The sequence below is a fragment of the Mus musculus genome, chromosome 5 (assembly GCF_000001635.26).
Source record: "Mus musculus strain C57BL/6J chromosome 5, GRCm38.p6 C57BL/6J".
Classification (NCBI taxonomy): domain Eukaryota; kingdom Metazoa; phylum Chordata; class Mammalia; order Rodentia; family Muridae; genus Mus; species Mus musculus.
In genome coordinates this window covers 78,653,397-78,725,485 of record NC_000071.6, presented here as the reverse complement: position 1 = coordinate 78,725,485, position 72,089 = coordinate 78,653,397, and positions in this window count along the sequence as shown.

The following is a 72,089-nucleotide window of genomic DNA, read 5'->3' as shown; positions in this document are numbered from 1 at the left end:
ATAGAAAAAGAACATCTCTAGTAAAAACTCATTTTCTGATTATGAAAGACATTGAATTAAAAGTCACCTTAACAGAATTTTCTTTGTAAGAAAGTAATTGTTTTGTAAAATGTGTGTGTATAACATATTATTTCTGCATATTTGTGCTGATTGAGCCTCAAATAATCACAGACATAAAATATAGGGCACTGCATGCTTTTTAAATAATTTTAATAGGTAAAACAGAGGGTAATAATGACCAAATTAATAAACTGTTTAGACCAAAACTACACCTGTTTGTCTCATGATATATTTGACCAAGGATGTAGGGGAGTGGGGTAGGTGACCAAAATAAATTATTTAGACCAAATCTATATCCATTTCTCTCTCGTTATATTTGACCAAGATTTGTGTGAGTGTGTGTGTGTGTGTGTGTGTGTGTGTGTGTGTGTGTGTGTGTGTAGGTAGTAGGTAGTTAGGTAGGTAGTTAGGTAGTTAGGTAGGTAGGTAGATAGGTAGAATGGTAGAATAGCGGCTTTATACTTAGAAAAATTAGGAAATACTTTTGAACTTAGGATACGGTATTCTTTGCAGACAGCCTTGTCTATGAGACTCTATTATGATGTGCTTGGCTTTGAAAAGATTTATCTGCTTGGGATACAGATTAAGGGGAGAAGCCATATTTTTTTCTTTCAAAATTATTATCAAAGCTTAAAGATTCATCTCACATTTCTATTTAAATATATCTATACATGTATTTGGTGAAACTGTTTTCATAGCGGTTCACGTTGTTCTAGTCAAATGACCCAGATCGGAACTTTCATTTTCAGCTGATAGTTTAAAGATTAGATTTCCAGGCTATTTAGCACTCAATAATTTCCAACTATGGTTTTAAGATGTTTAGACTTGTGAAGTCTTAAATTACAATCTAGGTATAAATGAGCAAACATTTCATTAAAAAATGAAGAGTTTCATGACAACACCCTTCCTTGGAAAACTGGGCCTCCTGAGCCTTCCTAATAGCTGGTGACAGCCATTAGTGGTTTTCTCTGAAATTGAAAACATTTTCCATCTGTTCATACACACTCATTACAAAGTAGTTAAGAGCCTGTGGGATCACAAAGGCACACTTTGGCAAATTACAAAATATCAAAATGAGTTATTGAAGAGGTAGCAATAACTATATAATAAGCTGCTCAAACCTGCAGTTGTCAGGTTTTCTGTAAAGACAAGACATCTGCATGTTGAAATCGAGTTTATATTTTATTATTTGGGATTCTTCTCTTTGAATATATCTGTTGCTGACCTTATGATTCCAATTCACTCTTTTAAGGGAATTTGTGTAATTTGGTCAATTTTCAAAAATAAAGACTGCTTTTTAAATAAATCCTCTTAAGACGTGCTAACTAAAGAGACAATGTTGATCGCACTAGGAGATTTTGTTGTGCATGAGGAAGTGCATCTTGGTCAGTTCTGAAAGTAATGACAGGAGACAGGATGCTTTCCTTCTAAGACCTTATGGAAGGAAGGAAGTAGACCCAGAAGACATTACTTTGTCAAAATCTATGTGTATAGGGGGGAACACAGATTTTTAACAGATCATCCTTAAAAGTGTATTTAATTGTACTCAGGCTTTTGTTTTGTTTTGTTCTGTTTTTGTTTGTTTTTGTTTGATTTTTTTTCCTTCACATAAGTGTACCACCTAAAGCATAGCTAACGTGCCTTCTAGGATTTATAATATAGAAGAATGGAGTATGATGGCTCATGTTTAAACTGGGATACAGAAGAAAGTATAGCAAGGATAATCTGTGCAAGATAAGTTCTTAGATGGCGAGAATATGTGTACTGAAATTAAAGAAGTTGCAATAATGTAGCATGACTATAGGAAAAGATTTCGTTCTTATGTCATGACTTATGAACCCCGAAATATAAAACTGTGAGGAGTAGTTCCTCTTGTTAGAAAACATTTTTGTTTTCTAATTTGGTGTTCATAAAACTACATTATATGCATGCAAACAATATTTATACTTATCTACTGATATTGTCTCATACAATTAACAAAGTTGATAGATGAAATAAATATTATGGCTTCTATATTTTCTTTGGCAGTTTTATCAGTGTAGCTTGTATTTCATAAAATCTCTCCATAGCTGCATATGAAGAGAGTATTTTAAATTTATTCCTATATATCAAGAACTTAGGAGACAGAGAATAAAAAGAAGAAGAAAGTAATGAGAGAGACACAGAGACGCAGAGAGACAGACATAGACAGAGACAGACCGAGACAGAATTATTGAGAACTTATAGCATATTACTATATTTCTGTGTATGCCACTCAATATTAAAAAAATACTTTTCAAATCTTTGCCTTAATAATTTTGCAAATAAACCCAGAGATACAATCAAATGAAATAGGAATACTTCAGTGAGGAGTTTTGTGGTGTGGGTGATGATTCAAACTAAAGGTTTGCTAACTGAAATATTTGAGAATTCAGGACAAGGTTCATTACTTTGATATCTGAATTCTTGTTTGATAGCCAATCATGTTTTCCAAAATAATATATTTGTCTTCTTTTGCATGTGTGCATGCGTGCGTGTATGTATGTCTGTGTGTGTGTGTGTTCGTGTGTGTGTGTGTGTGTGTGTGTGAACATATGTGTGACAGCGCCTACAGAATTAATATAAGCATATTGGATTCCCTGGAACTGGAATTAAATCTCTGTGTGAGCCACCTGATAGGAGGACTGGAAACACATTTGGGTCTTCCAGAAGAACACTGAACTCTGAATCATTTCCCAGCCTAGATTTACCCAAATTGAATTTAATATTTTTCAGTTTTTAAATAGATCACATTACCTGTTGGTGGTGTAATGCTTCATCGATCTCAACATTTTATCTCATGAAAGCCTAAGTTACTTGAATGGTGACAGCCACTTGGAATCTCAAAACCCTAGAAGCTGGGGCTGGATGATGAATGCGTGACACAGACCACCCTAATTAACAGCTTGCCACCCCCCAGATACAGGGAAAGAACTTGTCTAGTCAAGCAGAAAACAAAACACAGCAAGTTAAAAGACAAAAATAAAATTAAGTCATTGTATTGACATCTACAGAAGATCTTAATATTAGCTACTTAATTTCTGATATTTACAAAAGACATTGGCTAAGGAAAGTGCTAGCCTTGCCAGCATCATTCAAGATCGTTTGCTTTTTTCCACATTAAGCACTCAATTATGCCTTTACTTCTCCACTCTGTCTCATCTTCAGTACAGACTCAAGGATATTTCTACCACCTTATTTTTCTTATCAACCCCGACTGATTAATAATAAATTAATAAACTGCAAATGTTTACTAATTAGTGTATCAGAATTTGGATTATACAATAGATCCAACATAGATGACATTTTGGAAAATAGACAGCCTCCTCATTTATTTGAAAAACATTTTTTATTTACTGACTCTCCCCAAAGCAGTGAATTAGAGGAAATATTTTCTGTTGAAATCTGCTTTGAATATTTTCAGGAAGATCATCTTTAAAACCTGAGGATATTTATAGTGAATCTTGAAAAGCACTCAGTAAATATAAGCGAGACTACCGCTAAGCTGAAATGGAAATTTGTGCTGTTAGTGCAATACTAAGAAAAGCACACGCAAACCAATCTGTGAGAAATAACTGGTGAATTTTTGCAATCTTAGTATTAATTTTTATTTAAAATAATATGACCCATTCTCACTAAGCAATAACAAAAACTATAAATTTACATTTTGAAGTCTAGCATCTTTGCATATTTTAGTTTAATAATAGACTTGACTTCAAATCATATTTAGTTGTAAAGCCACAAAAATAAGTTTAATCATAAATAGTACCTTTGCCAGATGTTGTGTGAAATGCAGTTTTTATTGCATTGGCTAAATGGAAACAGTGCAGGAGCCAAACAAGAAAGAGTAAAGTAGCAACTTGAGAAAAAGAATTTTGAGTACTTCTATCTCCACACTGTATTCTCTCCTTGTTTGCTTTTCATCAGAATCTATTATTGAATTCTGAGCATATTTGCAGCAGACAGGTGCTGCTGTTGTCTTAGATTATTGAAACAAGACACAGTGGGAAGACTAGATTAGTAGAACCTACTGATAAACAGAAATGGGCTGACAGAATTGAACAGGTAAAAGTACATATAATAGAGTTAGGGTTTTTAGCATTCATTTTAAAGGTACAGTATGTATGTAATAATGTTAACCAGCAAAACAAGATAATTACTTTAAGCAATTATAGTGAATACCATACTCAATAGTCGATGTGTGTGAGAGATTCCTGATATCAGATTAACATTTGCATTTAGAACTGCCTAAGCATTCACTAAAGATAAATTTTCTCTAATTAAAATATATGACAAAATAGATGGCCTTTAATAAAATCCAGTTATCTGTGGTATTTTCCATTTAAATGCCAGAGCTTTGCTTTCAATATATTTCAAAGTACAGGGATAATATTGCTGACATGTAGAGAAATATATTCATAGGCACACACAAACCCCTGAGGAGAAGCAAGAGTGAAGATCCTTGCAGTGTATATATTTAAATGTAAAGTAGAAAATGCTGTGAATTTGAAGTTAACAGAGCAAGTAAAAGCTTGGTTGTTTATTGTGTACAGGCGCTCTGACAAGTTAATAAAATTCTACGAAGTGAAATTTATAGAATTAACAAATTTCAAATTTATCATTTACACATACTTTATAAATGTACAAATCTATCATCAACAATGATAATTCTAAGTAGCCTTTGTGAAATGAAAAAAATATATGCTTTTTACTCAAAACAAAATATATGTGCATATAGTATAGATAGATAGATAGATAGATAGATAGATAGATAGATAGATAGATAGATGATAGATAGATGATTGACAGATAGATTGATTGACAGGTTGACAGATAGATAGATTGATAGATGTAATAAGAGTGATAGAGACTTTAGAAAGTGGAGAGCCACAGTTACCGAGATTCACTTTATACACATACAAAGTTGTCGACGGGAAAATAATCAGTAAAAGTCATTTTTAACTGTTAGGATTTATAACTAAGGAGAAACTCAGGGATGTGGTGGCTAACTGACTGAGAAGTAAATGACAGGAGGTCTGTAATGTAGAGTATGCATGTTAAAGTTATCCCAGGTGGTACCTACTCAAGACAGGTTTGAGGTTAATACATCCCCAGTAGGGAATAGAGACTTTGATTTTATGTCTAAATGGGTTTAGCAGGATATTTCACAAATTGGAATGGAAAGGTTCCGCAAAAAGAAAGGCCAAGAACTGGGCTAATTAAAGAAATCATTCATAAAGATTAGTCAAAGCAGACTAAACCATTACTTGCTATATAACCATATTAATTTACCTCAACTATTAAGGTCACAAATTAAAGGAAATCATATGAATCTGGTGAACTCAAAAGACAGTTTGATATCTGTCTTTGCGTGCCCGCTTGGTTAAGTTTCTTCCCCTGGTTCCCTGATATCCTTACCCTAAATTTGAGGTAGGAAAAGTGATTCTTTTAACCACAGGCTCTTCTTCCATAAAATTTCCAATAAAACCTCTCCCACCACGTGGATGTAGCATTTAGTCTTAGCCCAACAAATAATAAAAAAAAAAAAAAAAAAAAAAAAAAAAAACAGAGTTGCCAAATACCTAAAGACAAAGGTGACATATAACTGTACACCAAATGTTTAAAAGTAAACCATTTCCATTTTATTTTTTTATTTTTTTTGACTGCCCTTCCTTTTATTATTGTTTTTTTTAATTAGGTATTTTCCTCGTTTATATTTTCAATGCTATCCCAAAGGTCCCCCATACCCACCCCCCAATCCCCTACCCACCCACTCCCCCTTTTTGGCCCTGGCGTTCCCCTGTACTGGGGCATATAAAGTTTGCAAGTTCAATGGGCCTCTCTTTGCAGTGATGGCCGACTAGGCCATCTTTTGATACATATGCAGCTAAAGACAAGAGCTCCCTGGTACTGGTTAGTTTATGTTGTTGTTCCACCTATAGGGTTGCAGTTCCCTTTAGCTCCTTGGGTAATTTCTCTAGCTCCTCCATTAGGGGCTGTGTGACCCATCCAATAGCTGACTGTGATCATCCACTTCTGTGTTTGCTAGGCCCCGGCATAGTCTCACAAGAGAGAGCTATATCTGGGTCCTTTCAGCGAAATCTTGCTAGTGTATGCAATGGTGTCAGCATTTGGAAGCTAATTATGGGATGGATTCCTGCATATGGCAATCACTAGATGGTCCATCCTTTCGTCACAGCTCCAAATTTTGTCTCTGTAACTCCTTCTATGGGTGTTTTGTTCCCATTTCTAAGAAAGGGTAAAGTGTCCACACTTTGGTCTTCATTCTTCTTGAATTTCATGCGTTTGGCAAGTTGTATCTTATATCTTGGGTATCCTAAGTTTCTGGGCTAATATCCACTTATCAGTGAGTACATATTGTGTGAGTTCCTTTGTGATTGTGTTACCTCACTCAGGATGATGCCCTCCAGGTCCATCCACTTGCCTAGGAATTTCATAAATTCATTTTTTTAATAGCTGAGTAGTATTCCATTGTGTAAATGTACCACATTTTCTGTATCCATTCCTCTGTTGAGGGGCATCTGGGTTCTTTCCAGCTTCTGGCTATTATAAACAAGGCTGCTATGAACATAGTGGAGCATGTGTTCTTCTTACCGGTTGGAACATCTTCTGGATATAAGCCCAGGAGAGGTATTGCGGGATCCTCCAGTAGTACTATGTCCAATTTTCTGAGGAACCGCCAGACTGATTTCCAGAGTGGTTGTACAAGCTTGCAATCCCACCAACAATGGAGGAGTGTTCCCCTTTCTCCACATCCTCGCCAGCATCTGCTGTCACCTGAGTTTTTGATCTTTGCCATTCTGACTGGAGTGAAGTGGAATCTCAGTGTTGTTTTGATTTGCATTTCCCTGATCATTAAGGATGTTGAAAATTTTTTCAGGTTTATTAAGCAAAAATCGTTTTGTTTCCTGCCTTTCTGGTCATTGTAATTTACCTCAACCTTTCTAGATACCTTAATAGAAAGAGATAGCCACTAATGGATATTAGAATACTGAATGTGTGGTAGTTTCCATCAAGCTGTCGTAGCATACACTATAAAATGTTCATTTTTCCATACGGATAATAGACATGCAGATTCTGGTGATGTGGGGCAGGTAACTGCATCAATCCTAATTTTTATGGTAAATATCATTGTCTTTCTAGTAGTCTATAGAATGTTACCCATTCTCTAACAGCCAAAATATTATGTTTGGTTCTACAGGTGAACATTTTCGACACATTTCTTATAATTTAAAATTTTTCTAAGGAATGGTAAATTTATTCATGAAGAAGAAAAATTTTGAAAGACTGGAAAGATTTTGGGGTGTTAAGATTACTTGCTACTCCTGCAAAAGTTCCAGATTCACTTACCAGCACTCATATAGAGGCTCACAAATATCTATTCTAGGTCATGTGGTACCCAGTTCTTGCCACCATCAACACTGCACACATGTGGTTCTGATATATAACTACAGGCAGAGCAATTACATATGTGGAAATAAGTAAATCTTTTTCATACCAAAAAACTGGGGAAGCATTTTCCTAAATATATATTTATTTATATAATATATGTATAGTCATATAAATGCTATAAAGTGTAATAAAATTGCATATGGCATTGTCTTGACATTATCAGATTTCAATTATGAATTTTATTTCATCTGGTGGTTTAGGAATTTAAATAATATTTAAAAGAATTAATATTTTGAAAACAAAAATAATTATAAAAAGATGGTTCATCTTCTCTTCATAAGTAAGATGGATCTTTCATCTTCACTATCACATTTGAAATGAAGAGAATGTCTTTTAGTTGAAAAATGTGGAAGACAGTAAGTACTGTCATATGCTACAGTCTTTTCTAATGTTCACAACATTTTTCACAAATTATTTATTATACCTTGTCTTATTGAACATAGATTTTTTTCATATACTATATTTTGTTTATGCTTTCCTCTCTCCCATTTTCTCCTAGATATTCCTACACACCAAAATCAATGTCCTTCCTTGATTTCTGTAATAGAACACAAACCAGCATCTAAAAAAAGAAAAAGAAGAAAATAAAAATATGAATAAACAAACCTGGATAGAAATAAACAAACAATGGAGTCAGTGAAAAGGCATAAGATAAATGTATAGACAGAGGTATACTCATTGGGAAAAAATTCCATAAAAACACAAACTCAGAAACTGTAATATACAAGCAAAAATCTTGTAAGTTAAGAAAAAAGTGCCTAGAAAGATATCAGACAAAACCAAAGCAAAACCAAACAAAAACCCTTCGAAAATACCACTAAGTTTGTTTTGCATTGGCTATCTACTTTTGGGCATGTGACTAGTTCTTAAGAGTGGTTTGTATTTTACTAATCCTACATCTGAGAGAGAGTTAATATCTGAAATATACAAAGCACTCAAGAAATTAAACTCCAAAATGCTAAATAACCCAATTTAAAAATGAGTACAGAGCTAAACAGAGAATTATCAACAAAGTAATCTCCAATGACCCAGAAGCACTTAAAGAAACATTCAACATCCTAAATCATCAGAAAATGCAAATCAAAATGATCCTGTGATTCTATCTTACACCAATCAGAATAGTAAGATCAAAAAGTCAAGCAACAGTACATGTTGGCTAGGATGTGGAGAAAAAGAAACATTCCTCCATTGCTTGTAGGATTGCAAACTGGTAAGACCACTCTGGTAATCTGGCAGTTCCTCAGAATATTGGAAATAGTTCTACCTGAAGATTTAGCTATACCCAAAAGTTAGCCCACCCTTCCACAAGGACACATGTTCCACCATGTTCACAGCAGCCTTATTTATAATAACAAGAAGCTGGAAAAACACCCAGATGTCCCCCAACCAAAGAATGAATACAGAAAATGTGGGCCATTTAAATCATGGAATACTATTCAGCTATTAAAAGAAAGGACATCATGAATTTTGCAGACAAATGGATAATACTAGAAAATATCATCAAAATTTGGAGCTGTGATGAAAGGATGGACCATCTAGTGATTGCCATATGCAGGGATCCATCCCATAATCAGCTTCCAAATGCTGACACCATTGCATACACTAGCAAGATTTTGCTGAAAGGACCCAGATATAGATCTCTCTTGTGAGACTATGCCGGGGCCTAGCAAACACAGAAGTGGATGATCACAGTCAGCTATGGGATGGGTCACACAGCCCCCAATGGAGGAGCTAGAGAAATTACCCAAGGAGCTAAAGGGAACTGCAACCCTATAGGTGGAACAACATTATGAACTAAGCAGTACCCCGGAGCTCTTGTCTCTAGCTGCATATGTATCAAAAGATGGCCTAGTCGGCCATCACTGCAAAGAGAGGCCCATTGGACTTGCAAACTTTATATGCCCCAGTACAGGGGAATGCCAGGGCCAAAAAGGGGGAGTGGGTGGGTAGGGGATTGGGGGGGTATGGGGGACCTTTGGGATAGCATTGAAATGTAAACAAGGAAAATACCTAATTACAAAAATGTATGAGCAGTTGTTTTAATAAATTCTGATTAGTAAACCACACACACACACAAAAAAAGAAAATATCATCACAAGTGAGGATACTCGGAGCCTAAAGAACATGCATAGTATGTAGTCAGTGATAAGTCGATATTAACCCAAAAGTTCAGAATACCCATGATACCACTCACAAACAGTAGGAAACCTTAACAGGAAGGAAGGTCCAAGTGTGACTACCTGAAACCATCTTAGAAGGGGAATAAAATAATCATGGTAGGCAGAGGAAGGGAGGAAACTGGGTGGGAGAGGGAAGGGGGGCATGATAAAAGGAGGAGCATGATCAGGTATGAGGAGAGGCAGGAGGGGTGACAAGTGGACTAGGAGGATGAATCAAAATGCACAGCAGTTGGGTTAGGGTGTAGGGGAACCTCTAGAAAGTTCCAGAAACTTGTCATGTGAAAGGCTACCAGGGCTCAATGGAGATGACCTTAGCTGAAAGGCCCAATAGTGGGGAGATAGAACCTGAAGGAACAACCTCCAGTAGACAAACATGGCCCCCAGTTGAGTCAGGGGGCCACATACCCATATTAAAAGTTTTAACCCAGAACTGCTCCTGTCTAAATGACATGCAATGACAAAAATGGAGCAGAGACTGTAAGAAAGGCTACTCAGTGGCTGGCCCAACTTGGGATCCATCCCATCTGCATACACCAAATCCTGACACTATTAATGAGACCATATTGTTCCTGCAGACAGGAGAGCACCATGACTATCCTCTGAGAGGTTCTATCAGCAACTGCCTGAGACAAATGCAGACACTTACAGTCAACAATTGGATTGAGGTCAGAGACCAATATGGAAGAGTTAGAGGAAGGACTGAAGGAGCTGAAGGTGATTGCAATCCTATAGGAAGAACAACAATGCCAACTAATATAGACCCCTCAGAGCTCGCAGAGACTAAGGAAACAAACAAACAAACAAAAACAAAAACAAACAAACAAAAACAAGGTGCAAACATGGAATGGTTCATGGCCTGAGGCACATGTGTAGCGGAGGACTGCCTTGTACACCCTCAAGGGGAAAGGATGAGCTAAATTCTGTAGAAAATTGATGCACCAGGGAAGACAGATGCTGGTATAGGTGAGGTAGGAGTGGATAGGTGAGTGGGGGAGCACCCTCTCAGAATTTGGGGGGAATAGGGTGAAGAACTTGGGACAGAGGGACCAGGAAAGGGAACAACTTTTGGCGCATAAGTAAATAAAATAATTTAATATAAAAATTAAATGAGAATGGTTTGTAACTTCTGAAACTCCTTTGATGAAAATTAATTTTTTTATTTGCCAATAGTTATTAATTGGAGATAGCTTAAGTAAAAACATATTGTAAGGAACAAGCAATTAAAGCTCAATTCTATGCTCAGTGGAAGAATGTTATTTATCTTGTACACTATGATACTCCAGGGGCAGCAAATTTCATTGAAAGAATGGTTTCAAGGACTGTTATTTGTGATAGTAATAATAACTGTCATCTTGACAGAATCTTGAACCACCTGGGCTTTGAACCTCTGGAGTATCTGCAGAGGATTATCTTGATTACATTAGTTGATGAGAGTAGTTATATTCTGATTGTGTGTGGGAATATTCTCTGAGCCTAAGTCAGTGAAATGAACAAAAGAAAGCGAGCCACCTGGATACTAGCAAGCATACACTGGTCATTCTTCTCTTTTGACCTTATATGTTATGTGAGCAGCTCATTCCATCTTGTTACTGTGGCTAATTTTGCCTTAACATTCCCTCTAATCTAGAGTTTGAAGGAAATAAACACTTTCTTCTTCAAACTGCTGTTTTTATAATCCTCTATTATAGCACCCATGGAAGAAACTAAGAGAAGTGTGCTACAGAATTAAAGGGGCACTGAATTTTGATTTTAGTATGTAAAAGGAGTTCTCAGTAAGAAATGTCATAGTGAAAGAATTTCATTCTCAAATATATTTTAATAATCTGAAATATGAGAATACTATGATGAGCACATTTTTTTAACTTGGTTTACTTGGGACTCTGTTGGCATTGAAGATAACTAAACTGAAGCTCACAGCATTCTCAAAAGACCAGAGATCTTTGGCTTCGGAGATCATAAGAGCCCAAATGCAAGGATGACATCTTAGATAAATTGTGTTTACAGTCATTCACTTTGACTTAACAGAGTGCATTTTTGAAATATAAAGTTTCTAGTACAAAACTATAGATCAATGTGGGGAGTTCCAACCCAGTTCCTGATGTAAGAAACAAAAGCAAACAAACTATATCAACTCTCACCTGCAGGGAAGAAAACCAGAAACAGGGTGAAGGTTGCACTGTGGACCAAAAGAACCCTATTAACTTGACCTTTGTTTGTTTGTTTGTTTGTTTGTTTGTTTCTCTGCTTGTTTTGTTTGTTTTTGCTAAGAAACTCAATGGTGAATTTAGAAGAAACATGTTTCTTTTTAACAATGGTTGAGAATAGTTTTATCAGTATTTATTACAGAAACATTTATTATTATTATTATTATTATTATTATTATTATTATTATTATTATTATTATTATTATTATTTAGGTCCACTGTCCCTACTACTTCTTGCTTACAATCAAATTAGCACAGTTTTACCTTCTCCCTTTCACAGAGAATCTAAAATCCACTTGACCAAGGACCCAAGGAATTCACCAATAGTTCTGGACATGAGATCATTGTCATCTTTCAATTATTGTGCACTGTTATATTAGGATACATCTGACATTTAATGGGGACACCTGTAGCACCTTGAGTTGCCATAGCTACTTGAAATTATCTGCTCACTGAAGAGAGCGGTTGAGTAACAAGAGTACTATGTACATTTGTTGGTTTTCCTGTGTACAAGGGTGTGTCCATAGAGCTCAGGGTACGGCCTGGGGCCCTTCCTCAGGCACTATTTAAGTTGGTTTGTTTGTTTTTTTAGACAGCATCTCCCACTAGCTCAGAACTCATTAAGTAGGCTAGCTTGACTGGCTGGTAAGCCCCCAGGATCGTATAATTCCCCAATACTGAGATTATGAGACTGTAGTGTGCCCCCATACCTGCCTTTCTTTATATGGCTTTTGGGAATTGAATGCATGTCCTCGTAATTACATAATGAAGACTTTACCAGTATCGCTGCCTGTCTAGTCTCCTTAGATTTTTAAACGCTTTGATCTTAATAAATGCTTCTAGATCATTATGTATCTGTCATGAGAAAAAAAAAAAAACAACTTGTCTTTGTTCTCTCTTTTTTCCTAATTTTTAAAGAGGCAGTTTGTAAATTTTAAAAGAAATAAATAAACAAGTCCGTATCTATACGTTTAGTTCCAAACTTTTGAAAAACAGCAACTGGAATTTTGAAATTTATTGAATTTATTTTTTAAACTCATTTTAAAATTGTGAGATTCCACTTCTTCACTTCAAACCCTGCCATATCCCCCTCTCTGCTCTCCATCGCCTCTTTTTTATTAATTGTTATTGCATGCATATACTATATGCATAAATATTCCTAAATATAACCTGGGCAGTCTGTATGATATTACTTGTATGTATTTATTTAGGAGTGATCATTTGGACTGGGGAACCAATTGGTGTTCTGTTCACTGAGGAAGACTACCTCCCCATATCCCAGTGCTCCACAGTTTCCATTAGGTTTTGAGTAGGTTTGAGGCTCACAGGCTCTTTCTGGTTCAGTTAGGCATGTCCACTGGTGTCAGCGTCATACTTGTTCACCTCCCATTTGAGCCATCTTGCTGGTGAGACTTCATGGGTATAGCTTCTGACACTATTAGGAGACAAATTCAACTAGCAAATTTTCTGATTCTCTGGCTCCTATGATCTTTTTGCTGCATACTTTCCAGTGACAATCTCTGAGCCTTTATTAGGTTTTATAGGTGTATCCATTGGGACTGGGATCCAAAAACTCTGCTTTTAATTGATTGGGGTGCTCTACAGTGGTCTCCATCTGTTGCACAATAAAAGATTTCCCTAATTCATCTTAAGAACTGCTCTTCAAGAAAGAAACCATACCTGGTATTAGAAAACTAACTACTCAATACTAGTGAAGTCCTGGTTATTGCAGTAGAATCTTCCTTGCTTTTAATAGCTGAATAGTATTCCATTGTATGAATGAACCACATTTTCTGTATCCATTCTTCAACTGGGGGACATCTGGATTGTTTCTAGTTTTGGGCTATTAGGAATAAAGCTGCTATAAACTTAGCTGACCAAGTGTCCTTTAAGTATGATGGAGGTTGGCTTGTCTGGCCTCAGTGAGAGAGGATGTACAGAGACTTGAGGGTGAGGAGATATCTGCAGTGGGAGTCCACACTCTCAGAGTGGAAGGAGGGAGGGACTCTGTGAGGCAGGCACCAGGAGAATGGGGTAGTATTTGGTATGTAAACAAATATAGAAAATAAAATTAGCTCATTGTGTGTTCCCCGTTCCCAGCTTAATACCTGGTGTTTGAAGAAGAGAGTTGTAAATATTTATCAAATAACCTGATAAGTGGATGAATAAACACTCTTTTGTTACAAAATAAAAAATCATGAACCTCTGAAAAACACTCAAATTTCTTATTGACTCCTAGTTTCAGGGCAAGTATACTTTCACAATTACCATCCGATTCTACTGATAACACAGAGATTATATCCTTTGGTGCAGTGTGGGTAGATACATCTTGCTCCAGGAGATAGAATAGCAATATAGTAATGCCTCCAAAGAAACAGTTTGTCTTCGGAAAGACAGGGATGCAACAAAGGCATAACAAAGTATAAAAGAAAACACAGAGATAGCTAAGAGAATGGCTAGTTGCCATGACCCTAACAGCGAGAAAAGAGTGTTGGATCCACACTCTGGAATGACTTGTAGGAAATTCACTAACCAGGTAAAAGGGACACTCAATGCATTACACCAACACTAAATCAGTACTTTTTAAATTAATTCAAGTGATCCACATGAATACAAATTTTTGTTATATAAACAGGAACAGAAAACAAGCCAGAGTTCTGCCACACAATGGCCTTGTGCAGAGTTTGGAATTCTGACTCTTGAACTGCAGCAGCACGCTGCACTGTTCTTTCAAAGAGAAAAAAAAGAACATGCAAAAGATGGTAATTCAGGGTACAGGGAAATGGTGAAAATAATCCACACAGGTAGAGAGAAAGATAAAGGTAGAGAGACAAAGAGAGAGACATAGAGCCAGAGAGACACAGAGAGAGACACACAGAGAGATCATGTCTCTCTTCTGAAGACACAGCAAACTGACATCATTTCAATGATTAATGATCAGTGGAAGTTACTATGAAACTAAGGACTGGGGAAGTGCAAGAAGTAATTTATTATTAAGCTCCTCATTATTTATAATTAGACTGATAGCATTGGAAAAACTATACCAAGAAAGGTTTGTTCTGTACATAATATCTTTTCTTAATGCTTAATATTGGATGTTATTTTAATACTATGTATCCGTTGTATTATTTTATAATGTAATTGTGTACAAATATTCACATTTCCTATTAATTCAGTATTATTTTTACAGTTGTGTTCTTTTTTAAAAAATTTTTTAGTCTTTTTCTGAAAGTTACTATTCTCAATATTAACCTTTCTGTCCAGTAAATTGTATTACTATATATTATAGATATTTTTCAAGTATGCATTACTCTAATCCATTTGCCACCCCAAGTTTTGTTGAGGCTCTGAACTTCTGGGCCATGTACCTATTCAAAATATAATTCTTAGTTTTACTTCCTTACCTTAGTCATTTACAAATGACATTTTAATAGGAAATATCAATATAGCGGTTCAGCAATACCCAAATATTGTCCTTTCAAATATTTTTACCTTCTATTTTTGAGATTATAGTATAATTAAAACAGGTCTCCCTTTCTTTTTTCCTTTCAAACCCTCCCAAAAACCCTCATTACTTTTTTAAAATTCATTGCCTATATATAAACAGAAAATAAACTGTGTGAAGTCAACCTATCAAGTATGTTCAGATGCTAAATACCTATCTTCACATATTTACTTATTTGATCAGTTGAATTTCCTTAGAGCCCACTTCTTTCACATCAGATTAGGTTCATTTTTCTACCTCTTGTCTTTTCCCCTTCCTATTGATCCCCAGGAACTGCATAAGCATTTCCTAGCCTCACCTTACCTTACTTACCTTCTTTACTTATGTCCTTCTGCTCTCTCTTTTTATTCTCTCTCTCTCTCTCTCTCTCTCTCTCTCTCTCTCTCTCTCTCTCTCTTACTTGAGCTTCCCATGTCTCTCTCCTGCCATCTTTTTTGTTAAATCTTATTTTCTTTCTGTAGTTTCTTTCTCATCAGTCTTGAAAGGTACTTTTAAAGTATAACTCTGATAAGGAGATTACAACTCTAAGAATTGTCAGGTATTTAATACTAGCACAGGAGAGACAGAGCTAAGAAGGTCTCTGTGAATTCAAGGTCAGCCATCTGGTCAACATAGTATATCCAAATAGAGCAAGGAGTATAGAGAGACCCTGCTTCAAAAATATAAAAGATTCCAAAAAGATTTTTACCAAATAAAACATAGGCCATACTTTAAGTTCGTTCTAAGTCTTGTGATCCTGTCCTACTTTCCTTCTGTAGAGAACATTCTCTTTCCATTAAAATCTATGGTTCTATACCCTGGGGATCCTTTCTGAATGAATTATTTCCACATCAATCTCTCCTTGAGGTTAATTTTTCGGAAATGAGATGAGAAGTTAAACAGCTCCATGCTCTAATAACACTGATATTCTCTCTGTTCTTCCACAGAGTCAAGGTCATCCCTGCCTCTAGAAATAGGAAATATATTCTTCTTTCTCCTTAAAATTTACTTCCCTCAGACGCTTGCATTTTAATCCTTTCATATTCAGATGTATCCAATTGGCAATTTCTTATCAAAGCTTTTTCCCAAAAGTCTGCTTCAATTTAGTATTCATTGTTACCTGTGTGGTTATCTAAATACCAAAATATTATAAGCTTTCAATCAGAATATTATGAAATAATAATTTCAGCAAGGAATGACAGAATTAACTTTCATGAATAACTAACTTTCCTAGACACCAACAACAATCATACAGAGAGTTAGATCATGGATACACTCCCAGTCACAACAGCCTCTAAGAAAATAAATTATCTAGAAATAAACCCAAACAAGGTAATGAGAGACTTCAAAAAATGAAAGCTTCAATTTTATGAGTAGATAGAAAAACACACCAGAACAGGGAAATATTTTTAATGGTCAAGGATTTATAAATTTAATATTGTGAAGGTAATCTTTCTAACAAAAAGACATTTACAGATCAAATTCAACCCCAATTAACACTTCCAATTCACAACTCACAAATTAAAATAATAATCCTAAAATTCATATACATCCACAAAAATAAAAATTTACCTATTATATTGCATAGAAAGCTGATGTAGAAAGAAAATTATTTTAAGGCATAAACCTCTCACTGTCATAAACACACTTAGATGGTAGTTAATGAAGTAACAATATACCACCATGTCTAGCTTTTGAACTATAATTCAGACCTAGAAAGAAACACAGCAAAGGTTTCTATAGCTGTGGTGAAACTTTAGAGTTCCTATTAAGTGAAAGTAGATGCATCCTTTATCCCTCCTCTGGCCAATCCTTGCATCATGGCTGCTGCTGAAGGAAGTGTGACCTTGCTCCAGGTACCACATGAGGTAGTCTTCTACTTGGAAAAACAACTGGCTAGCATTTCTCATTGTCTATGGAATACATACATTATTCCATAGGGGATTTCTGAGTTCATATGATAATGCCAAAGATACTTATTGCAAATAAAATAAGCAGTATGTATTTTTTAATAAATTATTTCTTGAAATAGTATTGAGTTGATATCATTATGCACTTCATATTCCTGGTTTCTATTTAAACATAGGGTTATTTACAGGAGGAAGAAAATATCCTCGTTTTTAAATTTTCCTACAACTTCTTGATATGCTAACTCATAAAACAGAACCTGTTCATATAAATTAACTATAGAAATTGATTCTTAAAAAGTTTGACCAGTTGTTCTCTTAGAAGACTACTTTTCAAATTCTGGCAATCAACTATAATATTGGAGTCTGACATTCTGCTTCTATGAGATTTTAAATCTGTTGGGCTGTTGATTGAAGAACAAGTTCAAATGAGGTGACTACTATTTATAGTACCCACCTACTATTTATAGCCACCCTGGTAATTAATTGTGAAATGAAAGGATCTAGGCATCTTTAAAATTTATTTTTATTTATTTACATTTCAGTCACTATCCCCATCGGTCCTCTCTCCCACAGTTCCTCATTCCATTACTCCTCCCCCTTGCCTCCAAGAGGGTGTTCCCCACCCAAGATCTCCTCCTTTCTTTGGAGCTCAAGTCTCTCAAGGATTAAGTGCCTCTTCTGCTACTGAGGCCAGACCAATCAGACCTTTGCTACCTATGTGTCAGTGGCCTTGAACCAGCCCATGTATGCTCCTGGTTGGTGACTCCATCTCTGGGAGTTCCCTGGGGTCTGGGTTAGTTAAGACTGTTGGTCTTCCTTTTGGGTCACTATCTCTTTGAGTTTCTTCAGTCCTTCCCCTAATTTAATCACATGGGTTCCTGATTTCTGTCCAATGGTTGAGTGTAAGTATCTGCTGATGTCTCAGTCTGCTGCTAGTAGAGCCTCTCTGAGGACAGCCATGCCAGGCTACTGTTTGCAAGCACATCATAGCATCAGTAATAGTGTCAGGACTTGATGTCCCCCCATGAGATGGATTCCAAGTTGTGCCAATCATTGGACCTCTTTTCCTTCAGTCTCTTCTCCATTTTTGTCCCTGCAGTTCTTTTAGACAGGAACAATTCTGGGTGAGTAATTTTGACTGTGAGTTAATAACCCTGTCCCTCCACTTGAGGTCCTGTCTATCTACTGGAGGTGAATCTAGGCAACTTCAAAGACAAAATAAATGTGACAAAGCCCATGAAGACAGAAGTTTGATTCCCCTTCATTACTTTGAGCACTTCTTCCTACCTCATGCTTTATGTAACATTTGGATTTATACTAGGTATGAGTGTAGTGTGCATTTGTTTACCTTTTCATAATTATATTTATTTTGCATTATAGTTACTCTTTACCTATAATAAACTCACCTCCAAATGTCCATCTGTGGAAGAGTTTTGCTCTTGTCATTGTCACTGATCTTGAATTTTGAACCAAATCAAGTTTCTTACTTGTGTGTCTGTTTGTGGTCTTTTTGTCCTATGTCTCTGTTCATTATTTGATATATATTTGTTACTTCTTTGGATCTGTGTTTATTTTACTCATTCTAAAAATGGATATATGGAATTCTGTCTCTTTAAGTTTTTGTTGCTGTTGTTGTTAACTGTGTAGTCTCTATCCTTTTCATGAAAAAATAGTTATGAGTAGTTTTGTATAACATAAAACACAAGATAATTTAGAGTATTAGTGTCTTACAAACATTAGGAAGTCTCTGCTCAACTAGGTTATAGATGGATTGAAAACTGAATGGATTGAACCTACAATGATGGCAAGAACATAGTGAACTCTGTTGAGTGGTAATATGATTGATATAAACACTGATTTAATTAATCCAAAAGTAAATAATTTGCCTAATCTATAATAACTAATAAACAAAACTATCTTCTGAAAATTCTGTTGCCTTTGTCACCTTTAATTTATTGTTAAAGTTGCTTTTCAGGACAGTCTTTATGTTGCAGTTTAGTCTTTCTTTACCCTGATAATATCCAGCTGGAGAGAATAGAATAGGTTTGACTCTGAGGAAAGTAATGAGAACCGTGACAGGGAAAAAATGAAAATGAGCTTTGGTTGTATGCTATATCTTTAAATCATCTCATTATATTTTTCCCTGTGGGCAGAAACCTCAGGTAGTATGCTCAAAAAAAATTATATAAAAAGACAAGCAAATTCAATTATACTAACACAGTAACTGAAATTAGCATGATGAAAATGCTCAAGAACAGGTATAATTACAAACAGCAGATGTTTCCTTTATATTGAATTGTCCTATTATAATCAGAGAAATAATCACAGTATCTCAGAAAGTCTTATCACTTGATATCATTAAGTTATAGACATATTTACACACTGATGTTGATGTGAATGCAGCAATGGTTTGTTTTCATCTGTATGTGGAATCTTATACCTATGAGGTTCTATCTTAAAAACAAAATTATTTCTTCCATAGTTACATGTCAACTATTAGGCTATAGTTATCTACTAACAAGCCTATCACATTGATACATGGCAAGAAGTCTTACTATGTACTACTACTACCACTATTATTACTACTATTACTACTACTACCAGTACTACTACATACTATTAAGTACTACTTAAAGATGTAGCATATGATTAAAAAGACATTCTATTTAGTAGGTTATATGATAGTAACACTATGCAATATGGCTCAAAGAATGTTCCCTCCACTATCAAAAATATAGGTGTTTCCTCTTTATGAAGTAGGTTTACAAATAGAAAGGGAATTCCATTAGTGAATAATCTATTAAAAAAGGTAAGTGCTGTTAGGCAACTTTATTGCCTAACTGGTATGCATGTAGTAGAGCAACCTTAACTGCTTTCCTGCCTTTCCTGCCAGTCTCTTTACCAATGTTCACTCCCTCACCCAAACAACTAGAAGTCACACACATCCTTTCCTTTCTTTAATTAAGGGTGATATTATAGCATAAAGTACCTGTGCCTTCTTTGAGTATCATATTATTTTTGAATTCCTGTGTATATGTACATAATGAAAATTACATTTCCACTGTTTATATTTCCTATTGTTGACTCCAAATCAATAATATAGAGAGTAAGGTCACTAATAATTATACAGACAATGTATATGTATATGTGCATGTATGTGTACACACACACACACACACACACACACACACACACACACACACACACATATATATATATATATATATATATATATATATATATAATGTGTATATATGCACATTATATATGTGTGTGCATTTCAAAGTTAATAACAAGGTAAACTGTATATAAAAAGGAAACATATATAATTCATAAGCCAAATGAATAAAGAAATCTCCCTTTACCACTAAATGAAGCAAGTATCCTCAAAAACACAGTTTTTAGCCAAACTTTCACTTGCCCTGGATTGCTATGTGTCAGAATTACAGTGGGGTACTCAATAGCATTCTATCTTGCCTAAAAATTATAGAATCTAAAATATTATGTAAAATTAAATAATACAAAAAATACAAATCAGTAATAAGAACAAAAGTCCAATATTGTTAAATATGCATTTCAACATTAATGGTGAACTAAAGCAAATGTAAGTGAACCATGTTAATATTGATAATCATAGTCTCTAGAATGCTTTACATGTATACTATCATTTCATTTAATCAATTTAAATCAAGATAACATGTTTCTTACTTTGGATTTCACTACTTTTCTTTCATGTATTTTTCTATTTTAAGTAGCATGTCCTTCAAAATTTATCTCTCTCCCTTTTTGAGACACTAAGCTCCACTAATATCCCAAGAATATAAATTGTCAACAAAATCAAATAAGGCATGTCTGCAATGATAGCAAAAGCTAAAATATGCAGCAAAACACCAATTTTACCAAGCTGACTTCTAAAGGGCTCAGCAAATCATCATTACACTAATATTTTATAGTGTGTGTTCCCTACCAACTGATTAATTGGCAATAGATAATAAGATTCCTCCTTTGCTGCTCCTGGGATAGTGGAATGAGCAGAATATGCTACTAGCAAGATAACAGTCTTAGTTTTTTGAACTACAAACAGAATTTTCCAACTTACTCTGTGCTTACTTTAATTGTGCAGCATGATCTCTTCCACTCCACTGGCTTCATAATAGAAAAAGTATTGCTTAGCTTTTTAAACCTCAAATTAAACACAAATCTTTAGATTTTTCAAAGCTCTGCAAAAATACTAATTGTTAACTTTGGATAGTAGTCAACTAATATTTTTAGAAATTTTTATTTTGGAATAGTTTTATTGTTAAAAAAACTAAAGAGAGAATTGAGTTCCAAGATCTCTCATGCAAAATTACCCCCTCCTTACGCACATCTTAGATTATGACTGCACACTGGTGACAATTAATGATACATCATAGACACATTATTATTAACTGGTTCCAACATAGTGTTTATTTTATTTTGGTATGATTTTCACTCAGAATATCATGGAATATGTCATATTTTACATTATTTTTTTATATTTTTCAAATATTTCTGACTAATGGTTTATCAGTCTGGCCTTGTTTTATAGACCTTGTTAAATTTAAGTATAACTAATCTAATATTGCATAGAATGTCTCTTAAGTGGAATTTGTCAGTTATTTCTCTGGTGATTAGACCTATAGGTATAGGACTTTCTGGGAAAAGAGCTTATAAATAAAATGTCACTCTCTGTGCTTATCAAAGAACCATACTTTCACCCGGAAATCATTGTTAAGGCTAAACGTGGGTCATTAGGTCAATGGATTAGATTACACTGTAGTACTCTTTTTTAAAAAATATTTTTATTAGGTATTTTCCTCATTTACATTTCCAATGCTATCCCAAAAGTCCCACATACCCTCCCCCCCACTCCCCTACCCACCCTCTCCCACTTTTTGGCCCTGGGGCATTTAAAGTTTGCATGTCCAATGGGCCTCTCTTTTCAGTGATGGCCAATTAGGCCATCTTTTGATACATATGCAGCTAGAGACACGAGCTCATGGGGTACTGGTTAGTTCATAATGTTGTTCCACCTATAGTGTTGAAGATCCCTTTAGCTCCTGGGGTACTTTCTCTAGCTCCTCCATTGGGGGCCCTGTGATCCATCCAATAGCTGACTGTGAGCATCCACTTATGTGTTTGCTAGGCCCTGGCATAGTCTCACAAGAGACAGCTATATCAGGGTCCTTTCAGCAAAATCTTGCTAGTGTATGCAATGGTGTCAGCATTTGGAGACTGATTATGGGATGGATTCCCGGGTATGGCAGTCTCTAGATGGTCCATCCTTTTGTCTCAGCTCCAAACTTTGTCTCTGTAACTCTTTCCATGGGTGATTGTTCCCAATTCTAAGAAGGGGCAAAGTGTCCACACTTTGGTTTTCATTCTTCTTTATTGCGTCCCACTCGACCAGCAAGAAAGACTCAACAAACCAGAATCTTCCGTGGCAAAAGCTTTATTGCTTACTTCTTCAGGAAGACCCCAAACCGGGAAAATGGTGCCTCTTTTATAGCCCGCAGCATGATGTTTCAGCACCTGATATAGCGTGACAGCTCCTGATTCGTTGCTCGCCCATCACCCCACTATTACACCCCGGGAATGGGAGTGACTAGGAGTGAGTTCACTCTTGCCCCTGCGTACAAGGCGTGTTTACTAGTTAGGCACAGAGGAGGCCAGCACCATATTATAATGGTGATTGCTCGTGGCACGGCTCTCCACACTTCTTCAGTTACATGTGTTTTGCAAATTTTAACTTATATCTTGGGTATTCTAAGTTTCTGGGCTAATATCCACTTATCAGTGAGTACATATCATTGTGCTGTAAGATCAAGAATTGACAAATGGGACCTCATGAAACTGCAAAGCTTCTGTAAGGCAAAAGACACCGTCAATAAGACAAAAAAGGCCACCAACAGAGTGGGAAAGGATCTTTACCTATCCTAAATCAGATAGGGGACTAATATCCAGTATATATAAAGAACTCAAGAAGGTGGACTCCAGAAAATCAAATAACCCCATTAACAAATGGGGCTCAGAGCTAAACAAAGAATTCTCACCTGAGGAATACCAAATGGCTAACACCTGAAAAAATGCTCAGCATCCTTAATCATCAGAGAAATGCAAATCAAAGCAACCCTGAGATTCCATCTCACACTAGTCAGAATGGCTAAGATCAAAAATTCAGGTGACATAAGATGCTGGCGAGGATGTGGAGAAAGAGGAACACTCCTCCATTGTTGGTGGGATTGCAAGCTTGTACAACCACTCTGGAAATCAGTCTCATGGTTCCTCAGAAAATTGGACATAGTACTACCGGAAGAACCCGCAATACCTCTCCTGGGCATATATCCAGAAGATGTTCCAACTAGTAAGAAAGGCACATGCTCCACTATGTTCATAGCAGCCTTATTTATAATAGTCAGAAGCTGGAAAGAACTCAGATGCCCCTTAACAGAGGAATGGATGTAAAAAATGTGATACATTTACACAATGGAGTACTACTCAGCTATTAAAAAGAATGAATTTATGAAATCCCTAGGCAAATGGTTGGACCTGGAAGGCATTATCCTGAGTGAGATAACCCAATCACAAAAGAACTCAAATGATATGTACTCACTGATAAGTGGTAGTACTCTTGAAAACTGGTACAACTATAGGCTTCACCTAAGTATTAAAAATATATTTCTGTCAAGTTAAGAGTAGATTATTTTCATAAGTTATTAAAAATTATACTCCTTGAGAGACTTATTTATTCTTGAATTAATTCTTTGATGGTCTTAACATAAAAGGAACTGGCACACTTTTACTTAAAATGCTTCAATATTTTTCCATTTTGTTCCAGACAATTCTTCATAGATCAGTCTTTCTTGATTCTAGTACAAAAATAGGTTGGTATTTTTTTTTCAGTTTTACCCTATTGAAGTTAGATATACTTTGATTTATCACTGATCTTAAAAGTCATGCTTAGGCAGTTGTTAGACCATAACTAGTTTCAGTTAGTGTACAGAAAGGGGATTTTCAGCTAAAGACTCGGTGTTTTTCTTTCTATATACAACATAAACAAATTGAACAAAGGGTCATGCACTCACCCTTTTGATTCTACATGAGGTCTACTCTATCCTTGGGCTTATCAAGTGTGAGCAAAAGGAATTTACTCATGAGTGATTATAGCAAGTTCAGATACTAAAATATCTTAGAGAAAAGATAACAGACAAACTATGAGATTATCCATTTCACAAATCATATATTCTCATCATTATAGCCAGCAATTAGGGCTTTGGTGCATGGTATTGTGGATCTATTTTTTTGTAAGGAGAAAGGTAACTTAAGAAAAAAAATTAGACGAGACAGCCTGTAATTTTAACAGGATAAGTACTTGTTGAGTTCATGGATCCAAAAATTGGTTCTCACAGTTCTGATTAGTCCCATTCTATATTGATTTACATAGTGAGATTTCAGTCTGTTTTCTAGAGATTCACATGTCAATAGTTACCTCAATGTTGGTTTGAGGAATTGAAGATGATTTACCCTAAAGGGAAAATGTATCTTCATTAATGGATTATCCATGGTTTCAGTAATTAATTACTCTATACTATATCACTAAATATGTTATTATATTTACATGTGTATCTTTTTGTGTAACATAAATGCTTGTATGTTTTCATATGTGTGTGCAGGTGCATGCAGAGTAGTGTATGTGCACCAGAGTATGATATCAGATTTCTTATTTTGTGGGGCAATGGGCTATTTATAGACAGCTTGGTCTCCAGTTGAGCTTAGGTCTTGAACCCCAGTGGGACCCAGTAGGTGGTAATTTCCACCTACATGGGACTGAAGGCATTTGAACAAGTCTCCTGAACCCCTGGCTCCTGTTGAAGTTACCACTTCCACAGCCCCCACAGGAGAGGCATGTGGCTAGATAAGGTCCCAAGTTTCTGGCATTCTGACTAGACTCCTCCCCATAGTTACCTGGCAACAGCCTAATATCCCAGCCTACTATAAGAGGGGCTGCTTGGCCCCACCTTGCTCTCTAAGCTTTTACCTTTCTTTCTCTCTAGCTCTCTTTCTCTCTTTCCCTCCCCCTCTCTCCACGTGGCCATGGCCAGCCTCTTCCTCTCTCTTTCTACCTTCTCTCTTTCCCCCTGGCTTTCTACAATAAAGCTCTAAAAGCATAGACTGTCTCTGATCATGAAGGCCTGCCATGCTTGAAAGATGGAATAGGCTTTCTCCTAACAAGCCAAGTCTAACCTCCCACCACAAAGCCTTCCTATGCTGTAGCCATGGACTGGACTAAGGACTCTTGCCTGTGCCCCTCTCTCCCCCTGACCTCTCCTGCCTTCCTCCCATAACCAAGTTCTCTATTCTGTTCTCAGCTCCTCTGCAGTATCCAGTGTGGGATGCCTTTAGCTGAGAACCTGGTACCGGGGTCTGCCTCTTGTCCACGACCTGCAGTGTAGGGTCAGTGGCTTAACACAGCCAGATGCCCACCCGGGACCATGTGGAAAGCATGCTCAATCCTACTGTATCTGCCCACCAAGAGCACCGGAACTCTGGCTGGACATGGGCACTCTCCCACTCCCCTCTTTCCCACACACCCAAAGCCCTGCATTATCTTATGAAGATAAGATAGTGCATTTCATTTATATTGTATCTATTTATACCGAAAAGAATAAAGTTATTACATGTCTTATTTATTAATGAAAGTTCTTTCAATGAACCTGAAGCTAACCATTTCTGGACAAACAAGCTGGACAGTCAGCCTAAAAGATTTTCAATTTTTTACCCCTCAAGTATTGAGATGACACATGAATTCTACCAAACCTGGGTGTTACAAAAGGGCTTTGGATACAAAGTTGGGTTTTAATACTTGGTCTATAAACTCTTTATTATCGGAGCTACCTCCCAAATTGCAAAATTAATCAACTGGCTTTTAAAGATCATAATAAATTTTAGTTATTTGCTCAACAGTGTACTGTTAAAATGATACACACCTCTATTTTTCCCTGTGTTTGCTTGCATTTCCACACACGATGCTTGTATATTTTTTTCCTTATTAGGACCCCTATCACTTTCCCCTTCTTTGACTGTTTTAACTTTACAAATATTCCCTACTATCAGGATATATTGTTATCTGTGCTCAGGTTAACAGGGGAAATAACACAGAGTATTCTATTTTCCTCAACCATAATTCTTGTTTAGTGGTAAACTGACATGTTTATGAATGAGAAATTTTCAAGTACAGCAAGTTAATAGAAACTTTGCTTTTCTTTTGTTAATCATTCAATCCTGTCATCCTGTCACCAGGAAAATTTTTCATCTTTAGAACCTAATTACCAAGGTCAATTCCTAACAATTCCTTCATTCTTTAACCATGAAAAAAAAGAGAACCATTTAAGTGAAGCTCTGATTAAAAAATGAAACAGACCTATAAATTGAACAGGTGACATTCTTCTCAAGGTTTATAATTCATTATTATTAGTAGAAATAGTGTTTCATATAATTAATAGGTATATTTTCCTCAGATCAGAAAGAGAAAACAAAACTTTCCTAGTTACAGCACTGAAGAAATATTTATATTTTTCTAAGCATAATAACTCCTATTTTTAAATGGTCCTCAGTTATGACATATGATCAGAAAGTTCTAACTTTTTTAATTTAGAATTTTACAGGGACATTATTTTATATATTTCCAGTTAATTCTTTTCAAGGTTAACTGAAGAATGTTTTCTATTCATTTATAGCTTACTCAAGGTCAGTAAAGTACTTCTAGTTTTCATTAAGTTCATAATTGGGGCAATCAAGATTTTATACAAAGTTAATAACCATAGAAGAAAAACTTTTGTTCATAAACAACATTTTATTAATAATTCAAAGTCATGAATTTTATAAGATCTTCTTGTCAATAAATGTGAAAGTATATGTTGAAGATAAGATAGAACATTTCATTTATATTGTATCTCTTTATACCTAAAGGAATAAAGTAATTCCATATCTTATCAATTAACATAATTCATTTAGAATTAGCTTTATTAAAGTATTACACATGTTAGAGCAACAAAATACACAAATCATAAATAACTACTTCAATTAATTTGAGAAAAAACAATAACAATAGCTTGAGATTTATTTGTTATCAAAAATTCTATCATACCCTTGCCAACTAATGCACACATGAAACTCCATCCAGAAATTTCTATCACTCTATACAAGAATTTGTCCAAACAAAATTGTATTGGGTTGGTCTGATACGTCTTGTAATTTTAATGCTAAATACTGGTTTTACAAGATGTGGCCGCCCCCAGTGATCTTCATGTATACAAAGCTGTGCCCTGTAAAACTTCCCCCTAATTTAACTGGTTAGTTAAAGGCTAGAGCCTGGGGTTGGGAAGTGGAGGGAGAGAGGTGGAACTGAAGGTTGGAGTGAGGGGGTTGCAGAAAGAGGAAAGGAGAGAAAGATGGAGTTGGAGGAAGCTGCAATGGAGCAGGACCACATGGACAGGAGAAACAGCAAGTAACAAGGGACTTTATAGCTGTGAAATAAAGTAGCATAGTGCTTGATCTACCCAATCAAGGTCCATGACTTGTAAATAAAACACTTGGACTGTATGTCTTTTATACAGGTTTGTTACAATTATAAGTTCCTTCTACACAGAGTCTTAAAGCATTCTACCATTTGCACTTTGATTTTTCTTCAACTTAATATTTTTAAGACCTATCCAAACTGGAAAGGGGGATAGCTCTTGAAATGTAAATTAATAAAATAACCAATACACAATCATATTTATATCCCCTTGCTTATTTCTTATTAGAATGACATCTTTCCCAATAATGGATCTTCTTGGCAGTGACACCTGACTACTAGCTTTTAAACATTAGAGAAGGAGCTCTTCTGCAAGTCCTGGAGATGGCCTATGCAAATTCTGAGGTGTGGGGTATTCTCTGTAAATAAGCATCCCACTCCTTTTTTCATTACTTGTCATGACAACCATTCTCCCTTACACTATATTACCTAACTTTTAGTCATGCTGATTATGCAGTGTGACTACAGAATCCCTCTCTCCTTCCAGAGAAATTGTAGAAAGCCGTACACATGAGATCTAAATAGAATACTTACTTGTTTTTTTGGGGGGGGTTGGTGGGTTACCTTTTGGGTGTCTGTTTAAAACATAGTCTGAATTTTCCTCCTCTTCGCCAAACAATGCCCAGTTGTGATCACAATAAGCAAAAGCCATAAACCTATACTGGAAAGGAGTCTTCAAATTTTCTGTTAAGAAGAAAACCTCTAAATCTGTAGCAATATCATGTGGTAGTCAGGCCATGGATACACGATACCTTAAATGTAGAGCCTATGATGATAATAATGCCTTGGAGACATAAAGACTAAGAAATAGACTGTTTGTTGTCTGGGATTCTGAGGCTCTCCAACATGTTAGGATATTCTGGTTTGTTTGTTTGTTTGTTTGTTTGTTTTGTTTTGTTTTTTGTTTTTGTTGTTGTTCATTTGGTTGTTTTAAGATTTATTTATTTATTTATTTATTTATTTATTTATTTATTTATTTAATGTCTATGATTAGACTGTAGTTGTCTTCAGAGACACCAAAATAGGGCATCAGTTCCTATGACAGTTGGTTTTGAGCCACCATGTGGCTGCTAGGAATTAAACTCAGGACCTCTGGAAGAGCAATCAGTGCTATTAACCAGTGAGCTACATCTCCAGCCCCAATATAAGATTTTGTTGTTTATTTTTAATTTTTTTCTTTTCTTTTATTGGATATTTTCTTTATTTACATTTCAAATGTTATCCACTTTAGGTACATAAAAGGCATGCATGCAATGTATTTGGATTTCACTTACCAGAATTTTTATCTAAGTATTATTTTATTCTTTATAAGTCATAATTCTTTATGGATGAAGCATTTTATTTTATAAACAAATATAGATAGAACAAAACATGTTTAAAAGTGACATGCATCATGTATAAATATGCAATTTATGATAGCTAGAGATAGGTAGTTCCTGGCTTGGAAAAAATGGGAGAATAGAGTGATTCCAAACAAATTTTGTTAGGGAGACAAACAATATCTATGAAGACAGGCCTTCTCAGTAAGACCTAAAGTATATTTATCTCAGCCTTTCTTATCCAAACAATAGTGTTCTCCTTCCCTGAAAACATTTGTTGACAGATATTCACTGTGACCCCTGGCAGATCATATATTATTCTAAACAGGAACTTCTAGTGACAGTGTCAAAGGATTCAGGAAAGATCAGAAAGTACAATAGAGCTCTGGAAACTCATAGGTAATTAATCTTCTGACTAGAAATGTCAGGGTACACTATGGTGAAAGACATTCTAGAGCGTGTTGCCAGAGTTTGCAAGATCCTTACCAATGAATCAGTGAATATTATGGACTCCACTATTAGATTAGATTAGATTAGATTAGATTAGATTAGATTAGATTAGATTAGATTAGATTACATTAGATTAGACAAAACTGTTTGATATATGGAATGTAAATTACACAAGCCCTTCAAAGAATTAGGATGTTTTGCAAAGGTGACAGTGTTTTGAGGAAGGAGAGAGAAAGTAGAACTGTGGTAATTAAAGGATAATCTCTGAAATACACAAAAAGAAATGGAGGAGCTAGAGAAATTACCCAAGGAGCTAAAGGGAACTGCAACCCTATAGGTGGAACAACAATATGAACTAACCAGTACCAGGGAGCTCTTGTCTTTAGCTGCATATGTATCAAAATATGACCTAGTCGGTCATCACTGCAAAGAGAGGCCCATTGGACTTGCAAACTTTATATGCCCCAGTACAGGGGAACGCCAGGGCCAAAAAGGGGGAGTGGGTGGGTGGGGGATTGGGGGGGTGGGTATGGGGGACCTTTGGGATAGCATTGAAAATGTAAACGAGGAAAATACCTAAAAAGAAAAGAAAAGAAAAGAAATGGATCAAAAGACTGGAGATTTCCATCATTCATTACCAAGAAAATTCAGATAACATAGAATTCTATGTATTATTGGTAGCTTGAAGGTGGAAGTGACCAAGGTAAAAGAACAAGTGGAGCAGCTATAATCAGACATCTCCGTGCTACAATAACAAAGAAGTTCATTAGGCTAGCAAATGTGAAAAATAATTTTTAATATTTTTCTGGGAATTTCCAGATAAGAAATGAGTGTCTCCATTTCAACATATACCATTACTCTGCTGCCCAAAATATGAGCAAATTAAAGGATGTTTAGAATGATGATTTTTTTTTCAATCTTAATTGAAAACAGAATGAACATTGCTGAGTTTTTGGCAAATGGCTTATCTATCCCCCAAACTTCATCAGCTAGGTCCCTAAGGATTCCTGGGCAGAATTACTACTTGAATCATTCCATTTTAAGTGAAGTGAGAGATCCTGTGTCAAATAATTATTAATATAGAGATCATCTAAGGAAAACATTCTATATGAATCTCTACATGTTTTTCAAATACTCATGAATGCACACCTCCACATACCCTGGCATACACATATTAGCATCTAGACCAATACATACAAAATTATAAAGAACATTTCACTATTAATATATTTTCTATAGGACTTCATCTGTAAAATTTCTAACTTAGATCTTTCTCATTTTGTTACTCAAGTGTTCATGGACTATGATGGTGTGTTCTTTTTAAAATACAAATGTACAACTTGACTTTGTAGAGGACATTACCCTTAAGTTTTGTACCTGCTGTAAAGTCTTACATTTTCCTTGTCCTATCCTTGTACTTCAAAGAAATAGGCAGTTCCTGAGACTCTACACACTATATTAGATATTTTCTTTTTTTACATTTTTTAATTAGATATTTTCTTCATTTACATTTCCAGTGCTATCCCAAAAGTCCCCCATACCTTCACCCCCCACTCCTCCTCCCACCCACTCCTACTTCTTGGCTCTGGCATTCTCCTGTTATGAGGCATATAAAGTTTGCACGACCAATGGGCTTCTCTTTCCACTGATGGCCGAATAGGCCATCTTCTGATACATATACAGCTAGAGACACAAGCTCCTGGGGTACTGGTTAGTTCATATTGTTGTTCCACCTATAGGGTTGCAGATCCCTTTAGCTCCTTGGGAACTTTCTCTAGCTCCTCCATTGGGGGCCCTGTGATCCATACAATAGCTGACTGTGAGCATCCACTTCTGTGTTTGCTAGGCCCCGGCATACTCTCACAAGAGACAGCTATATCAGGGTCCTTTCAGCAAAACCTTGCTAGTGTATGCAATGGTGTAAGCGTTTGGAGGCTGATTATGGGATGGATCCCTAGGTATGGCAGTCTCTAGATGGTCCATCCTTTCGTCTCAGCTCCTGACTTTGTCTCTGTAAGTCTTTCCATGGTTGTTTTGTTCCCAATTCTAAGAAGGGGCAAACTGTCCACATTCTGGTCTTCATTCTTCTTGAGTTTCATGTGTTTTGCAAATTGTGTCTTGTTTCTTGGGTATTCTAAGTTTCTGGACTAATATCCACTTAAGTGAGTACATATAATGTGAGTTCTTCTGTGATTGGGTTACCTCACTCAGGATGATGCCCTCCAGGTCCATCCATTTGCCTAGGAATTTCATAAATTCATTCTTTTTAATAGCTGAGTAGTACTCCATTGTGTAAATGTACCACATTTCCTGTATCCATTCATCTGTTGAGGGGCATCTGGTTTCTTTCTAGCTTCTGGCTATTATAAATAAGGCTACTATGAACATAGTGGAACATGTGCCCTTCTTACCGGTTGGAACATCTTATGGATATATTCCCAGGAGAGGTATTGCGGAAAGTAACCCTTAAACAAACCTATAAAAAGACAGCCACAAGAACAGAATGCCAACTCTAACATCAAAAATAATAGGAAGCAACAATTACTTTTCCTAAATATGTCTTAGTATCAATGGACTCAATTCTCTAATAAAAAGACAATGACTAACAGACTGGCTACACAAACAGGACCCAACATTTTGCTCCTTACAGGAAACCCATCTCAGGGAAAAAGACAGACACTACCTCAGAATGAAAGGCTGGAAAACAATTTTCCAATCAAATGGTCTGAAGAAACAAGCTGGAGTAGCCATTCTAATATCGAATAAAATCGACTTCCAACCCAAAGTTATCAAAAAAGACAAAGAGGGACACTTCACACTCATCAAAGGTAAAATCCTCCAAGAGGAACTCTCAATTCTGAATATCTATGCTCCAAATGCAAGGGCAGCCACATTCATTAAAGAAACTTTAGTAAAGCTCAAAGCACACATTGTACCTCACACAATAATAGTGGGAGACTTCAACACACCACTTTCATCAATGGACAGATCACGGAAACAGAAACTAAACAGGAACACAGTGAAACTAACAGAAGTTATGGAACAAATAGATTTAACAGATATCTACAGGACAATTTATCCTAAAACAAAAGGATATATCTTCTTCTCAGCACGTCATGGTACCTTCTTCAAAATTGACCATATAATTGTTCACAAAACAGGCCTTAACAGGTACAAAAACATTGAAATTGTCCCATGCATCCTATCAGATCACCATGGACTAAGGCTGTCTTCAATAACAACATAAATAATAGAAAGCAAACATTCACATGTAAACTGAATAACACTCTTCACAATGATACCTTGGTCAAGGAAGGAATAAAGAAAGAAATTAAAAACTTTTTAGAGTTTAATGAAAATGAAGCCACAATATACCCAATCTTATGGGACACAATGAAAGCATTTCTAAGGCACTCATAGCTCTGAGTGCCTTCAAAAAGAAACTAGAGAGAGCACACACTAGCAGCTTGACAACACACCTAAAAGCTCTAGAACAAAAGGAAGCAAATTCACCCAAGAGGAGTAGATGGCAGTAAATAATCAAACTCAGGAGCGAAACCAACCAAGTGGAAACTAGAAGAACCATTCAAATATTCAACCAAAGGAGGAGCTGGTTCATTGAGAAAATCAACAAGATTGATAAACCCATGGGGACACCATCCTAATTAACAAAATCAGAAATGAAAACATAATAACAACAGATCCTGAAGTAATCTAAAACACCATCAGAACCTTCTACAAAAGGCTATACTAAACAAAACTGGAAAACATGGATAAAATGGACAAATTTCTAGACAGATACTAGGTACCAAAGTTAAATCAGGATCAGATTAATGATCAAAACAGTCCTATATCCCCTAAAGTAATAGAAGCAGTCATTAATAGTCCCCCAACCAAAAAAAGCCCAGGACCAGATGGGTTTAGTGCAGAGTTCTAGTAGACCTTCAAAGAAGATCTAATCCCAGTTCTGCACAAAGTATTCCACAAAATAGAAGCATAAAGTACTCTACCCAGTTCATTCTAGATATTTTGTTTCATGTGTTACTTTATCTTGCCTCCTATGATCAAACCCAGAAACTGCTGGGATGGACAGCTTCAGTAAGCTCTTCGTGCATGACTACACTAGAAATCTAGCTATATTTTAATTAAAATTTAAGAAAACTGATTTTTATTGAGGCAATATGGCTTATTGTTTTTCTGTTAAATTGGAAGATTGAGAGAATACCCATATATACTCTATTTGAAAGTAGGTATGGGGCATATTCCACGAATACCTAATATCCCATCAAATTTTGCACTAAAGCAGACCAGCCCTTAAGTCTATCCAAATGTCTTTTAATTACAAGAAGAAGCAGGGATTTAGAATTTACATATTCTATATTTGGGAGGCCTGTGTTAAAAGTCACTCAGTCATTGTAAGTATTATATCTATCATTATAATTTATAATCATTTAAAAATTCTTAAATGAAAAAGGAGACAAATTATACTTAGTAAAATGAAAGGATAGTGTGTTTACAAAGTTTGTTATAAAGAGCACTAAATTTTCACTGATAGGCATTGTGAGTTTAAAAAAAAACAAATACTAGAATATATATTGATCAGCATGTGTATTTGTAACTTTTGCAACATCTTAAATTAAAACAGTATTTTTAAAGCGAACTAAATAGTCTTTTTGGAAATTATTTATGTTTGAGAATATAGTCATCTGACTTTCAATTAGGTTGAAGACCATAATACTATTTGGGTTCTGTCTTTTGGGGAAATAGCTGATATTAATAGTTTTATACTGGAAACAAAATGTCAACTTTGGTATACAATTCATTCTCTATATAGTCATACCCTTAAATTATAAACAATAATTGTATTTAATGTCTTATGAAAAGTTAGCACAAAATATTTCTATTCAACCTAATTTGAAAAAACAGAAATAGTCACTCCTATGCAACAATGTCAATATCTATATTTACTTTTTAATATCAAAATATAATTTAAATGAATTTATATTGATCATAAATCCTAGAATTTTTTTCTATGGTAGAATTTGACTTGGCTTGGTCTCTGGACATTAAATGATTCTAACATGAGATTTTATCAGGTCAAGTTATGACTTTTCACAAAATCTATTCCTTAGCATTTTTCCAGACAATATAAGTGCCATAGTCCTCCTCATTCTTCTGGTGGCAGCAGCTAGCTGTGTTACACACACACACCTATCAGTATATATATATATATACTATCAGTGGAAAAATTAGTGCTCTTTATAACAAACGGGGTAAACACACTATCTTTTCATTTTACTAAGTATAATTTGTCTTCTTTTTCATTTATATTTCATATATATATATATATATATATATATATATATATACATACATACATGCATACAGTCATATTGCATATATATTTCTATACATTATATATACATATGTGTGTATATATGTATATATGTGTATTTATATAAATATATATAATATATGATATATATATATTACATGTTATATATATAAACATATAGCTATTTATAGAAAATGTTTATTATATGGGAGAACAATAATAAAACTGTAATCAACCTTTTCGTTACTATTTTAATTCTTGCTTTGAGAAGTTTCAGGTGTATATGTTTAGAAGATCAATGGCTATGGCCTATGTAGAAGACTTTATAAGCAGTCACTCCATCCTTTCATTCTTATACCAGGAAATTCTTTTATTTTTCCTCTCCTCAGGATCCATACTGTCCTCAATGTTACTGTAATTAATAACAATTTCTTTCAACTTGCAAACTCCTGCAAGGTGCAAATAATTGGAAAATAAAATATAGTACTAATTTATTAGCATATTTAATTCTTTACTGTCACTTTTACAAGGCTGCATCTTGAGGAATCTTTGTAAAGAGCCAGACAAGTGCCTAATCATCACTAACAATTGCTATGTATTTAAGAAATTGAAAATGCAATAATTTTCTTGGACTTCTAACTGCTAATGAAACAACTGAAAAAAAAAAACAGAGCTTAATTCATTTTTGTTCTTTATATATATTTTAAAGAATCCTACTTTAGCATACCAATCAATTGAAAATCTAAGTCAGAAATTCATAAGAACATTATTAAATCAATTAAGCTACTAACAGTGACTGCCAGTTCATATTTAGGAAAGACTCGGTAGTAGTAAAATTAAAGTACAGTCATAATTTTTTTCTTTTTCCAAGCATTGAAGGGAGAAAAATAATAAAACTTTTTTCAGCTTTGTCTTTAAAATTAAGCTGCTTGTTTTGAGAAGCTTCAAAATGGGTCATGCTATCGAATGGGGAATCTATTCTAGAGCACTCCCCGTTAAGTAAAAATTATTTTCATGTAACCTTTTTGTAATTGCTCGAAGCACAATTACCTTCACAAGATTTATTCTCTCTTTAATGACAAAGTGAAATAAATCCACGATTCTACATCCGATGCTCCAGTTCTCACAGGTTCCGAAGTAGGTATCAGTAGATATCAGCTAGGCTCCATGTGTTCTCACTATTGTCAACATTTCCTACTGCTGTCCCTAAGGAAGGTGCAGTGTAGAATATCTGAGAGTAGTTCAGTAAAAATAAATAACCAAGCATTCCGATATACTTATAAGGCATGGTAAATGTGACTATGCTATTCTTAGAAAATTGTGTTCTACACAGAATTAGTGAACATAAAAATCTTGGCTTCTAAGAGGTTAACATGTTTCTATGTCATGGAATTTATAAATAATCATTAGAAGAAAAGGTTTTATTTGATACTATGTGTTTGAGAACCTCTACTTACCTACTTATTTGGAAACCGACTTATTTTATGATGATTCATTACCAGTAAGAGAATTTCAGTTGCTAGCAACATAATGAAAGGGATTAAAAAAATCACTTAGTTAATAAGTTTTAAAAATTGAAAGCATATGAAAGTACATTTATCATGAGACAATGAGTTAGTTGTATTTGGATCTTCATTGTATTATCTCATTTGGATTGCAATAACAAAATGCCATAAACTCAGTGACTAACCAAATACAGCAGTCTGTTTCCACATAGTTCTAGAAGATAAAGAATCGGCTGAAGAATCACTCTGATGTCTGAGCAGGTCTTCAGCTTGCTACCTATCCTGCCTTCAAGTGGGTTATCAGTTAGAACATCTATTGTTGGGACGAAACCATGACCAAAAAACAACTTTGAGGAGTAACAAGTTTATTCCATCTTAAATTCCCAGGTAACAACCAGATCACTGACAAAACTCAGGGAAGGAAGTCAAGCCGAGGAGAAGACTTTGGAAGTGGTACAAAGGCCATGGAGGATTGTCACTTAAAAAGGGAAGGGCAACAAATTGCATTATTATATATTAACTTAACGCAGAGTCAAAAATGAAGCAGAGATGGAAGGAATAGCTGAGCAGTGACCAGCCCAACTTGAGATTTATCCCATGGGCAAGCACCAAACCCTGACAATATCACTGATGCTATGTTGTGCTTGCAGGCAGGAACCTAATATGGCTGTCTTCTGTGAGGCTCTACCCACAGCTGACTGAGACAGATACAGATACTTGCAACCCCTTATCAGACTAAGGTCAGAGACTCTGTAGGTCTGTGTACAGGAGGCATCTGCAGAGACCACTGGCCCAGTCTAACTGGAGGGTTCAAGCAAAGGGGAAGGGCAAGGGCAAGGAAGGGAAAGGCTACCATTGCTGCTTTTCTGCTCCAGCACCAGCGGTGGTCAACTGTGGCTCAAGAGGAAAGTTTCGCACTGATTGCACTAAGCCTAGGTGAGCAGTCATGGGGCTGTGTAGCCAGCTGAGTGCAGGGGGAGTTCTGGTGCCAAAATCTTCAGGAGAGTGTTCTCTTCCCAAGCAGTGTTACAGCTCTTGTGCAACAGATGCTCTCAGATGAAGGAGTAATACTCACACACACTTTATCCCTTCTGGATAGGATCTTAAATACACTTTTGGCATGATTTGGCTCTGACAGCAAGTGCTTCCTATTAGCTTGGCCTGAGATGCCTCATCTACATGAGGAAGGATTTGTGAGCACTGACCCTATGTAACTGATGGACACAATCCTATCTTGGGGTAGGGGGTGGCAAAGCAGGGGGCTGTGGCTATGTGACATGGGCCAGGAGTTGAGAGCAGGCAAGTTCCTACTATCCCACCTGGGTCTCCAGGGCTTCAAGCCCTAGCTTGACCTTACCAGTCTTCCTCTCATGGTCCACAAGCCCACAGAGACACCTATGGAAGAGTTAGAGGAAGGATTGAAGGAGGTGAAGGGAATGGCAACCCCATAGAAAGATCAAGAGTGTCAAATAAATTGGACCCTTGGAAGCTTCCAGAGACTGAGCCACCAAACGAAGAACATACACAGGCTGCTTCAAGGCACCTGGCACATATGTAGCAGAGGACTGCCTTGTCTGGCGTTAGTGGAAGAAGATGCACCTACTTCTGTAGAAACTTGATGTCCTAGAGAAAGGGGACTGAGGGAACACCATCTTAGAGATGAAGAGACGGTGGTATGTGGTAAAGAACTCTGAAGGGGAGCCCAAAATTTGGGAAACCATTTGGAATGCAAATTAATAAAATAAATAATTAAAAATAATGTTCAAATAACTTAAATAATTTTTTTGAATACTGCAATAGAAATGGGACAAAATGGCACCCTGAAGATTAGGAAAAGATATTCACTAATGTTACATCTGAAAGAGGAGTAATATACCAAATATATAAAGAACTCAAGAAGATAGACTCCAACAAAGCAAACTCAATTAAATGGGGGGGGGGGTACAGAGCTAAACAGATAATTTTCAACAGAGGAATATTGAATGGCCAAGAAGCACACACACACACACACACACACACACACACACACACACACACACACACATTCAATGTCCTTAGTCATCAGGGAAATGAAAATCAAAATAAACTTGAGACTTCATTTTACACCCTTCAGAATGGCTAAGATCAAAAACTCAAGCAACAGTACATGCTGACAAGGATGGGGCAAAGGAGGACACTCCTCCATTATTCATGGGATTGCAAACTTGTAGAATCACTTTGGAAAACAATCTGTCTGTTTCTCAGAAAATTGGAAATCCTCCTACTTGAAGAACCAGCTCTACTACTCCTGAACATATACCCAAAAGATTATCCACCATATCACCAGGCCATGTGCTCCATTATTTTCATAGCAGGTTTATTCATAACAGCTGGAATCTGGAAAGAAATCAGATGTCTCACAACCAAAAAATGGATACAGAGAATGTGAATTCTTTACACAATGCAATACTATTTTGTTACTAAAAACAAGGAAATCATGAATTTGGACTTATATGGATGGAACTAGAAAATACTCTGAGTGAGGTAGGCCAGATCCAAAAGGACATGCATGGTATGTACTCACTGATAAGGGGGATATTAAAAAAAAAAGTACAGGATACCCATGATACATTCCACAGACTGAAATAAGCGAAACAAAAATAATGGTTATTTGGTTTGTTATAAGATGAATTTAAGTGAGGACATTTAAATGTGATTTAGAAGGGGAAATAAAATGGTCAGAGTAGGTAGATTGAGGGAGCAGACAAGATGGAAGAGGAGATGTGCAGGGAAATACAAAGGGGGTCAGGATCAGGTGTGGGGAAAGACAGGACAGAGGGACAGAGGGACAGAGGGACAGAAGACAGAATGGAAATCTGCACCTGCCAGGAGTAGGGTTATAGGAGGAATCTCTAAGAAGTGCCAGAGACCTTGAATAGGGACAGCTCCCAGTACTCAATGTGGTTGACCTTAGCTGAGATGCAAAACAATTGAGATAGGGAATCTGAAGTGACTACCTCCTGTAGCCAGACAGGAACCCCAATGGAACTATAGAGACACCAACCCACACACAAAACTTTCCACCTAAATGTGTTTAGTCTAAAAGAAACTCAGGCATGAAGGATGGAGCAGAGACTGAGGGACCCACACCATGGGCAAGCACAAGTACCCAACCACTATTAATGACACTCTGTTATGCTTGCACACAGAAGCCTAGCATAGCTGTCCTCTGAGAGGCTCCACCCAGCAGCTGACTGAAACAGATGCAGAAAGCCATAGCCAAACATTGGATGAACCTCAGGGACTCTTATGGGAGAGTTGGAGGAAAGATTGAAGGTCCTGGAGGTGATAGGAACTCCACAGAAAGACCAACAGAGTCAACTAACCTGGAAATGGTGGAGCACTCAGAGACTGAGCCACCAACCAACGAAAATTCTCATTCTGGACCGAGGCCCTAGGTAAATATGTTGATTGTGTGCAGCTCAGTCTCCATGTGGGTTTCCAACTTAGTAGAGGAACTTGTCCCTAAAGCAATTGCCTATCTGTGAAATCTGTACCGGATGTGGGCTGCCTTGTCTGGCCTCAGTGGGTGAGGATGTGCATAACAACTTCAGAGACATGACTTGTTAGGGGAGGGAGATATCCAGTGAGGTGCCTAACACTTTCAGAGGAGAAGTAGAATAGGAATGATAGGAGGGAATTTGTGAGTGGAGGACCATTTGAGGTGGCACAATTTGGATGTAAAATGAATACATAAATTAATAGAAAAACTAAAATTCAAGGAACTTATATAATAATACTTTTTGTATTCTGCAATAGAAATAATCCATAAAAGAATGTCAAATCCATGCTGAAGAAAGGAGAGGTGTTATATTATTTATATTTCCACTGATTAAAGTAGCACAAGAATTTTATAATATGTCAAACATTGAACTCTCATTTGGAATTGCTCTTAAATCTAGGTTTCCATTAGATTCTTCTATAAATTTTGTTTTAATGTGTAGAAAGACAATTGTGTCAATATCTTCTATTATTATTCCAGTGTTTTATTCCCCTAATAGTGTTTTGTTGCTTTTTATTTAGATTTGTTACATTTTAAGTGTACATACTCAATGCTAATTCGGCATTAAGAAAATACTACTTACTGAAATGTTATACTAGATAAACTTATTATTTATTAAGTGGTTGACCATGCTGTGGTGTACAACATCATGGCCTTACAACCTGAATAGTTAAGATGACCATGGTTAGGAGATTTTGAATGTCATTTTTTTTTTGTGATATTCAAAATAGTTGAAAGGCTTTAGATGAAAGATAATTTACCCTTAGACCACTCCTGTTCCCGTGGCAATTTGTAGAGGAAAAACAAACCCTACTTTTTTCTATTGAAGCCTATTTAATCTTTTGAATTAGAGAACCATGTCCAATCTTTTAGCAGCTGAGATGTCAGGCAATAATATACTCTTGGAACTCTATTTTAAGATTAAGATTGCATCTTTTTTTTTTTTTTTTTTTTTTTTTTGGCCTAGGAACTGCACTAATTTTTTTTCAGTGAAGGAGCTGAAGCACAGAGAAGACAAGCACAATGATCAAGGCTGTAAAGGTAGTCCTCGGTGAAGCCAGCATTCACATACTAGGTCCTAGTCTACAGTCTCCATCCTCTACTTCCCAGTAGTACATGTGGTATGTATGTGTTCACTTCTTTAAAAATTTTTATTAGATATTTTCTTCATTTACATTTCAAATGCTATCCCCTTTCCTAGTTACCTCCCAGAAAGTTCCCTATATCCTTCCCCACCTTGCTCCCCAAACCACCCACTCCTGCTTCCTGGCCCTTGCATTCCCGTTTACTGGGGCATATAATCTTCGCAAGACCAAGGGCCTCTCTTCCAAATGATGACCAACTAAGCCATCTTCTACTACATATGCAACTAGAGACACAAGCTCTTGCAGTAATGGTTCGTTCATATTGTGTTTTATGGACAAAAGTTGATGAAACATTATTTGAATAACTTCTTTTTTCATCAGATATTTTCTTCATTTATATTTCAAATGCTATCCCCAAAGCCCCTATACACTCCTCCCACCCTGCTCCCCATCCCACCCACTCCTGCCTCCTGGCCCTGGCATTCCCCTGTACTGGGGCATATGATCTTCTCAAGACCAAGGGCCTCTCCTCACATTGATGGCTGACTAGGCCATCCTCTGCTACATATGCAACTAGAGACACAACTCTAGTTGTTGTGGGGTACTGGTCAATTCATATTGTTGTTCCTCCTATAGGGTTACAGACACTTTTAGCTCCTTGGGTACTTTATCTAGATCCTACATTAGGGACCCTGTGTTCCATCCAATAGATGACTGTGAGCATCGACTTCTGTATTTGCCAGACACTGGCCTAGCCTCACAAGAGAGAGCTATATCAGCGTCCTATCAGCAAAATCTTTCTGCCATATGCAAGTGTCTGGGTTTGGTGGTTGTATATGGGATGGATCTCCGGGTGGGGCAGTCTCTGGATGGTCCTTCCTTCCATCTCAGCTCTGAACTTTGATATGGGCACATGGGAAAAATTCCTGAACAGAACAGCAATGGCTTGTGCTGTAAGATCAAGAATTGTCAACTGGGACCTTATAAAATTTCAAAGCTTCTGCAAGGCAAAAGACACTGTCATTAAGGCAAAAAGGCTACCAACTGATTGGTAAAGAATCTTTACCAATCCTAAATCAGATAGGGGACTGATATCCAATATATATAAAGAACTCAAGAAGATGGACTCCAGAAAACCAAAAAACCCTAAAAATGGGGTACAGAACTAAACAAAGAATTCTCACCTGAGGAATACCAAATGGCTGAGAAGCTCCTGAAAAAAAAAATGTTCAACATCCTTAATCATCTGGGAATTGCATAACTTCTCTATTCTCCCATAGCCATTTTTCAATAAGATCACACACAAAAGGAAAAAAAAAAATGTCCGGCCTATTGAAATTTAGACATCAAATGATGAAATACGTTCCCTACATGATGCAACTTTGTTTTGTTTGTTTGTTTGTTTGTTTGTTTTTTGTTTTTTTTGTTTTTTGTTTTTAATATTTTTTATTATTATGTATTTTCCTCAATTACATTTAGAATGCTATCCCAAAAGTCCCCAATAGCCTCCCCCCCCCACTTCCCTACCCACCCATTCCCATTTTTTGGCCCTGGCGTTCCCCTGAACTGGGGCATATAAAGTTTGCGTGTCCAATGGGCCTCTCTTTCCAGTGATGGCCCACTAGGCCATCTTGGTATCCTAAGATGGCTTTGAAGTTAAAATTCTCTTGATTCGCACCCTTGAATTCTGACACTACAGGAGCTGGGTGCCACAGGTGCTGCAAGTTTGCTCTGCCTCCTCACAGAAATGGATAAGGTCTCAGTGTCCCGTTAATCTCAACAGTGACATTTACTGGTGCAACAGATCCTGCTGAAGATCCGATGCTCCTAATTTATTTCAAATTTGAAACAAAAAGGCAGTCTAAATTTTTGTACCTTGTCATCAGTATTGGAAGTTGTCTAAAATGGGGAGAAGTCATTTGCCTTTAGGTAACAACATTAAGATTTCTTTCCTATTCATCCCCCAAAAAGGGTACATCAGTCATGAAGTACATCTAGGGTAAAAGTTCAATAACCATACACAACCAGGTAGGAAACTGCAGGATTTTGTATGATATGATACATCCATTCAACATTTTTCAATATTTAACTTGCAGAATTCATAGTAACTATAATACTAATCACATCATGTATGAATACTCTGTGTTACAAAATATTTTCTAAGGTTCCTCACTATTTAATTTTCTGCCAAATTGAGACTTGTAGATAAAATTCTTGAAAATAAATAATTTCAGTTTTCTATAAGCCATAATAAAATAAAAATAAACATCTTTATAATCATGGAAACAGATATACAAGCTAGACAGGAATAGAAATCTGGGTGAAAAAATACACCCAGTCTAAATTGCTATAGACTAAAATTTTCAAAATAGGGTAGCTTACTCAGTGTCTCACATTAAACAAATGGAAAGGATAGATTCTACATCATCTGTACTTAGGTTGGAGCTCTAACTTTTGTCTCATAAACACTCCTTGAGAGAGTGCACATGTGAAATATTGCAAAATACTTCTGTGTTTCTACCATTAAGAAGTTTACCTTCCATTTAAAATTCTCTTCTATTGGATATGGCCTTTTTGTGCTGAGTTAAGAAAAAAACTGAAACCTATTAGCAGAACTATTCTGTAAGAATGAATATGGGCACAATTTAGACTCAATCATTCCCAAATAAAAGAATATCGTGATGGAAGTAGAATCAACCCCAATCTCCATTTCAACCCAAGTAATTTTTATGCAGAAAATTATTGATGAATATGCACTCATACAAATAACCTCGATACATAAAATGTAGATAAGTATGCACTCATACAAATGCATGAATAGACATATATTTAAAAAGTGAAGTTTCTTTCCACACATTATAAGTATGAAATATATATTTAAATTGTTTAATATTTTTAATGATGACCTAGAAGCTATTAGTGATAAAAATGACATTTATAAGACATTACTCTGAGTACTTCATTACTTAGCCACATCCTGAAGCAATCTTTAATAATTTCTTTAATGGAATGAGCAGATAAGAAGTATAATGAACCTCTTCTCCTTTTTTTGTTAAATTGACATTTTATTAGATAAAATAGATATTTAATCCTCTATATTCCATGTTTCATCTTATTATAATAATCTCACACTAGTCTTTCCTCATTCCATTTTTTCAGCAATTATCATAATTTTATTTTTATTTATACCTGAATAAAGGCCCATTGTGTATATGTAATCAGATTTTTTTTTTATTCATTCACTCATCCATTACTGACTATCTAGGTTCTTTCTATATTTTTGAATATTGTGAATACTGAAATATGTGCAAATATCTCTGTGGTATACTGGCTTACAATACTTTGGGCATACACCTTGGAATCATATTGTGAGGTCATAGAATAGACTTACATTTCATATTTTGAGGAACCTTTGTATGGATTTCCATAGTGGCTCTCTACATTTGCATTCCTAGTAGTGAATAAAGATTCTTTTTTCCCATATCCTCCTCCAGGATTCATTATCATTTGTTTTATTGATCATAGCCATTCTGCCTATGGTGGGATAGAATTTTAAATCACTTTAACTTTCTGATTCCCTAGTGAGTAAGGATGTTAAATACATGGAAAATGTTTATTGTCCATTTGCATTTCCTTCTTTGAACATACTCCATTAAAGTCACTGACCCATTTGTTGAATGGATAACTTATGGGCTTATTTTTATCTTTTCCTGTTGTTTATATATTCTAGGGCTTTCTCTCTCCTTGATATACAGTTGGCAAAGATGTTGAGGAATTTTTTTTCAGAAAGGACAATATGTCCACATGTCTTCTCTCATGTGCCAAATGTGTATTTGAGGAATTTGTATGATGAGAGAGGGGAACATATCTTAAAAGAAGGAAGTACAGGATGATGTAATACAAGTTATATGACAAGGAAGGGTGTGTATTTGGAAGACTATATAAGCCAGAAATATGGAGAAGGGCTGAAAGATGAGGGTAGGAAAGAATAATTCTATTCACCTTCCATTCACCATGAAATTTCCTAATGCAACACATTACATGTTATGCTAAATTTAAATCTTAATATTAAATAAATGTTTAGTAATAACAGAAAATACCAAGCCATCCTTCCTTTGACTGAACAAGTCTAAGTAAACTCTAAATTCTCAAATGACAGAATGTTAGTATAAGGTAAACTCTACATAATAGTATTTTTCTTTCTTCTGCAACAGGATTGTGATACTTTTAATAACTATAATTATCTATCAAAGAAATCTTTTGTCCTATTGGACACCAAGTGACAAGATAAGATGATAATTGTTGGATTTCATGTGAAACACTTGTAAAGGCAAATACTGTCACCATCTAGGAACAGGGACTACAAGCGTATTGCTTTGTCTCAAATGTTTATCAGAAAGTAAGGAATTCACCGTTGTAGATCACGTGTTCTGTCAGACTTATCAATTCAGAAACTTTATGCATAAGCAGTGTGATAGGGTCTTGCACCATTTCAGGAAATGGAAGAAAAATTTACTGCTATTGAACTGGTAGACTCTTGGTATAAGTTGTTAAAAAATGATATTGTTTTCAGAGAGAAATTGCAAAATCAATAAGTAGGCAGGTTATGAATTTTATTTTATAGATACTCTAGCCACACAAATAGAAGGTATATATTACACAATTGCCTTCAAAATGCCCACTGTCCTTTCCCAACGAACAAATATTTACATATAAAAAATAAAATAAAAAATCAGGCCTTCTGACATTAATAAAAATCCAACAGATATAAGAAAGCTTACCTCACAGATAAGTCTTTGTGGTTTTAAAATAGTTTTCAGTATTTGTTGTTTAAAGTGTCTGTTCTTTGAGGTCACCAAACTGTTTAGGTCATCAACAGTCAAGAAAGAAGTAAAATGACATACATATTTGTAGAGATGGCAATTTAAAACACTGCTCACAGACTCTACTTTATGGTTATATGTATATGTACTGAGTGAAGAGGAGGTACCTGTGTGCAGCGGAGTTAATAGGGAAGTCAGAGAATAGCTACAAATGCGTTCCTTTCCTTAAGCTTATATGTGGCTTCCAGGATTAACCTGTTTGTCAGGATTGAGCAGCAAGCCCCCTTTTCTCCCTGGGCCAGCCCATATTGTCTTACAATTGAAGGACAGACAGGAAGGATGAGCAAGTGTGCGTCAGCAGCGTATAACCCAAAACTACTGCCACAGAAAAGATGAAAAGAGGAGTGGGAAGTATTACAAAAGACCCCTCTGAATACAGCTCTTAAGTAAAACATTAAATGTAAAGTAAACAAGCAAAAAGGAAAAATCAAGAGCATGTTTAAATCATCATAGAGTTGAATAGCAAGAAGTGGTACATAAAAGGAACAAGGTGAAATATCAGTGTAGAAATAAGTTAAAAACAAAAACATAAACAAAACAAAACCAACAAAACCCAAAACAATACAAAAAACAAACAAAAAACAGAAACACCATAGTGCTGCCTTATAGTTTTTAAAGTAGCATTGAATGAACTTTTTGTAAGAAAACAAACAAACAAACAAAATATCTTAGTCAATTGTTGTCATTTTTTTCAGTCCTGACTTCCCTCTCCTGAAAACTTCTACTCCCATAATGGTTTGCCCTTGTTTCTCTAAATATGAAAAATACCAAAGTACTCAAAGAAAAGTCCAAAACTGCTTCTTTTTCAAATGGAGGAAAAAGTGTAGAAGCATATGGTAAACTCACTGTCTCAATTTTCAGCAAGAAGTGAAAAGAAAAAAAATAGAACATAAAATGCTTGGAATATTTATAAATACATGAAATTTTATTTACAATTGGGGAAAATGCATCACTAGCATTGATATTTCACTCGAAATATCTTAGTGTATGCTAGTTGCTTGCAAAACTATTAGAACGTGGTTAAATGTGAGAAATATATATTTTACAAATGTGAATCTTTTATTTAAAAATAAAGGTTGATTAAATGTACAAAGTAACACGCTTCATCATGACAATATCATGCACGCATATAATGCATTTTAATCAAACACATCCCATTGCCTTGACTTGTAGTCTCTCTCCATTCTCCTTTCTAAATGTTTAACATGCCCCACTGAGCTTGATGCCTTCTTGTCCCTAAATTCCACATGAGAGAAAACACATATGCTTGCCACTGACACTTGCTCATGCTCATTTGACTCTACAACCTAGTGCCATCCAAAGGTCTTCTGTTGTAATCAATATCCACTTCTTTATGGCTGGATAAAGTTCCATTCTTACTATTTCCCCCAAAACACACACACATACACACACACACATGCATACACACACACCCACACACACACATCTAGTATCTTACCAATTCATTTCTGGCACCTGTATTTCGTCTTTTAATTTTTGTTAATGAGTTTTGCAAAGTATTAGATTTAATTTTCAAAGATACTAAAAGCTGTTGTTTAATCTATCATGTCATTATTTTAGGTTATAAGCAATATAACTGGGGGACCCAACTTAGCAACCACAGCTTGGTATAGTGAGAGCCTACCAAGGCTAACCTTAGTTCAATAGTACATGTGAGTGCAATTCCAGGTGTAAGTGTAGATAGCAGACAGAAAATTTCTCTATACATGGTCATATTCAGCCATAACTACAGGAAGTGATGTATTTTAGATGAGTTTCTTTTCTAAAAATCCATGTGATAAATTCATGAGAATTCTGGGATAAAATGGGAAAGTTCTGCTAATTATTTGTGATAAGAGTGGTCGGGTTTAGTAGTTAGATGAGTGTACTCTTAAAGGAGGTGTGGGAATCTAACCACTCTAGGTCTTTGTTTTATTTTTCTTACAATAAACCCCAGCACACAGTATGAAAATGCAGTAGTATAAAGTACTGCAAGGCCAATTCAAACAAAGCATAATGCTAGGTAAACTAAATAGCACCTTGTCTTAGTTAGGATGTTATTGCTATGAAGGAGATGCCATGACAAAAACAACTCTTATAAAGGATGCATTAAGTAAGCTGGAGCTTGCTTAGAGTTCGGAGATGCAGACCATTGTCATAATGAATAGTGAAGTAAGGCAGACATATAGCTAGAAAAGGAGCCCAGAGTTCTATTTCCTGTTCCACATACAGCAGGAAGAAAGCTTATGCCACTGGGCCTAGCTTGAGTTTCTGAAACCTCAAAACTCACCAGCAGTGACACCCTTCCTCCAACAAGGCCACGCCTATTCTAAGAAAGCCACACTTATTCCAACCAGGCCTAATGCTCCAATCTTTTCAAATAATGACACTTCTACTAGCCTGTGGGGTTCATTTTCCTTCAAACCATCAAACTTCTGAAGAAGTGTGACTTCAATTAAGTTAACATTTTAGGTTTTACATGACTTTAAAAATACATTGCAAATGTTGAAATTATATTTCAAATTGAACAATTCCAACAGAAAGCACATGGAAATTAACCTGGCTAACATTTGCAAGGATGCCATGGTTTGGATGAATGTGATCAAATGAAAGAAAAGCAGCGAATGTCATATTCTCTGCTTTATTTGGCTAACCCTCTCAAGAAACAGCTTTTAAAAGAGATTGGGTGATTGTTTGTCATCGGGTCATGAGGGGCCCATTAGAAGCACTCACCTTTGAGGTCACTTATTCTTTAATCAATGTTCACAAACAGATTGCACTGCTCTGTCAATTTTAACAGTTTGGCATGCTATTGATGTCTGAGTCCTGAAGAAAGACCTTTGTTTCACGAGATTTAAACTATTCTACTCAAAATCTTGTCTTAACCCCTAACACAGTGCAATGCTTTAGAGCCTTTTTCATAGTTCTATAGACCTGAATTTCCAGCCAAGCCCTAAATGCTAAGACCGTTAAATTATTAATATATAAAACAGGTATTGCTACATTCTTTACAGATTTATATTTAAATTTAAATCTTTAAGTTTTCATATCAATGCCTTTTGCATAAACACTCTCAATCAATGGCAGTTTCGCTCTAGAATTAAACTTCCATGGCAAATGTAAGTGGCTTACAATAAATGATAATAAGAAACAATATCATAAGCAATGCTATTTTATTGAACCTCTTCTGCATTTAAGCAGTATACACACTTTTGGAGGATGAATCTCTCAACATATAAAAGTAGCTTTGGGAACAAGTTCCCAGGGAACAAAATTTACATAGAAATTGATTTTGACAGATGGAGTAAAGACTCATATTAAATCAAAAGGGGTTCTTTTTATATCTAGACTGGACTGAAAATAACCTTATTCTTTTAACTATTAACTATTTTTACTTGTAGCTATTTGTTTATAATCATCATATAATTTATACATGGATTTAATTTGTTTGTACATCTTAATTGGCTCATACTGTTTCAACCAAATTTTAAAATGTGATAAACCAGAGTATCAGATATAACTTACACTCGTTTTTCATTTTTCATATATATGAATATGAATCCATGTGAAATGAACATATATATGTATATGTGCATGTAGGACTGTGTGTGTGTGTGTGTGTGTGTGTGTGTGTGTGTGTGTGTGTGTGTGTGTGTGTGTGTGACTGTACAAAGAAAAGAAAAGGCCCTAACAAAACATTATAAAACAAATAACCTCCAGAGATGCTATTGAGTTCTTTCTTAGCTGGCTATGGACTAGTTAATCAATCCTAAAGATAGCTTGCTCCCCAGTGTCATTTCTTGGAAAGAAAAGAAATACTTATTTCAAGTAGTTATATATTGCGACAGTTTCTCTGTTAGTGATGGTAGCACGTGTCTATTTCTCCTTTGAACTCTAGTCTAGGACCCCATCTGTTGCAGACCTGTACAAAGCCCTACCACAATCTCTATACGTTCATGTGGTTTTTGATCATGGAGATTTAGATTACCTTGTTTTCTTCACGTTATCTGTTCTTTGTGGCTCTCCCTACTTTCTAAATCTTAAGACTTAAGGATCTCTGAGCCATAAGGGGAGAAATTTGATGGAAACCTATTAGGGAAAGGATTTCAAGGTATCTCACACCCTGTCTAATGTCTAGATGTGGGTCTCTATATTTGTTAGCATCAGCTATAGAAAGAAGATTCTCTGATGATGACTGAACAAGGCATTAGTCTATCATCATACAAGAGTGTAGTTAGAAATCATTTATAACTATGTTTTATTTAGAACATTTAGAACATTAATGCCTGTTGGAGTTCAGCGTTTAAGAATATGTGTGTAGAATTCCCAGGTTTTGTTAATGTCTGTTGCTATGTCCCCTCCTCATCTCTGCTTCTGTCAATGTGGATCTTTACTCTTTTTATCTTCTTAGCAAATCTGAAAAGGAATTGAAATTTTCTTGATTTGCTTGAAGGACAAACTCTTCGTTTTATTGATCTTTGAAATTCTGTTGTTGTTTCTATTTTATTGATGCCATCCTAATCACATATGTTCTGAAAAATCCTTTTTATGGCCAGGGAGCCATCATCAGGCCAAGATCGTTGAAAAGCAAAGAACCACACCTAACAGGAGTTTCCCCTAATATTATCAACACCCCTTTCCCATTAAATATTGTCAGGGATGCCTAAAATAGAATATGTACCAGTTTGCTCATGGTATGGTGATCTAATTAAGTATTTATTTGGAGATATTAAAAATATCTAGTGAAAACTCTTATCATATGGTGGAGAACTATATCTATATCAGGTTACAATTATTTGCGTTATGATAAAATGGTTTTTTTCCAACATAATCTACTTCTGAAATTTCAAAGCCACTCTCTTCCTTCCCTTTAGCTCTCCTGTGTCTGATACCTCTCTTCATAATTCCAGAGAACTTTAAGAGCTTTTCTAAAATATTCAAATAATTGCCACAGCTCCAGCTAACCTCTTGTCTATATGAGTACAGTTCAGCATCCTGTGGTTGATTGTTTGCATCCTACAGATCGTCCAGAGAAGTCTACCACCTTTGATCTGACTCTTGAGCTTGCTATAAAATGCTACTGCCAGACATATGACAAAGGTACAAACCTCTCATGGTTAGAAAGAGACAAAAATCCTTATATTTTGTTTTGTGGATGTGTAAAATCATGCAACCAACATGAAATACAGTCCTGATGTTCTTGCAAAATTTAAACAAAATTAGAATGAAAAGAAATTAGAAAAAAATTAAAAGAACACCAAAGAGAGAGAAAATAAAACACAAAATATCCTCTTGGGGGGGGGACACTAGAATAAAACCAAAACTAAACAAAGACTACAAACATGGAATTTGTTTTGTATGCAACAATTATTACCGATCATGGGATCTTCAAATATGGTTGTTTTACTCACTAATACTCTATTAAAAATAAATGATTTTTTCTATTTGCTAGCAGGTGTCAATTACAAATATCTCCTTGGTTGGGCATGGAACGCCAGGACCCACATCATTTTCTCAGTGAGGGGATGCTCTCTGGCTTGAACTTGTACTGGTTTATTTGTGAGGCCATAGTCTGTGAATTTTTGCTTTGTTTTGTCTTTTTTGCATTATTAGATGATTGTTTGGTTCCCTTTTGGGGGTGTGTGCATGTGCGTGGTGTGAGTGTGTGTGTGTGAGTGTGTGTGTGTGTGTGTGTGTGTATGTGTGAGTGATTGTGTGTGTGTGTATGTGTGAGTGAGTGTGTGTGTGAGTGTGTGTGTGTATGTGTGTATGTGTGGTGAGAGTGAGAGAGAAAAAATACAAAGTAGTATGGATAGGGACCTAGCATCTGGGAGGGGTTGGATAAGGGGAAACATAATCAAAATATAGTGTTAGAATGATTAATTATAAAAATAATTATTACATAATGTAGCCAATTAAATTTGTACATACCACAATAAACGTAAAGCAGCCTCTTGAGGAGTTTTTTGTCTGTCCATGGACACAGGATTATTTTCAGTATTTCATGATGAATGCAATCCACATACACTGATAGGCAGATGAGAAAAATAAGCTACATGTGTGCCAATGAATATTATTTCACTATTTGAAATTTATTTAAATAATGAAATTCTGCTATAAACTGAAAAATGAATGATCCTTCCAGAAATTATGCAATACCAAATGTCAGTTAAATAAAAGTACCACCTGATAGTTATTACAAAAAACTTCTAGCATAAGTTCATAAAGTAAAATAAAGAAAGAAAACTATTTGATAGAAGCTGGTGGAAGATAAACGCAGATATTTTTAAACCATTAAAGATCTTTATTTTCATAAACTCAAAACAGTATTGGAGATTGGTTATACATAGCTAAACCGTGATTAGCACTAGTGAACTGTACATACAAGAGTAATTAAAATAGTATGTACAATTTGTCTATAATTAGAATTTTGGGAAGTTATTTACAATGTTTGTGAGAGACTTCAAAAAATTCTTTTCCATGAATACATTATCAACCACAAAAGTGGATTACACATTAACATCTGCCGTTTATTCCCCAGAATTCCGAGACTGCCTTTAAGTCAGCCTTTATAAAAATCACTTTCAGAAAATTCAGAGTTAATTTCTGATGTGGAGAGAAAAGCAGGATCCATAGAAATGACTTCTTCAATAATCTTTTCTCTGTGTGTTGAGCACCATGGGGACAGTTGTTTAATTCTATGCCAGTTATTTACTTTGGATTCTTGAAAATGGAGACTAGGTCTTCTCTGCTCATTGAACCCAGCTTACCTTATAGTTAGAAACTATAACTGGTAAAGTGTTTATAAATTACCTATTCTTCTCTTTACACTTTGGTAAAATATGAATCGATAAATACATTGTAATACACAAGTGGAGTATTTTAAGAATCTATTTTGCTTGTTTTACCTTAAGATTTTACCATGAATTTAATTTCAATTCTTGATAGTATCATAGCATATTAATATCCTCACTAGTAATCCATTAGTAATTTTAAATGAACCAAACACTGTTGTAAGTACATTAAACATATTCATTCACTCACTCTTGATAGTGCCTTTAAGGTAGTACTGATATAACCTAACCTACATTACAAAGGGTGGGAGACAATTCTGAGACATTTGTAAACCCCTGCCTTTCACATAAATGGTTAATTATAATCCTCACATCTCAAATTGATTCAAGAGCAAATGATCTTACAAATTACTATATATTTCTAGGAAAAATTAAGATATACAGAGATGAATACAATACAGGGGAAAGGGTAGGCTTCTTTCTCTCAGACCAGTATCCTTTTTTCCCTGTTTTCAGTGGAGGTGACCATTCTGTAATCTCTTCTTATGAGAACCTGTAAGAACTATGACATGAAGGTCTTCCCTGACTTCCCTATCTTCTACAGGAAGATAGAGTTCTTGAGAATGAACCTAAACCATCACACGTTTTTCACATTTGTTACCTAATTTCTCTCCTCTTCATATTGAAGTCAAACTATAATACACACATACAGATGATGTAAATATAGATACAGATACAGATATAGATATACATGTAGATATATATACATATATGCAATGTACTTATGTATACATCAAACAAAACGTCATTCATCTTATTTCGTCATCTTTAAATGTTATGATACAGAAAACATTTAAAATTGTGGGATTAATTTAGTCACAAGTTATTTATAGTTGTAATTTTAAAAACATTTATTTAAAATATATTAGTAGTTACTGCAAGCTGAATGGAGAGCAACGTATTATATTTCTTGATCTTAATCAAGACCTGTCCATTATAATATTACTGAGTTTCAACCCTTTTAATTGTATTTTTGTATGAAATAACCTTATTTGGTAGTTTTTTGACTCAATGACTAATAGGTTATGCTTTTGGAAGAGTGCTATTACATAGAAGTAGATGGAAAGATGGAGAATACATTTGGAAATAGAAAGAGCCTGTGTAGTACAAGTAACAATTCATCATTGTCACTTTGCTGGTTCTAACAGTGATACTTGGCACCTTTCTTCTCTCAAACATTAAGAAACTATTTGCTCTCACTGAGCACACTGAGTGTCACCAAGGAGATAAATTATACTGCTCTGAGTTTGTATGATCACTTTTATAATCATGTATAGAAAAAAAAAATATTGTGTTCTGGTTTGTTATTTGTTTGTTTTGTTTTGTTATGGTTATAATTAAAAGTTTGACTTGGCTTTTATTTTCAAGTAGAGAGTGGCCTTAAGTGACTTATAGTCTACCAAAACTAAATAAAATCTGTTACTTGAAATTTGAATTGTAAAATCAATTACAACATGAACAATTGTGTTTGTAAAATATGTCCCATTGAGATCAAGAGTCTATGAATTATGCTGAGAGAACAGCAGCCACTGACTGGAGTTTTCTAGACAATTATTTTTGCTCAAATCCACTTTCTGATACAGGATATAAAAGAGACTAAAACCAAACTAATTTTCATTATTATTTTTAAAATAGAGTAGGAGAAAATTTATTATTCTGTCTGTCTGTCTGTCTGTCTGTCTGTCTGTCTCTCCATATGTATGTCTGTCTGTCTGTCTGTCTATCTATCTATCTATCTATCTATCTATCTATCTATCTATCTATCTACCTAATCTAACTATTTTATATCCCAATGACTGCCCCTCATTTCCCCCTCACAGAGTGTCTCGGCAATCCTTCCTTCCCTTCACTGAGAGGATGACCTCCCCCTGAGTATCCTCCCTCCATCCCTCATCAAGACTCTGCAGCATTCAGCCCCTCCTCTCCCACTGAGGCAAGACTAAGGAGCACCAATGAGAAATGGATTGCACAGTTAGGCAAGAGTTTTAAGGACAATCCCCACTCCAGTTATTAGGGAAGTGTCATAGACACTGAACTGCACATCTACAAATGTGCTGGGGGCTTATGTCCAGCCCATGTATGCTTTTTGGTTGATAGCTCAATCTCTGAGAGCTCTCAAGGGTCAAGGTTAGTTGACTATATTGGTATTTCTGTGGAGTTCTATTCCCTTCAGGTCCTTCAATCCTTCTCCCAACACTTCCAGAAGAGTCCCTAATCTCTGTCCAATATTTGGCTGTGGGGCATATGTTTCAGTCAGCTGCTAAGCAGATCTCAGTCAACAGAAATTTTAAGAAAATGACTGCAATTTTGTGCTCAGTCATGCATGGGTGCTTTTAGGATTGTGTGTCCCATGTCCATGCTGGTGCCTACCAAAGCCAGCGGTTGTCAGATCCCACAGAACTAGAGTTACAAAGTTAGCAGCCAGGTATTAGAGGTGTTAATAACAAAACCTGGGATCTTCAAAAAGCAGTGATCATTTTTAACCACTCTTTCATCTTTCTAATCCCTATGTTCTAAAGACTAGATCAATAAACCATGAATCTAATTTCACAAAACAAAGAGAGATTTTAAAAATGTATAGTGTATTGATAATATTTGCATCTATAGGATAGGGTTGGCTTACCTTTTTACATTTTAATTTCTCTCTAGTTTTCATTAAGTAATTTGTCAGATCCACCTGTACCCTGACCCAATATTTAACAAGTGAATGAGATATAATGGAAGAGTACTTCAGGAAAGACAGGAGAAATATTTGGGGACTATGGGTAAACATAATTTCACTGTAGATTAGACTATATTACTTTTTTTTTTTTTTTACAAATTTACCAGTCAGAATGATCAAAGAAAGAGTTAGCATATAGCAATCATCCTTAAAGGAATATTTATATATTAAACCAAACACCTCAACTGAAGAAGAGGATGTGGAAAGAACGGACATGCTGAGTGATAGCACAAAATGCTGTAAAATAATGTGTTTGCCATGACACAGTTATTAAACCCTGAATTCATAGCAGTTGCAGTAAGCTGCCCATAGCCTAAGCAATATCAAGCCATCCAAGCTCTCTTATAGATAGGTTAAACAATCTTCATGTTCCACCCCTTACAGAGGGTCTGTTACTGTGAGTAGTTACTGGGGAAGAGCAGTCATAATTTGTTGAGGCCGTTGCTACTTGATTTACCATGCTTCAAAAACATAACCCTCACCAATATACCTAAGAGCGGCAATAATTGCACTTAGTGGATTATAAAAATATTGCAGGAATTTAGGTAAGAGCATGTTGTTGAATGTACATGTGAGTAGGAGAGAGGAAATACAGGCTTTATCTAATAATATTTCATTGAATGTCATTGAAATTCTATAAAATGTACTTAAAGATATCAGGCAGAAGGATATTTTAAAAGACATGACAAATACATATTACATATAAAGAAAACCTCAAAGAATGGCTATTTGTAGTGAGGTGTAATCCCAGCATGGAGTTTATGAGAGGTTGGAGATCACCATCAATAAAATCACGAAATCGTCAAGGAAGTTTTGGCTTAAAGAGTTGAAATGGTTAATCAAGAATTGCATCTGGATTCTGTTTTCTTTAAAGGCATGGTGCAATAGCAATTATGATTTCTTTTTAAATTCTGTTCTTCCAGTCCTTGGCCTGTATTCCTCAATGTTAAATATTTTAGTAAGTAGTGAAAGAAAATCCATTGAATCTGTGTAAACCAGGATTCTGAGGCATGGTGCAGGAGGAGAAGCTAGAAGTTGTACAGTGGAGAAGATAAGAAAACATTTAGCATATATCTTCAAGAAAATACATCTTTTCAAATCCTATCACAATACAAACCCTTGTTTAGATCAAAGGTGTAGATCACCTCAATTCTTCCTTTAGTTTAAAAGCAGATGATCCCTGAGAGACAGGAAATCTCCAAAGAATACATTGTTTTTACAGTTAAACACTTGTGTTTGGGGGGAGAGGCTGAGCAAGAAAACATGGAAGTCATGCAATCAAAACTGTTAATTCTGCAGTAGTGAGATCATGAATAAATTGGCTTTTTTTTGTATATAGGTTTCTTCATGTCTATAGTTATAATGCTACATACGTCCTGATGCACAAATTATATTTTAGCATACAAGAAATTAATCTCATGAATAAACTGTCTTCAGACTTTCAAAAACTTTATCTCCTGTCTTCCTATTATTTTAGACTGAAGAATCATCGCATATGAGGAGAGAATACAATACTAAATTAAACTACACTCATCTATAACATTGTAAAATCTCTGGGTTCAAAGTGGAATTAAGCAGTTTTTGAGAATTTCTTTTTCCAGAAAATATTAATTTACTTGGGTGACTGAAAGGTCTTTCTATTTCTGCTGAGCATAAGTGAACTGACAGACTAACCAATGAAAGTCTGAAAGTACATCCGTATAATAGCTTTAAAGATCAACGTCCAAGCACCCTTTCCAGTATCAGATGATGCCTTTCCTCATTTTATGAAGGGATCGCCACAAGAGATGAAGCAGAAAACACACCTTCTATTAAATCTCAGTAGCTAATCAAAAGGAGATGGAAGCAGACATGTTTTACTCCAACGCCTAGAAGATTTTTAGAGAAGAGCACCTACTCCAAAACTTCAGGCTACTCAAAGCCAGTGTCCCTTGTTTGTCACATAGTCTTAACAGGTAAGCATATTCACCATTAAGCAGTATGCCTGACAAGTATGATGCCCAAAATAAAGGACTTAACTGGTGTTTTATTACAAGAAATAGACAGGGATGCCAATGATGGCTGTTTCCAACATCTTAGTGTAATTCTATAATACCATGCAAAGCTGTAGAGCAGTTATTATTTCTAATGCTATACTTTCTATGCTGTAGATGAGAAGAATTAAATTTCTTAGCCATACACAAAATATGAACAGAACATAAAAGGTGAAATAAAATCGTACCTGCGCAGTGATGGTAGTTCATATGCCATTTGATTCTCCATCAGTACTCTCGGCATGAACATGTCTCCTGGAAAAGATAGCACAGATAACATAATATTATTTAATAAAGACATATTTTAGGTTAATATTTTTTATTTATGACTTACAGGTAAATGTATTTATTAGTTTTAAGGTTTTATTTATGCTGTGGAATTTAAGGCTTTGAGAACAGGAGTTTATTCTTTCACATTTCCAGTGTTGATCAAATCCAAGGTCAATATGATTGCAGATTTGTTCTCCTGACATGTCTTTCTGGTTCCATGAATCTGTCTTCTGGATATGCATTTGTGTGATCTCAGTGTACGTATTCCCTACTGTGGAAATTTAAATAAAATAGCACCCACAGGCCCATAGAATATGGCGATATTAAGAGGCATGGCCTTGTTGGAGTAGGTGTGGTCTTGATGAAAGTGTGTCTCAGTGGGGAGTGGCTTTGAAGTGTCATTTTCAAGCTAAGCCCACATATATCTATAAGGCTCAGCAAGGCACTTATTGCCCAGAAACATTCATGTTTTGTGTATATCATCTATAATTTAAGTTCTGTAAGTATGAGATAGTGATTAGTAAATATTCATTTAGTTAATAAAAATATCTCCATAAGTACCAGATATTATTATATATATAATTAGAATTGTTATTTGAATTGCTACTCACACCTTAATGTTATCTGTTTGATGTGCTTGTAGGCATAAGCACATCTAAGCCATGAATTTTCAGAATTCTTTAGCAAAGAGCTTTTTTTCAATGCAAGTCTAAAAATTTGAAGCACACTCACTTGAAGCACATACTGATTTTAAGTGCCTCTTGAGGCGCCTGATAGGATAGAAGGAAACTGTTAAGATGACTGTAATATGTCTGAAGAGTGATATTGAGGTCTACAGCTTGGGTCAGTGAGAAGATGGAGAAGATGAAACTGGTTGCAAAAAAGGAATTAATTCCAGATTAACTATTCATGGTTATGTTGCCTTTTGCACAATGTTGCCAATCCATGTTTTAAATAAAGTAATACCTTCAGAAATGAAAAAAAAAAAAAAACCTCAGAGTTACTCCAGAAATTAAAGACAAGGATATTGACTGATGGAATTATTATTATTATTATTATTATTATTATTATTATTATTATTATTATATTTTCTTTATATACATTTCAAATGTTATCCCGAAAGTTCCCTATACCCTCCCTCTGCCCTGCTCCCCTACCCACCCACTCCATTTTCTTGGCCCTGGCATTCCCCTGTATTGGGGTATATAAAGCTTGGAATACCAAGGGGCCTCTCTTGCCAGTGATGGCCAACTAGGCCATCTTCTGCTACATATGTGCTAGAGATACGAGGTCTGGAGGTACTGGTTAGTTCATATTGTTGTTCCACGTATAGGGTTGCACACCCCTTCAGCTCCTTGGGTGCTTTCTCTAGCTTCTCCATTGGAGGGCCCTGTGTTCCATCTTATAGATGACTGTGAGCATCCACTTCTGTATTTACCAGGCACTGGCATAGCCTCATACAAGACAGCTATAACAGGCTCCCTTCAGCAAAATCTTTTTGGCATTGGGCAATAGTGTCTGGGTTTGGTGACTGATTATGAGATGGGTCCCCGGGAGGGGTAGTCTCTGGATAGTCCATCCTTTCCTCTTAGCTCCAAACTTTGTCTCTGTAACTCCTTTCATGGCTATTTTGTTCCCCATTATAAGGAGGAATGAAGTATCCACCCATTGGTTTTCTCTCTTCTTGATTTTCGTGTGTTTTGCAAATTGTATCTTGGTTGTTCTATGTTTCTGGGCTAATATCCACTTATCAATGAGTGCATATCTAATGACTTCTTTTGTGATTGGGTTACCTCACTAAGAATGATATCCTCCAGATACTAGTGCTATACTGGTGATATAACTAGGGAGAACTGTTGAGTCACATAGAAAAGTACAAGAAACATGAGCGACAGGTTTTAAGGGTGGCTGGTAAAATATCATCTCTACATATAAATCACATCACATTTTAATACACAAAGGGATGATATTCTCACTTATTAGAGTGCCTAACTCATATGATTAATTTTATAAGTGATGCATGGGTTAAAATTAAGAAGGATATGGCTTAGTTTCATGAATAGAAAGAAACAATAGGAGGTATAAGATATTTTTCCTAGTGTATTCTAAATTTAAATGTTTTTTAGACCTCAATATATGTTATTTAGAATTTTCAACAGTATAGAATATGTGTGCATTTTCTCTTCTTTTTCTCTTGACCCTTGAAGAAACCTGTGTTTTTAATGTTTTACTAACACCTCAATGGTTGTCAGTCCAGTTACATTTTTGAAAATAATTATTACTATATAGTTTTTAAAAATGTATTTTCACCTTCAATATTTCATGTTTGTTTCTCATAGAAAGTCATTTTGAACCTTTCTTCTCTATTCCTCCTAAGTTCTTCAGTGTATAAAGACTGAAATTTTAATAAGAAATCAACAAAACATCTTCACTCAATAAGCACAGATCTATCAATACGATATTGCTCCTTGCCTCACATCTAGCAATTCCTGGTACCACTGTCATCCATACGTCAAGCATCTACATTATAAATGAAAAATATTTGTGAGAGTTTTGAAGGGTCCAAAGCTCAACCCTTTGACAGTCTCTTTTAGGTGATGCCCCCTCTCCTATTGAGATGTTGTCATCAATAGCCCACAGTACAATTCAGAGAATTTTATAAGCAAGTCACATAGGCAGGGATCAGAAAGGATCTCACACAATGCTAGAAGCTGACCAAAAATACATGAGCGCACTGCCCCAACCTCAGAATTTCTAAGGCTAAAAGCCTAACAGTTCATGACTAATGGCCTTCCTGTGCACGAGCACAATGTATGATCACTAGTATGACTAACACAGAACACATGAAGAGATCAAAAGCAACTGCTTTGGGTGCCATCTCTATCCTTTCACCTCATGGTTTATGGCAATTGAACTAGAATTTTAAGTCTTAGTTTTTTAAGCCATCACAATGACTTTACCTATGGAGCAAGTTTACTGGCCCTCAAGTGAAGTTTATTATCTTCCATCTACAAATTGAGCAACAATTTTTTAAATAATCTTAAAGTGATAATTAAAAAGAAAACTGCTATAATTTAATAACTACAAACCATAGAGAGCTCTTTATCCCATGGATCACTTTGTAATTATGATCTTATTTCTGTGGCCTAACATGGTCTGCTCCCATATTATCAAAACTACTTGAAGTCCTACAGATGGTTACTGTCATTTTCTCTTACTGTCCTTTCTGCCATGGAATGAGTACAAGGGAATAAATTCTTTTTGCAATATTTAAATCCAGCCATTGTAGTGGATTACATCATGTGCTTTTATTAAACATTTTACAGAAGTCTTTCTGCTTAAACAGTGTGTACACATTGTAAGGAAATTGCTGTCATTTGTCCTTTTCAATCATTTATGGATTTATCCTACAAGAACTACTAGAATGCCTCTTATGTTTTATTTAAACTAGCACACCATTTTTGGTAAGATACACTACGTAATTTTACAAGCAAATAAAAAGGAAAAATAAGATTTTGTTTTACATAGGAATTGCTCTCAGCTGTAAAATGCACCCTGCTGACAAAGACAGTCAAACATCCTTTGGAATATGCATTGGAGGACAAGTAACTTTGGTATGTATAGTGTTATTAAAGGTGACCACATAAGTGATTCAAAATGACAAAGCATATTAGACTACATATCCACCTTCATAAGGTTCATTATAGAAAAAGAAGCTGGAGAAACACATGTTACAGTATGAAGGCATTGTACGTGATTATGTATGTGTGAGCACCTATCTGTGCTATTAAAAGAAATAGAGGTTAAAGAAATTCTTAGCATTTGTCAAATAGAGTGGAATAAGTTAGACAGTGATATGTGAGGAAAGACTAGGAATAACTTACTTTTTTACTTTTAAATATTTATTTGTTTTATGTGTAACCGTAGCTGTCTTCAGACACACTAGAAGAGGGCATCAGATCCCATTACAGATGGTTGTGAGTCACCATGTGGTTGCTGGGAATTGAACTCAGGACCCCTGGAAAAGCTCTTAACTGCTGAGCCATCTCTCAGTCCTAGGAACAACTTTTCATGTGGGCAACTGGTGGTTGATTACTTCAGGAACCCAGAAGGACTGCCTTGACTTAAGAGTGTGCATGAAATTTTGTGGATAAAATCCATGGAAATAAATGGACTAAGAAAAGAATGAGGGAAAGAAAAAAAATAAGGTATCAAGGTGAAAAATAACAGCATGAGTGAGGTCTTGGGGACCCTGTAGATGACTGAAATATATTTGACTCATCACTTAAATAGAATGCTGATCTGAGAGGTTGTGAGGAATATCATTATTCAAATTCTTAACATAACTCAACAGAGGCATCAAACAACACTGGTCTAATTTGTCTCTTGTCCCTCCTTCTCTATCTGTATTTATCCCTTTTCCTTTTCTGGAGTTGGAGGTCCTTCCCTTTTTCTTTCCTGTATCCTGTTTCATATCACCTGTATGATGCTATTCCATTTTCAATCCCAACACAAACACACACACACACACACACCATTTATACTTCCTTCATATGTTGCTTGATTCTCTGGTTATACGATGGTATATACTCACATCTGAGGACTCGGAGCTAGGAACTACAAATAAGAAAGAGCATATAACATTTTACTTTTGGCCCTCTGTCACTATAATAGTTTTTAGTATTGCTAGTAGCATGCATATTTTTAATATGTTATATAACATGTATATGTATGTATGCATGTCAAATATTCATTATCCATTTATCTGTAGAAGGAAGTTATGTTGTTTCCACTTACTGACAATTATGAGTCGAGTGGTAGTGATCATTGTTGTGTAAATATCAGTGAAGTTAGATTTCAAGTCCTTGGTGCCTATGCCAAGGAGTAGTTTATCTGGGTCAAGTAGTAGATTTATTTTCAGTTTGGGGTACATTCTTTATATTGATTTCAGAGTGGTTGTAACAATATGTGTTCCCAACAGCCATGAATGAAAGCTCCTCTTTTTTCCAAAACCTGCTCAGGTTTATTGTCCTTTTGTTGATCGTGGCCATTCTGACTTGGGTGTGATAAAATATCAGTGTTGTCTTGATTTGCATTTTCCTAAATTCTAAGGATGGTAAAGACATTTTGAGGTATATCTTAGCCATTTTTAATTGTTCTACTGAGAAGAATATGTTTATATCCCCCAGTCCATTTTTAAATTGTGTCATTTGTTCTCCTTGACTCTTTGCTTTTTGAGATCTCTGTCAGATGAATAGCTAGCAAAGAGGTTCCCCCATTCTGCGCTGTTCTTCTTCATTTAGCTGATTGTTTCTATAGTTGTAAAGTGTTCTTTTTAGTTTTTTTGGTGTCTTGTTTGACAACTGTTGATAAGAAAATGGAATTCTATTTATAGACTTTTTCCCTACACCTATACTGTGCAGGGTACTGCCTTATTTTGTTGCATTATCTGTAGGGTTTTAGGGTTCAGGCTACACTTGAATACACTTAGAACTCTTTTGGGGGCAGGGTGATAGATATGAGGATTCAGTTTCATTTTTCTCCATATGAACATCTAGGTTGTTAAATCTAATTGTTAAAAATACTTTCTGCTCATTATTTACCTGAAATTATATACAATATATATAAATGTGTATACATGCACATAAAAATCTTTAAAGGATTTGAGCTATTTGGGCAAACAAAACATCCCCTTGCAAGAACAGTAGACTAAAAAAATCTTTGCATCAGGTATGATAAACCTCCTTACAAACAGTTGGTCAGGACAGTCCAAATGACTCTAAAACCAATATAGACTAACAATGTATGTTGCGTCTTTATAGGTGAAAGTATTCTCCTATTGCTGAATACACACTGTGTACTTAGTATTTAGTTACATCTTTCCTGGTAGGTTATTTCCTGCAGTCTCAGTTCCATGGTATCAAAAGTACTACTACCTTCCAAGAAGAAAAGCAATTAAATGATCCTATACATCTGCAACACTTAAGAAATACAATTAACAGCATAGCAAGAGACCAGTAAATGTGCAATAATTTGCACTCATATGTCAGTGATAACCAACAGTTATCTAATTGTACTTAAGGCCCACTCAACAGGAGAAGACTCAAGGCTGGTGATTATATCCTAGCCAGAATTCTGCTGTTAGTAAGGTCATGGAAAACAGAAAAGAATGTACTACTGCAAACTTTCTAAAACAGTATAATTCTTTACTAAATAATTCCTTTATACCAACAGATAAATGTAGCTACAATCCCTCATCAAAAGAAGCCGGTATTTATAAAAATTAAAAGCATCACAGAAAACCCCCAACTAGACACAAGGCAGAGATCCATAGATCATGGGAAACACAGACTCAATGGATACATCTACATCACACTTCCTGCTTATGTAAGTCAGGGCACATCACAGAATAATGAGCAGAAAGACAGAGAACCAGAATATCAATACGTTTTTGGTGAAATACTTTCTCCTAGATGTGACTGTGTAAACAAGGCCAGAACACTGCCAATATCAATGGACATATTGCCATGGAAGTGGGGGCAGTGAATTTCATGGAATCTAATGCATTTAAAAAAAAACAAAAAACAAAACTATGGACAGTTATAAGCAGTTAGAAGAAAGAGAGTATATGAATTCTTTCATTGGTTGTGCAATGCATAATGGTCAGCCCTGAAGCTATATAAAACAAAGCAGTTTGTGTGTGTGTGTGTGTGTGTGTGTGTGTGTGTGTGTGTGTGTGTGTGTGTTTGTGTGTTTGTGTGTGTGTGTGAGAGAGAGATTTTAACAAAAATAAAGAAAAAGATCAACTTAAGAGTGGGGATACATGGGGAAGAGTATGTGAGAGTGGGAGTGACTGGAGAGGAGAAAAGAAGGAAGGAATGTGAAGAAACTTTCAATCAGCTATATATGTAGCAGAGGACAGCCTTATCTGGCATCAATGGTAGGGAAGGCCCTTGGTCCTGTGAAGACTCAATGCCTCAGCGTAGGAGAATGCTAGGGCAGTGAGGCATGGGTGGGTAGGTGGTAGAACAGCCTCATAGAAGCAGGGGGAGGGGGTCAGATAGGGAGTTTGTGGAGTGTAAACTGGGAAGGAGGACTATATTTGAAGTGCAAATAAATAAAAAACAATTAAAAATTTGAAAAATAAAGAATAAAAAATAAAAAATAAAAGAATATATTTAAAAAATTTAAAACTATGTGGCCAGAATTATTTGCAAATGTCTGACTGTGCATATATTTTAATAGTAAAGCAAACAAAACACCCCAAAAAATTAGGATGTAAACCTATGAGAAAAAGAATCAAGAAATATACCATGCAGCTATTGTTAAGTAAAAATATAAGCCTAAGGAGATAAATGAATTTTAGAAGAAGTGTAGTTTGTTTTGAGAACTAGTCATTCAAAGTGTTTAGTAGAGTAAAAAATGAAATATTGAATAAAAAATAATAAGTGACTGTAGAATTTAAAAAAGTAATTGTAAGATTGGATCAGAAAAAGTATGTTTATTAGAACTTAAATAAAATTCAAATTTATGAAGAAATTTATGAGACCAATGAAAGGCATGTGATCACATCACCAGTAAGTGTTCAAGCAAAGGAAAACTCAGTAAAGAAATATTTAGTCAATAGTAGGAAAAACTAAAGGTATAGGCTGTCCACAAACTATATTTAGTAAGGGAAGTAGAGCACAGGAAACTAATATCCATAATATGTGTCCCATTGTGGTGGATGAAAAAATGTCTTCCTATCAGTAGCAGACTTGAGAATTATACACAGGCTACTCTTCTATCCAGTGACAACATGAAGTAATAATATTGATGCTTCTCCTACACATTAACTCTAACCTCACAGAGTGTAGATGAAAGGTTCATACTAGCCCCTTCAAGATGAAGGAAGCATGAGAGATCGAAGGACTGGGCAGGATATATTTGAAACCCCCAGGAGACAGATGAATGAAAGAAAAGAATACAACACTCATTGTGTCTGTTGTGATTACTTGATAATCATATAGTTGTATGGTAACTCTGTGAACAAGTATTGTTAACATGGTGTTTGTAGAATATAAGCTTCATGTTTTCTGTACTGTGTATATTTGCCTTTTAATGACAGGTGTTATGCAGGCATGGTAGATAAGTACATATTTGAGACTATACATTAATTCCTTTGATTTCCCTTGTTTTGTTTTCTTTTATGCTTTTCGGCCATATAAATTGCACTTCTAGCTTTGTTCATGAAGAAAAACTCAAGTAGACTGGTCGAACATTTGCCGTCCTAATGACAAATGGTGCTCCAGGCGTGGCATTTCAATTTTGGTGCTTTGGATAGGAATGTAATAAATCAAATATTTATATACTGTTCACTTTTGACAAAGCCTATTCTAGAGAGACACAGAAAAAAAAAACATATATTTTATGAGAAGAAAAACCAAGATAAAAATCCTAGCCATATAATTTACTGCAGTTTACAGTTTACTGGTGCTATTAATGGACATCCTCTATTAGATGTTATATTGAGATAGTGTTAGACTGAAAACTAGAGGAGATGGATTTATGAAATCAGCTAGGGGGAGATAAAGATGAGTTTACAAGAAGACGTATAAGTCAGCAAAATTGAGTAGTAGATGGAAAGAGCATTAGCAAATATATCAAGGTCAAGCAACTCATACTGTAGAATTGAGTGAATCAGGCCAGCTAATCTGTAACCATCAAAAATTCCAGCAAGTTGTGTCATAACAAGTCAGGAATAATCCTTCAAACACATGATTATATTTGCCACACAAAATAATGAATTTTAACATTATTATGCACTACTCTAAACATAATGTAATTTGGGTAAAAAATTTGCAATTTGCAAGACTAGAAATGTCATATACCTGCAAAGACTGGGAAATGACAATTATCATTCAAACTAGAGAGATACTATAATATCTTAGCAAATAATTATGGAGAACAAGAGTTGCAGATAAAATAATTCAAGTTTATTTATAGTATTCTTCTTGATGGTTGCCAAATAGCTTATCTTCCTGCCCCTTCTATCTAATAAATTGATTCTATATAAATTATAGTTTTAGTTATGTTATCTCGCTTTGCCATTACTACTATCCAGAATCATTTGATATGTCCTCTCAGAAAAATAAATCGCAAGCACTTTGGCATGCTTTTGCAAGCTGACACCTGTCTTTATTCTGTGGATAAGTCACATTGCCCCCAAGGAGACCCGTTGGATTAATTGTAGATGTTGTAATTATGCTCTCTTGCATTTCTTATCTCATAATCTTGACATTTTATTTTTCTCTCAGTGCTCACATTTCACCAACAGCTACTCAAGACCCACCTTCTCTCTCTTAGAGCTTTCTTACTCTTGAAAAGGAGTCCATGTAATCTCAGCTCTGTCAATCAAACATATATATCATATATATGTATATATATGTATAATATATATATATATATATGTATATATATATATGTATATATATATATGTATATATATATATATATCACCTATTTTATTTTTCATTAGTAGTGTGCAAGTAATATCAGTAAAAGCAATGACTCATTTTATATATGACACTAAAAATACCGATTTATTCAAAATGGACATCTTTTAGTCAAGAACTGCTTATATACTTATTCAATTGCTTGGTTCAGGTGGTATAAATAAAAAGAACAAACATTTTACATTAGCAGAGTTTAAAGTGTTCAACTATGTTCCTATTATTTTAAATTGAGAACCAAAATCTGTGACTTTAAGGTTTAAAGTTCAGGACACTCTCCCTTGAATATAAATTATTATCTGATTATAAATTCAAGTAGAATTTAATAAAAAATAGCTGAAATTCAAAACAGTTGCTAAGAAATAAGATTGTAGAATGCCTCCATATTTTTCTGTAATCTCTCCCATTCTTTCTCCTTTCTGGGTATACATGGTTCAACATGTTTTCTTTTCCATCTTAGTTTCGTCAAATCTGCTCTAAGCATTCAACTCCATTTTTATACAAAGATCAAGATTTCTCCTTGACATTCATGTGTGCTCAGACAATGGCAATGATAACTGAAATCCATAGGCCTAGGGTATATATATGTTTTGGTAAAGAATCAAATCAAATGCTTGATATACTGGCACAAGACACACACTCACACACACACACACACACACACACACACACACACACACACACACACTTAAACCAGTTAGCCAGGGACCTAAAACAAGTAACAATTAGGCCAGTTAGCCAGGAGCCTAAAAATATTGTATATTAGATCATACTTAAAGTGTAATATTAAACAGCAAGTCAGTACTGTTGTTTTAGAATTTATGTAAAATTAATAGAAATTTAAATTTTCTTTAGTCACAGATGAAGTAGAAGGTGATAATTTATATAATACTTTAAAAATGACTATACATCGACCATACTATCTAAAAATGTATACCTTCCTCTTATATCCAGAATATGAGCATATACTAAGACACCAATGACAAAGTGAATGGAAACAAATCTTAGCTCCTCATTGAGATAACAGTGTGAATAAGAGTGAAATTGTGATGAATTTGGTAGTATTATGAAAAAAAAACTTGTAAACACATAAGAGGCACGCAATTTCTCAGTAATATCCAAATTAATACAACATATACTGGTTCGCTATGCATTTTATATCACGATATCACACCAGGTTATAAATACAAGAAATAGATATAAGGTTTAAATTCATAATACTACTTCTAGCATGTCTCCTTGAAAGATTTTTAGCAAGAGTTCAAATGCTGTTCTGGTATGAGTCCTAGAGACCATTTTACCAATGTCTTTCAATGCTAACCTCTTGTCTCTTTTTTCAGCAACAGTGAGACAAATTCCTTTTCCTTAAAAAAAAAATCCATGATTTATCACCTTTGCTGATAGTTTAAACATCTGGGGAGTGAAGCACTTGCCATTGATATCTGGTCACAGGAATCTATGGAGCTGCAAAGCCCTTCAGCTCCTTCAGTCTTTCTCTAACTCCACCACTGGGGATATTTGAGTTTCTGAATCACAATTTTCTCCTGTTATTTTTCATTTAAAAAAATACATGCAAAATAAAAATTCCAATACTTCCCCAAAAGTGACTTTTAAAAAAATATTAGCATGAAATTGATAAGTAATGTCCAAATTACAACCAATCAGGGCTCATTACATGGTATTAGAATCTAATTTATTGAAATTATTACGTCTGCTGCTAGAGAGAGCCATATGCCATCTCCAAAAATAACAAGAATTCAGAATCAGGGTCATTGCCTTCTTATTTGCATATGTGATACTTTAATTGATCTCATGTGCATATTAAAATTGAAACTGCAGTTTTCTTTAATATTCCCTAAGAACTTTATCTAGCATTATGGTATTAAGGCAAATGTTTATTCCTAGATAATTTCTTCCACAAATATAATTTACTAATACAAATTACTATTTAGTCAGAGGTCTGAGTCTTATTTTTCTTACATGTCAAGATTTTTGCTCATTGTAGGAAGTATGCTATCTTATTCTTCTGTACTTCTGTCTCCATCCTCAGTAGAGGGGAAGGTCAAGCATTTCACTTATTTCTGAGATACTTAGCATGTTCCAGAGAATTTACTGTTAGCATTTTTATAGTACCTCTTTTCTTTTTGAAGAACATCACTGAATATAGAGGCATATGGCTGGCCATGAGAGCAAGAAGACATGATGGTGATTGTTCAGTCCTACATAGGACATCTATGTCATCCTTCTACTTTTCAAAAAAAAAAAAAAAAAAGATACAGAAAGCCTCCAAACGATGACACCATTGCATACACTAGCAAGGGTTTGGTGCAAGGACCGTGATATAGCCATATCTTGTGAGACTAGGCCGGGGCCTAGCAAACACAGAAGTGGATGCTCACAGTCAACTATTGGATGGATCACAGGGCCCCCAATGGAGGAGCTAGAGAAAGTATCCAAGGAGGTAAAGAGATCTGCAACCCTGTAGGTGCAACATTATGAACTAACCAGTACCCCGGAGCTCTTGACTCTAGCTGCATATGTATCAAAAGATGGCCTAGTCAGCCATCACTGGAAAGAGAGGCCCACTGGACAGGCAAACTTTATATGCCCCAGTACAGGGGAACGCCAGGGCCAACAAATGGGAATGGGTGGGTAGGGGAGTGGGGGGGGGGGTGTGGGAGACTTTTGGGATAGCATTGGAAATGTAATTGAGGAAAATACGTAATAAAAAAAATAAAGAACAAAAAAAAGAATGTAAGGGCTGGAAAACAAAAAGAAAGACTGTGAAATCCTGCTCCTGGTCATGGTACTTCCAATGGAGTCATGAACTTACAGAGGCAATAGTTGACGGTAATGAACTTATACAAGGCTTGATCTATCAAAATTTCACCACGGTTTTAGAGATAATTATGAGACACTACCTCCTGATGAACTACTAATGAACTCAAAGTGTGGGGCAGTGACTGTGTTCAGGCACTGAGAGACCTAGTAGGATGACTCTAGTTTTACTCAATCGATCTCAAAATACAAACAACAACAAAGTCATGAATGTGAAAGAGGAACTCTATAGTTTATAGTACTTTTAATCATTTCCCTTCTCCTGCTTCTTCCTCCAACTCTGTCCATGATACTACCCTGCTTCCTTCAAATCCAAGGACTTTTCTCAAATTACTTTTGTTTTACACACATACACACACACACACACACACACACACACACACACTCAGCATAAACTAATTAATACAAAAAGTATGAGCTAAGTCAAATCTGCTGAGTCCAGTCAGTAGTAATATTTAGATGTGTATTGTTTTCTATATATTTTTTTGTTTTTTGAGACAGCTTTTCACTGTGTCACTACAGCAATTCTAGAAATAATTATGCAGAAGAAGCTGACCTTGAACTCAGAGACTCAAAGACCTCTGCCTCTCAACTCCTGGAATTACACGAATTTTCCATCCAGTCCAAGTTTATATATGTATGTTTGGTATTGGAAAACGAATTAGGGCATTCCCTAGGGAAGACTAATTCTCCTTCTCAAAGCAACCTTTGGTTGTATGTCCTTTTCACATAGAAATGGTACCCATGACAGGTTCCCCATCCATTTTGAATTGTTAGTTGTTATCATTTTTCAAGTATTGTTCAAGCAGCCATATTATTGAGATTTACTTTTCTAGATTGTTGTACATTATGTAACTTCATTTTTCCCATGATAAATCAGTGAAAATTTTGTGAATCACTCAAGACATAGAAGAAAGTTTGAATATGTAATGTGGATCATTTGAATTTGAGAAAAAATGTTGTGAGAAAAAGGAGACATTTAAAATGAAAATAAATAAAATAATTAATCAAAATAAAACAAACAAACAAGAAAGAACCCTAGTACCAGAAATGGCATGTGAAACTCCCTTTAAATTTCTTGGTCAAGGGAGCAAAAGAGACTCCCAAGTAAACATGGACTATTTCTGTTGAACTGGTTTGCTTCCCAGAGGTTGAAGCTAAACCCATATTGGTGAAGGTATTTTGCACTTCAAACACAGGACTTAGAGGATGTGACCTTAATCTGACTTGAAAGTCTCTCTTACAACTAAGTTTCCCAGTCCTATAAGGGGCTACACATGTTGGAAAGGCAGAGGAACAGGCTGGGAGTCCAACCCAACTATAAAGCCTAGAACCACAAAACCCACAATGGCAAGAGATCCCTCAGGTACAATAGTAACACCGCTCCCGCTTTGGTGGCACCAACCTCTACTTCATTGGATATAAAACATGCTAAACAAAGAATAAATTATTTCTGGTACTAGAAATCTAGTCCACTGTCTACAGATAATGTGATCATGGATCTTAAAGGAGCAATGCCTACCTTCATTTTGCTAAATAGCATTAATTCTGAACAGCACTCTAAATATTAATCCCGATATTCTCAGATATCCTCAATCCTTACTAGAAAAACTTCTCCTTGCAACAGAGGCCATTACAGAAAACCATAACTGGTCAAAATCAGAGAACAACTGGTCAGTGGGTGCCTAGACCCAGTGTACATGATCACAGCACAACTTGTCTACGTAATGGTCAAGGAACATCATGCAAGTGAGGATCAACTGACAGTAAGACTTAAAGCACCATCTGCTATGTGATGCTTACCTGGGAAGCCTTATCCATGATGTCCTACCACCAC